Genomic DNA, 70630 nt, shown 5'->3' with positions numbered 1-70630 from the left:
GGCTTTTTTCTTCATGTTTTGATGAAGATCAATTCCGGCGAAGATCCATCGACGCCGCCGAAAAGAGTGCCTCAATACTGTAATTTTGCCAAGTTTGAAAGTGATACGCTAAACTTTTGACGAAGGTATAGCTCTCCAAGCTAGCAAAATTTTACCGGCAGACGATGCGTATGGTAAGACTGGTGTAACAAGTAGTTGTCCCTTACCATACTAAGAGTCTACACACGGCGGTAAAATCTTATGAGATTTCTTCTTTTTAAACAAATAACTTTGAAACTTGGCAATTGTACTGCCGTAAATCCTTTATCCCGAAATTTGCGTTTGATTGGGGTGAGGGGGGGGGGGGGGGGGGAGGGGGGGAAGGGCTTAATAGAGGGGGTGGACTTATTTGAGAGGGGAACTTATTTAATGGTATAAATTCTCTATAAAGAATTAGAAAAAGGCAAGCTCAGGCACATGAAGTTAGACGTCATGCAGTCGAGAATCAAAAACAAATCCGTACTTCTAGTACTTAAATAAACCATTTCGGATCAGTCTACATGAAGTGCACGTGTTATAGTGGTGATGAATCGGATGCAGTCTATCATTTAAGAATACGGGGGAAGGGAAGGGGGCTTAAAAGAGGGAGGGAGGGGCTTATTTGAGAGGGGGGCTTATTAGAAGATTTAAGGCCGGGATTTATAGCATCTGTTTGCAGCGGTGTAAACCGATTTTCACTCACTGGTACATGTCCAAAGTTTTGAAAAAACCGTTGGACGGTCTGTTGAATGTAAGTCACTGACCTTATTCGCAGTAATAAATCCAACCATCATAGGACTGAGAAAACCAGTTATTGTTCCCACTGTGTTTGTCAGACCCATGATTATACAAGCATACCGCGGAGCAATATCTAACATGTTAACATTATACCCAGAATGCATCAAACCAGAGGCAGCGACGCCGATACACATACACGTGACCGCTATTGTGGCTGTTTTGGCGTAACCCGCGGCAACAATGAATGTGCCTGCTCCCAAGGCGCCTGAGAATTAAAGAAAATTTTAAGGAGAAAGAACTAATTTGTTGGAACTTCCAACTGAATAGTCAGAGGATTGAGATGTACCCCTCAGGGGCTAGTAAATAGAATGTGAAATGAAGTCATCATGTTAAATAATAATAATAATAATAATAATAATAATAATAATAATTAATGATAATGATAATAACGCTGATAATGATAATGATAAAATATTTATAACGCGCCTTTTTTGTGCAAATATGATCGAAAGCAGTCTTGTGGTTAGTTGACGTCAATGATGTTCAGCGCCTGATATTATGCGTGGTTTATAAAATGGATAATATCATAGGTGACGAATTACTCCTTAATTTTGGCGCGAAATTTCAGCGTTAATTTGTAATTTCACATGTGAAATTACAAAATTGCCATGGCAACCTTACGTACGTCTCGGTGTCAAGATGGCGACGAAGTTTTAAATGTCATGAATGAAGATGTCAGGGCAGAAAAAGACGCTTTAGAAAACCTGAACACACGAAAGAGCACATCAAGAAGGATTCTAACAGGTATTTTGTCGAAAAACTCTGAACTTAAGCCAAATTTAAGCTCTAAACGTTCGAGAGAGTGCAGGAGTTCTCGATCGATACGATCCGGGATAAACATGTCAAAAATCCAAGATATCTAACGTAATTCGTCATCCATGATATTAAAAGGTAATCAAATGGTATACTCGTGAAATTAGGGAATAATTTCACTTGCGTTTTGTCCAAATCCTAATAACTTCTCTCGCCTAAAGGCTCGGGAAATTATAAGGATTTGGACAAAACGCAAGTGAAATTATTCCCTAATTTCACTCGTCACTATTTGATTACACATACTAATTAGGGAAAGCGAAGGCTAATATTGTTAGAGTTTGGGTCATGGCTTGAGGAATCTAAAGAGTCTCTTAAGTTTCATCCTTACTCTCACCCCCTCCCCCCCTTTCAACATTCCCTTCTCTCAAGCAGAGCCCAAGAGGCGGTAGATCGCTCCTTGTTAGACTAAGGCCTGAGAATTTCAGAGTTTCAAGACTATCCTTACCAACAGCAAAATATAGCCTTCTGACAGATCTGGTACTTAGTCCTCTCCTTTGCAAGAGATCAGCCGTAATGCCACCGAAGGGGCCCGAGAGAGCTTTCACCAAGAACGGCGTGGCAGCGAGGAAACCCATCTGCGCGCAAGTAAGAGAAGGGAATAGTCAGCCGGTCCAAAATGGTGAACACTTCTATGATTACCAGAAATCAACTTTTTTAGAATAATTCTAATAAGATTTAATGTGAACAGCTAATGTTTCTTTTGTAAATAATAAATAATGGTTGAGGATCAAATGAAAACAAAAAAAAAGAACAGCTATCTTACAGTCGAACACCTTGATACGAGAGAAAAAGAGCAACGCAAGTTTTCCCATTACAGAGATTATTTCTTATTCAGAAGCCTTTAGAGGTCTTTAGAGATTTGAGAAAGTTTTTTGGCGTGTTCGTAAAAAATAGACACTTTTCTCTTTTTTTTTTCGTCAGAAAAGTCTACAAGGTTATTTTTATTGAATGAGGCTAAACCCACTACCGATCGCAAAGCGTTTTCCCGCCAAAGTGACGCTGATTCACGCTCGCGCACTTCTTATGTATTGCAATTAAGAAAATCTTGTTCTCGCAGTCGTCCTCGTCTTAGATCGAATCTAAGGGTCTCTTGTGCTAGCCTGGACCAAGAGAGAATAATCTATTCTCTCTTGTCTGGACCAAAGTTTATGTTTAGAACGGACAGGTCTTTTGTTCTAGGGTAAATTTAGACCGTAGTCTTTCGAACACGAAATCAAGCGGTCAGAAAATTAGTCCACACCATCTAGTAATCAATTTTTTGCCTTTGAGGTTTGCATACCGTCTGTATATCGAAGTGTAAGATATCAAGAAGGAACATTGGCAAGCAGATGAGAATGGTGTATAGTCCCCAGTCTGAGGAAAGGTTGCCAAACATAATTCCCCACACCGGAACTGATGTCAGAATGGACTTCCATGGAATCGCTGCATTTTCCTAAATCGTAAACAAAACAACTTAAATTAAAATAGAACAACGTAACCATCGAAACGTATGTATCGCTTGACAATGCGGTAGCAGCGCGCGGTCTCACTGGCTACCTCGACGACACATGATATTATCATATATGATGAATGTCTATCTCAACAAATGTCTCTGAGCGGGTCAGAATTGTAGTTTTTACTCATGAGTTTTGACCCCAACTTTGTTTCATAGTCGATCGACTTAATTCTTTTTTGTTCTAAATCAAAAAATCACTATATGACTGGTCCGAAGGTTGATTTTTCTTCTCTCCACTCTAAATGAGATGTAGTTTTTCTGGAGAAAACGTTAACATTTTCCCTTTAATTTATCTCATGATTATCTGACTTTAAACTAAGTCATATATAATTTTAAAAGACTTGCTATTTTGACTGCAAGACGTATGTTTTAAGAACATATAATTATGTAGTTGTGACCTTAATGCCACACAATATTCTGACTTACGTTTCCTTTATCAAAGCTTCGTTCGATGTAATTTCTTTCATCTTCTGAAATAGTTGGATGTACTGAAGGTGAATCGTGAACAACCAGCTGCCAGGCTACGAACCACAGTATTCCAGCCGCTCCTGCATGACAACATAATGTAGCAGTTAGGAGTATATATTGCTACCAGAGGTTATTCTTCCATAACTTAGACAATTAGCAAGACAAATTTGGTTGCTTCAAGGCGTATTAAAAAGAAAATAGCCTCAAAAACGGCTTTGCTTTAGCTCCCTTTATTGCAGGTACCCATTTAGGATGTATGGACATTGGTAGATAGAGAAAGTGAGAAGCTAAAACGCCATAGCCTGACCAAATTTAAGTCCTAACCACCAGATACGAAGTGGGAAGCGTTCTGTTCATAGAGGAAATCATTTTACCATAAAATGTTTAGATGTCTGATAAAACTTCTAGTTTTTCAATCCTTAATTTCACCCTATAAATGTTAAATTAACAATGTTAAATGCCATGATACTTATTTTCTTGGTTTTTCTTGACGCTGGACTCACCGAAGCAATAAAATACCGATGCCCAGCCTCCATCAAAACCATACATTGTTAACAGTCCAGATAATGGCATGGTTATGATGGTGCCCACGTGACAACCTAATAGACAATAATAAAAAGAGATTTTCAGTCAAATGAAGATATGATCGTCGCAGTAGTAGTAGCTTTTTAAGCAATTGCGAATCAGATCAAAACAAACTTTTGGGTGCTTCGTTGGTATTCCAGCCTATGGCCTTTGCAGCGCTATACCAAATGAGCTATGAAGACCCACAAATTGGGAGCACGCCAATTTGTTGAGTTCATCTTATAAATGATACATGGAATGAAGATGGTATAAGCTGCGGATTCCATGTTAAATGATGATATTATCGTCGCTGTTGTAATAGCAATTTACGCAATTACAAATTAACCTGAAAAAAAAAATTAAAAAAAATAAATGACAAAAATAATTAGACAGCAATGTCATAATAGCTGCGTAGCGGTGCCATTTTCTGAAAAACTAAGACAAAAAAGATTCTTCAGCACAGCAGCAAATTTCGATTTACTCTTCAATAATAAATTTCCTATTTATATTCTTCTTAGCCTCAAAGGACATCATGGACTAGCAGCTCAACTAAAAATTTGACCAGGGAGATAATACTCGCTGCTACTAATCCAATATTTAAAGATGGCAAGCTCCGTGCAGTCTCACCTGAAATAGCCATGGTGACGAGTGTTGTTCTCTCCAAAGGCGGAGCCCATTTACTCCATATTGCGTGGTTACATGGAAAGACAGCGCCCTAAGCGATAAGTAAAAAAAGTACATCACCCTACATTTCATTTTCGGCACAGCAGTAACACAAAACGTACTAAGAGAAGGTACTGCTGAACAGAAGATCTTTCATCTGAATGGTACACCATAGGATTTTATACACAGGCTCAAAAATTACAACTACAGACTAATCAAATAGTACTCAGTGAAAGTACTGTTAAAGAGGTTTAGTTTGAATGGTTACATGACAGGCTGATCAAGAATTTGGTCCACATACTCAAATGTTCAGTTAGGAGGACAATTAATGTCCTGTTTTAGAACTGATTAACTGGAAAGTTTCTCAGCTCTTAGGCTATGTTTACACGGCAGCGGACGAATTTTCGACCGGCTGAAAAATTTGACCGGACGATTCGTACACACTGAACTTTTCCATATATTTGCTCTGTTTACGGAAATGAAAACCGGCTTCAATTTTTGAAACTTTCGTCAGTGGTTTTACCCATGCACAGAGCGCTACTTAGCAAATTTTAAATGAGCGTCTCCCAGCTGGGTGACCTAGCGTCTATTCAACCAATACCTTTGGGGTACAAAAACTTTAGATGGTCATGGTAATCACACCGCGCTGGTCATATTTTCGACATTATTGTCTAGAAATTTGACCTCGATTTTGGCATTCAAAATTTTAGAACGGCTAGCCGTCTAAATTTTCGTACGGTGAAAGTAGTTTTGTGTTAATAGAACGCCTAAAAGCAATAATCTTCAACCTCGATCGACCGATCGCAAGAAATTCGTCTTGTGTGGTTTGAACGTAGCCTCAGTCTTTGCTATTGGAGTCTCGTATTAAAAAAAGGTATTCTGGGCATACCAGCATAAGTCCTTCTCCAGCTCTGACAGCTATTAATCCATATACACTGTACCGAGTAGCCACAGGAGTCAGGAGAGTCAACATGGAGGCCAAGAAAATGGCATATCCAAATATCCTGGTGCCGCCAAGCTTGAGTGCGAGGTAGCCGCCAGGAATCTGTAGGAAGGCGTAACCATAGTAGAATGAACCTAACACAATACCTATGAATAAAATCATATGATTGTTCTTTAGCAAGACGACTTGGAGGAACATAAGTAAACTTGAGCAAAGACATTTTTGAGCCAAGCACTTCAACCTTGCTCTCTTAGGCGGGGTTTTAGCGCGATTTCTTGTGCAAATTGTCTCTATACGAGTAAAGATGTTTGGCACTACAAATTAGCAACCGTCGAGGCATATCTGAAAAGTTTCATACCTTGGAGTTTTGAGTCCCAGTCAAACTCGGCTTCCTAACAAAACAGAACATCATTATAAGTTATCAACTGGAACTTAAGGTAACGACAGGCTTTCAATGGAAAATTAATCACATTTATACTTCGGTCTTTTTTTTAGTTGAATATCATTACTAATAAATAGGGTTAATATTGAGATGAGTGGGACGTTTCACAAAATTCCAAATTTATGTACCCTTGTATCTTTAGTCTTTCCTGGATCCCCTACCAGAGCATAATTTTATTTTCGTTCGTTGGTGCTAAATGTACTGATCTGCAAATATATTTAGAGGCTGTTTACATGGAGGGAGGAAGATCCTAGTACCAGAAAGATCCTAGAAGGCGGACCATCCTTCCGGCATTTGTTTTCTGTTTTCGATATCAATACAAAGGGTTGTACTCGTTAAAAACGCTATAGGATTTTCCTAGAACTAGAAAGATCCTAGCACCATGTAAACTGCCTTCTCTAGAAAGATCCTTAAGTACTTGGGAAAAACCATCAAAAAATGGCGGCAGGTCGTTCAGTGGCTAATCATGGCAATATAAAGGCCGACCATTTCGTTTGGTGTTACCATGAGCTGATTATTATGATAATTCTGTTGAAAGGTAGTTATCAACGCCAGCAAAGAAAGCAGAAGGGTCCAAGTTGCATTTTTGTTTTTTGTCACCCTCCATTTTTAATTCTTTCTCGACCCTTCTCCACTTGGGCACAACACGGACCGAAATTTCTGCATGTAAACCCGACTTAAAGTTGTTCCGCCTTCTAGGATCTCCCTCCCTCAATGTAAACAGCCCCTTAGCACATATTTCCGACGCACAGGCAGCCCTCGGTATCTGGTAGTCGGATGGCTGATTAAACAAACGGGCGTGCATGCCCATTGGATGTGTACTTGCCATTGGGTAGAGCTTCTGGCTTAAGAAATGACAAAAGGAAAGCTAAGCCTGAAGCCGAGTAGAAATTTGGGGAGAGAAAGGGGCAGCTACGCCCGTTTATTTTCTCCCCTTCCCCCCAATTTTGTCCCTCCAACATTTATTTGTGACCCTCCACAGAATTCTGATGCTAAAGGTGAAAGCGCGCTCACGTCTTATGGTCTTACATTAAGAAACCTGTTTACATGCGCGCTGAAATAATTAAAGCATGATGTTTCACTGATTTAAGCCCTTGCGCCTTAGAAACTGCAAGGCCCAAGTGTATACAGCTATTTCGAGAAAGGTTGCCGGTCAAAGACCTCGGACAACAAATGTGCACGCGACAATCCCGAAAGGTAGTATGGGATATGGTCAATACACTGTTCCTGACACTGTAGCTGTCAAACCTAATTTTGTTGCTCTCCTTTAGTACTCGTAAACATACGTCCATGGCCTCTTGAGCCACTCTTTCAAATTTCTTTGGAAACAGGGAACTTAAAACCACCCACAATAGCTTTCGGGATCGTCGCGTGCTTTTTTTCCAACAATCTCTCTCGAAATGGCTGTATGCATGACATGCAGGCGATATATGAACTTATCATGATTAACTTTTAAAATAATGCACTTATAAGTAAGATTTAATTGTTACCTTAAAATAAAACATAACACTGAAAGAGTGATTTCAGTCAACAAAACAAACTATTAACCTGTTTTTAAATCAAAACAATAGATAACGCATGAATGTTTCATAGCAGACTTTCAGCTAAAAATAAGATAGCAATTATTTGCCATTTTAAAATTAGGACTGGCCTTAAAAGAACAAAGGAAAAAAGTAAATTCTTACCCGGATAACGGTGTAGCCTTTCTGGTGAATTGTATGATTATTCACCATAGCGCTGATAGCGACATTCAAATTAACACGCAAAGCGTACATGTTCATAAAACCAAGGAAAGTCATTATCATTAGGATATAACGTTTAGGAAAGCTAAAACTTCTGCTGACAGCGTCACCACCTCTATCGCAATCAGACTTTTCAGTTCTCTGCTCTCCATTGCCATTTGTTGACCGTGTCTTTCGTTTAATTGTAGGACATTCACAGAATTGACAAAGAACTAAAAATCTTGACATAAAGCGAAAACAAGCGTAGAGGCTGTTCAAGAATCGAGTTAGGCCTGACTCCAAGTTTCCAGTAGACTCTTTCATCTTGGAAGTTTCTTTCTAGGGCACATCATCTTGGCGTTATGGTGCGGAAAATATTCTCGGTGGACACCTTATCCACGTTTGGTCGGCCATATTGGGCTTTTTAAGGTGGTTCATTTATAATTTTATTTTCTGCTGGTACTTTCATACATTTACCTGCATATCTCTGGTTATAACCAAGCAACGCATTCTTTGTAAATAATAATAACAAAAAAGGTTTCGTTAGAAACCTTTGTGACCTAAAACTTGTTTTATGGTAACACACAAAGTTAGTCCTATAGCAGCTTAGGGTATTTTGCGGTGGTATGAACTAATATATAATGCCTTATTTTTTACTAGCAAACATTCTGTGTGACTGAGTTGAAAAGAATTCCACAGAACTTAAGGCCCCGCTGTGAACCTACCTAGAGCTATTCGTTGGACGCACCTCCGTTTCGGTTGACTGTTATATTGAAGTCAGTGAAACACAACAAGTTAAACCTTTGTATAGTGGGTAATAGAATCGACAAGAAGTCTGGGACGCCGATGAGAAGTGTTAGGAGGTTGCTCGATATGAGAGATATAAGATAGAAGTTGAGTTATAGTTTTATCTGCCTTAGACGAGCAGTTTAAAAATTGCTGAGCTGATAACTATTTGCAAGGAAAGCACAAAGCATTCTTTTTGTCAATCACCCAAATTGATCAGGTTTGTTTAGTATAGTTTTATCTGCCTTAGACGAACAGTTTAAAAATTGCTGAGCTGATAACTATTTGCAAGGAAAGCACAAAGCATTCTTTTTGTCAATCACCCAAGTTGATCAGGTTGGTTTAAAAAGGTATAAAGTAATTTAGACTGCTCTGGCGCGGTGCTTCTTATGAACTTCTTTTGAATGTTTCTCGTAAAACGATGGGACCCGGGGATGGGACAGAGTTTTTGGTAAGTCAGTTAAGCCACACTTTTTTAAGCAAGAGGGCGTTTTTTTCTGTTTTCTTTTACTTGAGGGTCTCAGTGGGGTAAACTGTCAGCCGTCAAAATCGGCCTAAAATTTAAACGTCAGCCTTCAAAAATGTAGAGTATTATTAACAGTGAAAAGAAAAGGTTCCTTTTTTCCCTCGCAGGTTACGTTGTAAACAGCCCCATTCTTCATCTGATAGCCAAATAAGATCCACTCTTCCTCAATTTTTCACAGGATCATTTGCGGTTCATGTTGGGGGTCATTTACGGTCAAGGATCATTTGCGGTCCATTTTGGGGATCATTTGCGGTACTGTACAGTACCATTTCTGTCAAAAATGGGATATCTAAGGGTAAGGAGTTGGACCTCGGGGGCGGAACCTTTCCGTATAAAATTGTTGGCAACCCCTCTGGAGTCAAAACAATAATTTTGAAAAGTGGACAATTTGACTTGCAAGCCATAACTTTTCTTTTCTTGTGGGTACTAAGGGTGTTATTCACTGTATGCAAGATCCCACTACTTATTGGTAGTTTCTGACCCTTCGCTTACTGAACTCAGAAATAAATAAATAAAATAAATAAATAAATAAATAAATAAACGAACAAGGAAATAGACAACAGGACTAATAAACGGTAAAATAAGCAATATTAGTATTTATCTTTTTATTGCTCTTTTAACACTCTTTTTGTGATATAGCTCTCTATATAGCTGTATATGCGCTTAATAAACAAGGTTCAATGACGTAACCCCTCAGATTAAAGGTGATGTTACACGGGACGATTCGCAACGACGATTTTTAGTGCAACACAGCTTTGTAACATTGTTGCGACATTGTTTCAAAGGGTGCCAACATTGTTCCAACATTGCAACGCTGTGTTGCGCTAAAAATCGTCGTTGCGAATCGTCCCGTGTGACATCACCTTAACTAAACGAAGTTTAGAAATTCTTGAAGGACTTTTGAAAGTTTCCTTTAATTGATACGACGGTGGCTTAAATACGTGTACGTGTGGGTTTGAAGGAATAATGGTAAAACTCATTGAGCTAAGGGGAAGTAATACACTGGAAGTGAAAAATACATTTCTGTGTCTTAACAACTCGTAAATGGAAAATGAAAGCCTCGTTGTAAATTTCAGAAGATGAAGGGTGCATAAATATAAAGAGCGGTTCACAGATTCAGTATTAGTGCGAAAGAAATAAGCAAAAAATTCTTTAAATAGCGGTGAACTTTGGGAAATTTCCGGTCGAAAATTTAATATACTTAAAACCAAGGCAAAATTTTCTGAAAAGATAAGCTGTGATTTCAACAACGGAAGAAAAGGAGCGTAATACATTGGAACGGTTTAGTAGATTCATTCGTAAAACTTTTTAATCAGTAACAGCTAGAAAAATAACCAAATAGTCTACGTGACAACGACAGGCATTGCCAAACTTGCGAACCAATGACAGTCAAGACAACATTTCCTTTTCAAACCCAAGACCAGGTTTCATGAAGCATTTCAAGATAAAGGGGTGATTGGAGGGGGGCTTTTCCACCCTTTCCGTGTGTTTCTGTTTGTGTTTCTTATCCCGCTCGTAAGTAAATCCGCCCACACTACAGTAAATCCGCCCCGTACTACAGTGAAAAAAATTCTTCTTCGGGATATATGGAATAGAGCGTTTTTACTCACCTGGCCAGCATCTATGCTTATTTGCTGGTACAAAGAAAGTGTACAGTATACATAAAAAAAGAGAGTTCAACTCCCACAGGAATTGTTTGAGACAACAACATGGCTGCCGTTTCATTGTTTCAGAACGCTAATAAAGCCGGCGTGAAGTCATGTGAAAAAGCTCTATTGAGTCACTTTTTCTTAAAAGTTGCTTTATGCAACTGGACCCAGATCTAATATCTCTTTGGTCAAAAACCCCATAACAATTCTAACACTCTTATTAAGCGCTCAGGGGTACCAGTGACTGAGTAGTTTGCAGGCAGTCTAATCCGTATTTTTTCCCGTATTTTTGATGAAGTCAAATAAGGAAACAATTCTCGTTTCCTGACAATGCATGAGACACGCGGGGTACTCAGTTTAAGTTAAATTTTTACAGAGCAGCTCAAAATAATGTCCCCTCTAAGTTGTAATGTAAACGCCATGCAATGAAATTATAATTTTTTTATTCTGTGAGTAAAACCAACAACCTTCCAAAAAAGAATTAGCTACCAAGAAGTCTATCAATTAATTTTGGACTGTTGTTGAACTTGAACATATTCTTTAAGAGGTTAAAGATTTTTATTTCTGGTAACTAGGATGACATTTAGGCCTAGCCAGCATTATAACTTAAATCTGCGGATCATTATGGAGGAGATTCTTCTGTCTTTTGATCCTGTTTGCTTTCTTTCTTGTTCTCCTCTGTAGCTTTCTCGTCATCTTTCTTTTCTTCGTCCGATTTATCCTGCTTTTCCTATCCTTTTTTCTCGTCTCCTCCCTTTTTGTCGTCCTCTTCCTCTTCCTTACTCGTGTTCGCCCACGGCTCCAATTCACCTGACACCAGCAAACCAAAGATCACGATACCGACGATATAGACTATCGCAGTGATCCAAAATACAATTCGCCATTCACCCGCAGTCTAAAGAAAGAATAATTAACATTTGAACAGTTTAATCAGTTCTATACTTATTATTTTACTTTTAAGTATATTATACTTTTTTAAATGCAAGAAAGAGTTTCACTGAAACAATGTTGACATGAGATGCTCCGGCCCTTAGAACTATTATTTTTTCTGGACAAAATTTTACTTCAATTCTTTATTCACCTGAGTCAAGAGTTAAATAAGTTTTTAAACTAGTGGAGATATTTGTTAGTTTCATTTTCATCTAAAACACGGGACATAATTACAGTCGACTCGCCGTTAACGGCCACCTCTCTACAAAGGCCACTTTTTTTCGTCCCGGTGGACAAAAAAAATCCATACATTGACTCTTGCTTAAAACGTTTCTGTTACGGCCCCTATTTTCTGTCCCTACGGTGGCCGTTGTAAAGAGGTTCAACTGCAATCGTTAGCCCGTCTTTTTCAAGACGATGTTTCTTTCCATCATAGTTTTCCATGACCATTATATTATGAAAGAACATGAAACGAACATGAAATTTCTACCCTACGGCCTGTAGCCGTCTTGAATAAATTTTGGAGAGTATCTCCCTTTTGCCAGTGCTAAACAAGTAAAGCTTTCTGGACTTTTAAAGTTTTAGAAAGAAAAGATGATGTCACGGAATTTGATAATAATTGCATCGTTTTCAATCTAATCTTTATCTTCATAAGACAATAGGACAGTTGCATGATGACGTCATTTTACTACAACTACCAGAATCCTTGAGTTTGTTGTTTTCTTGTGCAAATTAAGGCTATTGTTCTTTAATCCGCAGCGGGATTAACAATTTAAATAAAAAGCAAAACCGAAATGAATTCTGGTAGTTGTGGTCAAATATCGTCATCGTGCAATTGTCCTATTGAAGAGGTTTGTTATTACCTTATTAGGAGTTAAAATCCCAACAATCTGCGGGCTGATAAAGCCTGGCGAAGCACCAAACACATTAGTTACACCCATGATTACGCCTGCGTACTGAGGCGCAATATCAAGAATGTTGACGGCGTAACCGGAAGCGTTCAGACCGGTGATACCGACACCAATAGTGAGGAAGGCGACAGCAAGAGCTGGAGACGAGGCGTAGCCAGTGATCAGTATAAATAACGACGCTGTTGTACAACCTGGAGGAAGGAAAATAAAACTCTCCATAAATTATACACGAGCGGAAATGGGTTGGATTACGTCTACAACGCTAGCTATAAATAAAGAGTGAGACTGCTCGAACAATTCTTGGTCCTCGAATCCTTTAAGTGCTTACAATGAAAAAAGTATCGCCAATTTTTTGGTAACTTACGATGAAACTAAAGAGGGAGTGCGTCGGGTTCGTCAAGTCTCGCAATAACCAAAGTTTTTATTTTAAAACCTGCATGTGGGATAGGTAAAGTGTTCGAGAGGCAATAAACACCAACTATAATTTTTCTGTTCTTTCTGTTAGTAAGCAAATTTAAACGGAATATTTTTTACGATCTTGTCTCCTCTTTAAAGATAAGGTTCTATTTTCATTACTTTCGATAACAAAAAGTTGCTGACTCATTTTGAATGCTTTAAGGATGAATAATACCCTCATGAAGATCACACATATTATCTTGTCATCAGTTGAATCGAAAGGTATTTCTTCAGCCACATGAAATTATTTATCTTACCAACTGTGAAAACGCATCTTCTGGTGTTCTTCACCGTCAGCTTGTTCTCAATGAGCCAGTCAACAAGAACTCCTCCTGCTGGCCCCACAAATGCCTTTACGACATATGGTAAGGCAGCTAGGAATCCTGTCTGTTAATCAAGGAATCAGAGGGACAGATTAATTTGGTATCCAAACATTTAACATTTGATGATTTATGAAAAGCGGACGTACGTTTCTTGTGCTGTGGGATATACATAACATCAATGACACAAACACCCCTTGCGTGCCAATTTTTAAGGGACCGTGATACGCAAAAACCTGTGGATTAGCCAATGTAAAGGTTTCAAACATAAATCAATTGTACAAGCATTCCTTGCGTACCTATTTTTGTATGTTTTTCTTAGGCCCCTCATACACAAATTAGTCTGCGTTGCCTAATTTGTGCTCCAAGCACCTCGTAGTTGTTTCTGTTAGTCTTTTTTTAAGGGCCCATTTAATCCGGAATACGTATGCATTGCAGTTTTTTGATAAAAAAGTTACGCAGGTCAGTGACACAAGTACCCCTTGAAAACTTGTTTTCGTTACGTTTGGCATAGCACGTACCTTAGCAAGATCAAAGTGCAAAACCTCGATGAAATATTTAGGTAGACAGATCAGGATCGTGTACATGCCCCAGTCGGCGGTGAAGTTCGCCGTTATGATGGCCCACACGGGACCGGAAGTAAAAATAGATTTCCATGGAACTTGCCCTTTCTGAAATACGAAAAAAAAAAATGATAGCAGGCTTAAGTTTGGTTCAAGTTTGCCTTAATCTAGTCATGTTGTGTATTCCTGTCTACTCGATTCATTTGTTACAAAGTAGAATACTTCTATCTTTTTGAAAAACTATAGAAAATTAAAATTCTGCAGTCAGGATAACTGCACATCTTCGAGACAAACGATTCATACCGTTAGTTAATCAAAAGTGGGAAAATGGTGACGTCGATTAAGCATTGGCCTTCTCACTAGACAAAATTAAAGAGAACTTTTTATGTTCTTGCGGTCCGCATCTAAGCAGCTTTTAGACCAACCTCGATCAATCACGAAAACTTAAGGGGACAAGGCTTTTTCAGTGTGTGCCCCTAAATTATGGAATTTACTACCATTAGATTTGCGTAAGTCACCATCTTTAACTGCTTTTAAGAAAGAATTGAAAACATATCTTTTTAAGCAATTTTTAGAGAGTGGGTTATTGTTTTCGCAAACTTTATGATTTTAAGACCTGTAATATAATGATTGTAAATAGATTTTTTAATATTTTCTGTGATATGTAAATTATTTCATTTTCCCTTTTTTACATTGTAAAGCGCTCAGGATATGAGCGCTATGTAAATAAAGTTATTATTATTATTATTATGTTTTAACGAAAAATAAACTGAATAAACTTCAACACATTGATATCAGTTAGAAATACTGTAAAGGCAGACCTCACTGTTTTGATATCCATTTGGAACACTCTTCCACCTAGTGTTTATTACATCAACTCTCACTTTACCTTTGCAGGTGGTAGTTGTGCTATACTTTTTTCTATGTGGTCTCGTTCTTCAGGGGAAATGGTTGGATGCTCGGATGGAGAGCCGTGGATCGCTAGCTGCCAGACAAAGAACCACAAAAGGCCAATTGCACCTAAACAACCAACTGAAAGTCACTGTTTGATCACGCGGTATTTTACTTGTATTATTTCACCCTCCTTAAATATAATGAATTTGAACAAAATTTCATTTGTCTTCGAAGGCTAAAAAACAAAGGAAATTCTGAATCAAACTAGGCTGGAGAATGGTTTAGCTTGAGATTTTACATATTACCCACTACATGCACAGTTGTCAAGATTTTTTTGCCGGAACCCAGACAAAAATCATAAAAAAGTATCTGCTCGCAAATTTCGCTATTAAAATACGTTCATGAAAACAAAATCACGAGAACAGACACAGCGTAAAAAGAATAAACTAAAGGAAGAAATTAGGTTTTCAAAAACATAATACAATTGATGTTCTTACAGGCTCTTACCGAAGCAGTAGAAGACAGACGCCCAACCGCCATCAAAACCATATTTAGACATGATACCACTAAGCGGCATAGAGAGAATGGTACCAACTGGACAACCTTCATGTGAAAAAAAAACAAGCGCGTTAGGTTTCTTAATTAGTAGAGGCCTGTGGAAAATAAAAAGTGTTGATTTCAAGTATTTTTTTCGGAGACGATTAGTGCACCTCGATTTGGGTAAGTGAATCTTTTCATATCCGAGTTGCTACAAATCTGAATGTCAAAAAAGAACTAGATCTGATTAAGATGCCAAAACTTTTAACACCAATAAAATCTGACTTGTGTTTTCTGCTTGTTTATGACATGATTCAGTGTTAAATCCCCCGTGTGATATATGAAAAACATTTTTTATATAATTCTTGCAGAGAATCGGAATCAGTATCGTTTGTCATCGGATTAACAAGCCAAAAGAACTGATAATGCTCTGGAAAAATACCGGTCAGTCATACAAGACCCTAAAGCCCTCAACTCATGCAGAGACTTTTCTCTGCAGTGAAAGAGAGCTTAGTGCCATAAAGCTAAATCTTTTTCTCAGAGATTGTAAGGTTTGCCTAATGTTAAGATTTATTTATTTAATTATGATTAATTATACATTAGTTGTAAAATTGTCTCTTAATTATTTCATTTAGTTGGGGTGACCTCCTTTAAAGGGATTGTTAAATCCTGTTGGAGGTTTTCCCCAGTTTTCTTGAATACAATTATTTCCTTGTATTTTTATAAGTGCATGAAAATTTAGTAAAGCTAAAGTTAAAAACGGCTCTGAAACTCAGTTAAGGATTCAATAACCGGCACATCTCTACAGGGTGAGTTGAGAAAGGTCTTTGAATGGGGGCCTAAAAGTAAAAGATAACCACATAAATGACTTGATGGCTTTATTTACCTGCGACAGTGATCGTGAACAGTCGAGTCCTCTCTGCAGGCGGAGCCCATTTGCTCCAGATGGCGTGGTTACAAGGGAAAAGAGCTCCCTTGAAGGAACCAAAAAATCTCACAGTTACAACTAATGTTTGACTGAGAGTGGTTCTTTCATTACTGCGTTTTTCAAAAACACAAGAACTCTGAGGTTCAAAAGCCGCCTTCACAATTGCGTTTTTCGCTGCCGTCAATCATAATTACGAGCACAAGCAACGAACCTTGAATCACAGAAACACACAAAACGGATCGAAATCAACCAATCACAATTGATAAACCATGACCTTTTGAACTCGTTGAATAAAACTTCTATTTCCTAAGAGGTTCAACAAGATATGGTTGACGGCAGCGAAGAACGCAAACGTCGGCTGGCTTTTGAACTTTAGAATTCGCGTGTTTTTGAAAAGCGAGGTAAGTATAGAGATGAGAAAGAGTATGTAAAGTTACTGCAATTACTTCTGTCACTTCTCCTTTCCTTTCCTTTTACCCACAGCAATATTCACTCAACTTACTCTTTGAAACCGACAGTAACACATGGATAGTAGTTATTACAGCGGTAAGGTAAGAAAGGAGCCAAATAGAATTTACAGTTGAGAATTGATCTGGACCTTCGTTTCCATTTTCGATTTATCAGAACTGAAAGAGAAATGATTAAAAAAAAAAAACAAAAAAACATTTCCGAATTTCCCATCCCTTCTGCGGTGGTAAGTGCGAAATCGTAGCCTTGAGAAAACAGCCGACTTTTCGCGACGCCACCACATGTTTCCCCGCGAAATGACGTCTGAGAAATGAGCGCAGAAATTCCATACTGATGACGCGTCACTACCCAGATCTGGGTAGTGCTTCTGATTGGTTGAATCAAATTTCCCACGCGGCACGACCAACCAGAAGCACTACCCAGATCTGGGAAGTGACGCGTCATCAGTATGAAATTTCAGCGCTCGTTTCTCAGACGCCATTTGGCGGGGAAATCAGTGGTAGCGTCGCCAAATGTCGGCTGTTTTCTCAGGCTAGCGAAATCGTTTATATAAAACTAGTCTTCAAATCTCATTAAAAAAGGAAACAACAACAACAAACATTTATTTCATGTAAGAGTCTTGCAGCTGACAGAATTTTGAAAAGGGTAGTATCGGAGTTTGGAAAGCGAATGGTTTGTTAAAATCGAGGAAATTAGTTAAAGAACCTACCAACGCAAGCCCTTCTATCACCCTGAGAGTAATCAGTGCAGCTACACTTGTTCGTGCCGCTATTGGCGTTAGCATAGTCAGGATCGAAGCAATCCCGAGACAGATTCCGAACACTCTTGTCCCTCCGAACCGCTGACCAAGCCAGCCCCCTGGGATCTGCATAGCAGTGTAGCCGTAATAAAATGCGCCAAGAATTGTTCCTTTGTGAAAAAAAAAAACGCGTTATCTTTAAAAAACAAGCAAGTGGTATTTCTATATGTATATCTTATCAACTTGTATCGTATTGGTCAGTTTGGGTCGACACCTGAGCCCGCTAAACGGTCATGTAATACTGGTCAGTGGATACTTTGTTTTGACAGCTGTCAATGGATCACAACATTGATGTGCAATATCAGATTATAGGCTCCCACACTAGCATCACACTAGCCGGAAAGTATAACATTTCACACTAGTTTCCTTTGGTGCGGACGGGCGGGTGGACGTACGGTCAGGCGACTAGCAAATTTTCTTTCATGTGCGGGTAACCAAATTTTCTTAGCTATGGGGCTGTGCTATCACAGAGACTTAAAATGAGCGTAAGCGTTCTCATATCTTCAAGTTTGATCAATTTTGGGTCTAGTATTAGACTGACATTGCAAAATGCTGGCGGTAAAAACGTTGTTCATAAGTTACGTGCAAGCGGACGCAGCAACTCCCACCATTTTTGGGCCAACAATGCAATGTTGGGAGTTGTTGCGTCCTTGTTAGCTGTTGTATGCAAACGGATGCGACAACTCCGAACAACACGCAGCAACACTCAAAAACATGCAACAGGATGTGCAAACGGACGCAACATGTAACATCCAACAATGTTGGGAGTTATTGGCCATGGCCAACAATATTGTGTCCGGTTGCACGGGGCTTTTAGAAATAGTGTGTAACATACCCACCTTGCAGCTTTGAACTCCAATTGAATTCAGCTTTCTTTGAAGGAAAGATAAACGTTAGCGTAATTGCTACTTGTTATTTGCATGATCTGATTCCAGGGGATTTGTACAACATAAACTATACAATGTATCAGTATTTAAGAAAAACTTTAAAGGGAGAATTTTCTCTTTCTGGCTAATTACAACGCCGTATTTAAATTCATTTTTCAGGATTTTTCAGTTCTCTGTTTTTGCAAAAGACATTCTTCAAATAGGGAGTTTTTAAAAGTATAGTGAACATTGGATTTCCTGTCAAAATTTCTGTTTTATTGCAAAGCAAGATCACAAAAGACCTGTAGCACATACCTTCTGTATGGTGAAACCATTTTGTTGAATCGTATGGTTATTACACATAGCTCCAATGGCGACACTAAGATTTACTCGGAGAGCGTACTGCACGCAGATACCAAGAAAAATCATAATGGCTATGATATAACGTTTGGGAAAGCTGCTTTTCTTTCCATTGCTCTTTTCACTCTCCTCCCCTCCCCCCTCCACAGGGTCGGGCTGTGGTGTGTCTGTCATGATAAGACTGCTGAATAAATGTTACAAAGCGTTCTCGAGTGATTTGTAAACAAAATGTACATGTGACAGAGGTCTCAGAGTATGTCAGATAGATTGGATTGAATGTTTAGCGGGAAGATAACTAAAGAATTAACTTAGGTTAGAAGCTGAAGCTCAAGTTTTTAACAAAGCGACCACAATTCTCCATGGCCTATACTCTTATAGACTATAGAAATGACGTCATAAAATGTTCAAAACTCAAGTGGAACCACGAGCCGCAGGGACCCTTTGGGCCTCAGTTTGACTAAAAATAGGGGGGACCGGGCCCCCTGGGCCCCTCCCTTGGGTCCGCCACTGCCAAAAGCTATAATTTGATAGACTCTGTTTTATTCTGGACTCTTATTTTTCATCAAAGGCACTGATCAGTGGCAAATACATGCATGAAAGTACTGCCCAGCTCGGATTAAAACAAGACAAAAAACAATGAAAAGTTTGCACGACTCCGCAACTTTTAACGCTTTCGGTTGACAATTGATTGTCACAATTGTCTGACAATAATTTTTACTGTTTCTGCATCGCCGAGCTCTTTCACTGAACATCGAGAAAGCCACTTGCTGGAAAAATACGTTTAACTTTTTTTTTTCGTATTGGAGAAAATGGACAATGATTGTTTTTATGGCAGAATGGTCATGGTGAAGTAGCCGCAATAATTTGCCTTTACTGACAGAATAGATGCTGAACAACAGGTACCTGAAGAAAGTGACAATTAACTTTTGACCGTAGGAAGCCTCTCTCAGTTTCGGCGCCTTGTAATGCCTTACTCTACCTTTGATTGATCTCTCAAAACACCCTCTGTTTCGTTATATATGCGCTTTCTAGCTCTCTTACAGCCAATAAAAAGAAAGTTTTACCAGCGAACTTCCAGGTTGGATAGCTTAAATATCGCTCTAGCGATAATCACTCAAGGCTAAATTATTTAATAGCAGCCAGGATTCGGGGTTCTTAAGTACATAGTCGATTTCCCATTTGTTTTCACTAAATTTGTTTGATATAAAATTTTTAGAAAACCTTACATGTTGTAGAAAACCTTAGACATTTTCATACAGATTTTTTCGCGGCTATTAAAAGGAAAATAAAAACGGATTAACTAAACGATATTATTGGAGTGCCTGCTTTCTGTACTTGAACTAAAAACTTAAACCGAAACCCTACAAAAAGGCTTCAATTTGAAAAGAAATGTCTTTTAAATTAGTTCATTTTATACTCGACCTTGAATTAGCTTTTAAAGTAAAGGGAATAATTACAGAATAATAAGATAATGCAATAATACGAAATGTAAGATTGTCAAGAACGCTGCGGCCGATAATCAAGAAAACTATTGCATCAGAATATGAAATGTCTTTGATCTAATTTCCCACTCTTCTAATAATATTTCATACCTAACACACAGAAAGCCCTATTTCTGCTGTCTGTGAGAGACAAAGCTTACCTTTAAGGAAAATCTGGTGTTGTATTTGTTAAAGTTGATATTTTTCTCAGTTTAACAGGTACATGTCTTAACTGTATATACTTGTCGTCGATAAGTTTCAAGGAACTCTTTCGTCGCTTAACACAATAGGATTATTTCTGTTTTTAAAAACAGAAAATTTCGGACGTCCTCAGACGGTTATGTTCCTCAAGTCGGCTCCTCGCTCAGTCGCTAATTTGACAATGGCAATATTTTTTTACGGATCAAAAATTCGGTGAGGAGAACCTGTCTTCTATAAATGGGCCGCCCCAGTCCACACCCTAATGGTTCTGTGTTTAACATTATAAATATTTCATTAAAAACACTGATGGTTTTAATGAACCGATTCTCCGGTTATTCTCTGCGAGGTAATGATAAAATTGGCTTTCTTTTAACAGTTTTCGGAAAAAGGAATACGGCACGGGAAAAGGGACAACTGAATTTTTAATCTCTATGAGAATCTGGGTTTTCAATGTTTTTCACAAGTATTGAGAGATGACAGAAGCTATCTTGGTTTGCAATCTCAACGATCTGCTGATCATGATTTACGATCCGTTCGGAGAAATGTTTTTACGGCCAGCGTATCCATTCAAATAAAGGTTTTTCTCCAGCTCAGGCATGTGAACAAAACACTGACATCTAGCGCTTTGATCTCTTTTCGACTTAGAAAATCAAAAATTACTTCGATTACTTCAATCTCTCTTAAACTGAATAGCCAGGGATATGCACGGTCATCGATGGTTCTTTATTGGCTTAAACATATTCAAAGGTGAACCCCTTGCAGGATAGAGCACGACGGGCTTTACATAGTTAAATCAAATGACCACGAGCAAACTGCGTTAATTTAGTAATACGTAAATTTGATTTTGCATTTGGTAGAAAGTTAAGTACAAGATTAGGAAGTGGAGAAGGGTAGCTTTTCATCTAGACATGCACAGCTACCCTCGGGGTATTGCACCTTTTTAGGTTGAAAATGCTAATAATCGGTACTGATAAGGATAACAGTGACAGTAATCTTTAATAATCACTTTATAGACCCATTTCCGGCTTTCATAATTGTTGGCTTACACCGGGAGCGAAGTTAGTTTCAAGTAAGTACTTGATGCAAGTGCACTTGGAAATCTTAAGTCGCTGTATGTGTAGAAGACATGACTTCACATTCGTGCACAAAGTATATTACTTGAAGTACAAGCTGTCAATCCTCTTTTATGATAAAATTAAATACCACCAATGAAGCTACAACCGCGAGGCCTTTGCGCTGAAAAAAGGGTTTTTCGTAGTTTCGTTTCTATTATATGATTGCTTTGAACTCAAACGGTTTTGACCCTGATAGCCATGCTTAAGTACTTCGTTTTTCTACGAGTACTTAACAGCGGCACAGAAAAAAAAATAAGCAAGCGACTTCTTCCTCTGTATTTCTTTAGAATGGCTCAACAACGCGCTCTTTGGCAAAGAAATTGCTGTAGGGATTGGGCGTGGCCTTTTCCGCAACGTTCTTAGCTAACCAGTTTAATGTTTATCTGTCCGCTTATTACTTAGCTTCACACTAGAGCTTCAAGTATAATGTAAGTGTACTTGGAACCTACTTTGAGTGTGAAGGGGTAAAATGTACATAATCAAACTTCACTGGGTGACCATGGAAACGTTCGTAGTTCAAAGACGCCGAAGTTCGCCGTAAAGTATGGGTTACACCACACTTGACCAAAAAGAAATGGACGCCACGTGCACCGGTTCCAAGATTCTAATACTTGGCTTCACACTGGAAGCTAAGTTTGTTTCAAGTAATAAGCACTTGATTCAAGTTCATTTGGAAATCCCAAGTTGCTCTGTAGAAACATGGCTTCACACTTGTTGATAAGGTATATTACTTAAAGGAAAAGCTGTCAACTCTCCGTTCATTATCATTATCATCTTGAAACGGCTGCACGTGCACATCGTGCACATGGCTTTCATTTCTTCTTGGTCAAGCATGTTCTCAAGTGTGGTGAAGACAAGATTCTAATGAACGGAGAGGTGACAGCTTTTCCTTTAAGTAGTATACTTTGTCAACGAGTGTGAGGGCATGTTCCTACAGAGCAACTTAGGATTTCCAAGTGCACTTGGATCAAGTGCTTACTTGAAACAAACTTAGCTGCTAAATTTCTGAATCTAAATTGATTAATGTTATTGTACTTCTCAGTAACATGCTGTACATACGAATTTTGGAACAAAACGAAATACTTCGCCTAAGACATGTTCTAGTATTGGTATCGCTGACTGATGAAGTGACAATGTTTGTGTGACTGCCGACAGCAAATGGTACATACACCGCAAATTAACGACACCTTGTCCCGGAGGGACCGCAATAAAGAGGTTAAGTTGGTATGAATTTGCTCCCAAGGGCCGAGATTTTGTGTCCGTTGTCCGTATTAGAGAGGGTCCGTATTATAGAGGGTTTTTTTTAGAGGAAACGTATGAGAATTTTGTCGGTTCATAGGAAACTGTGCGTAATAGAGAGGTGTCCGTACCAAGGAGGTTGGACTGTATAGCCGGAACAGGTGAAGATGAAATTATGAACTATGAATCATATTGGAACGGAAGGATGGAGAAATACATGTAAAGAAGATCGTCTTAAACTGCGATGATCTTCACATTTTTTCTTCATCCCGCAATTCCAATATACGAAATTCAAATTTAAAAAAACATATGCATAATTTTAGTTTACTTTCTATTGTTTATTAAAAGAAATGGTTACTGTAGAGTTATTGTGTCCTGCAGTGTTCTTTTTACAATTTGAAAATGCATGTACATTTAAATTAAATATTAAAAATATATCCTGTTTCCTGATTGGTTTAAGCATGGTCGACGTCAGTCTTTCCTGAGTGTTCTGTTTTCCATATATAGGTATTTGCGGCATTACCGTGGTGGTTGGGTGGAATCGTAAAAGCATTCAGATTACACTTATAACGCCAATTTTGAAAAGCTTGCGCCGTCCGTCACTACCCACAATTTCCCATCAGTCTATAAGAATGTCATCCTCACCACTCCCTCCCGAACCATATGACCTGCATGCAATCACCTCAGGACCTACTGACACATGGCTTCAAAATATGTACAGATTTAAGGCACGACCAAAAAATTCTCCAATACCAGTTATGTTTGAACTGTATTCCCGCAAATGGTGTATTTCGGTACAGTACAATGGAGAGGCTGGTCGACCTTTATATATTTATCCCCCAGAAATAAAATGGTCGGCTTCGAGTAGTCTCTTATTTTTTCCTGTCAAAGCTACTCCACGCATAACCCATGCAAGCGAGCGGCTATAAACGAGTATTGTAACGTCGTTTTGTGCAATAACGCTGGCTGGGATAAGAACTGGACGAATTTTGAGAGAAAAGGTGCACTACGAGCAGTCTAATAAAATGATGATGATGACGATGACGCACACCATGACGATGTTATAGCCTGTGAAGAGAGGTGAACGTTTTAGTTTCTGAGGTTTAACTGTATATTTCTTCACCAATTGATGATAAAACGCAACATCCTACTGACCAAATCCGTCCTTGCATCACATAATAACACAATCACCACAGTCACAGCTGCCACAGTCACAGTTTCCACAATCACAGTCCCCACAGTCACCCCCACAATCATTACATTCACAGCTCGGTTTGCAGTCTGAATCGTCACCCTGACTATCAGGAACAAGACAACAAACTAAGTCACATACGCTTCCAGGGTGATTGATACCGTTGCTTGGTTTATCGCAGGTTTCGCAAAGCATTAGCCAAGGACCACATGCCCTGCAAAACGCTGGATGATATTTGTACAGATAACAGGATATAATCACAAAGACAACGCCAGCTAATAGGACTCCCACTATTATAGTGATGTTCCTGAAAGAAAGCAAATAGAAGCGTTTGAGTATTGACTACTGCATTCCTTCTCCGCGGAGGTTTGATCCTGGGGTGGCAGCTGAAGGGAGACTCGCATACAAAGGGATTGGAAAGGCTGTCATCTCTTATAAGGGTACAAATGACAGTTTTTGCTACGAATTAGCTCAATCTGGGCGTTGGAAAGGCGGAAAGTGTCGAGTCGAGTCAAGTGTCGTGCGTAAAGACATTTCTAAATAGGAAAAAAAGGACAGCACGTCGTACGGACGTTTTTGAGCGACGCACATCAACCGGAAGTGGACTTTCTGCTTAGCAATGCAAATTAGGTAGCTTCAACGCATACGACGCATACAAAGGCTTCACTTCCGGCTGGTTGACGGGCGTCGCTCAAAGCGTCTTTGCTTAAACTTCCTATTGGCTCCTTAAGGGGTCAAGTAAAGCCTGGACCACACCCAGATTTGTCTCATACGGGGTTCAATTTTATTATCCGACGAGCACCATTTTCCGTCATATCGAAGTTCCCTCCGGAGGCGTTAGATGGAGCGTTTTTGGATCTGAACCTCGCGAAAGGAATGCAAGGCAAAGTGAGATATTCATCATTCGGCACACTGCAGACACTTTCTCCAAAAATCAAGAACCTCTTTGTATCGCTACGGAGGCCAGGGAGATACTCCAACCTGTGGACGTGGAATGAGTCGGTGCTTTTACGGGGAAGGGATCGTCGGGATAACAGAATAGCGGGAAAAACTGGGTTTTGTGATTGAAGAATGCTATTACGGAACGCTAGACAAAGTTTAATCAGCCTTACTGGTTTCGTCCTTTAAAGAGAAACCAGAAGCGAGGAATAATTACATGTATATTAAACCTGATTCATGCCTCTCTTTGGTTTTTATTTTGTTTTTTGTGTCCTTGTACAGTTCTAGGAGAAGCTCCGTCCAGGGTCCAACCTCTTACTTTTTTAGTATATAATATTTATGGCAAAAAAGATACCAATTTTGTATACCTTATATTGAAAAGTGCTATCTCTTTAACATACCTACCTGATAAAAATAAACGGCTAAAACTGGAACTGAAGTTATATTTTTTCATATTTCGTGTAACGTTTGATAAGTTGAAATGATATAGTCACAAGGCGCGTCTTTTCGAAACAGTTTCACCAAAGGCCCTTATAAATACTTAAATGATAGATTACCATAGAAATTTCTTACAGCAGGGAGCCCAAAATTGCGGCCGTTTTTGATTTATTCACATTCTTTCGTGCAGATTTAATCCAATCAGAAGCCAGCTGGAAACTATCCTTGACTACTGATTGGTTAATGTCTGCATGAAAGAATAAACAATTATTGGATGAGGTTGAGCATGATATCATGAATTATCAAAACCGAGGTCTGTGTTATCTGCCGAAGCCGAAGGCTGAGGCAGATAATACAGACACGAGGTTTTGATAATTCATGATATCATGCGAAAACCGAGTTCAGCCATTCTGTTTCTGACGAGAACACTCCAAGGGGCTTGGTAACCAGGCAGACGTTGAACTTGACATGATAAATGCAATATCTGCAGCAGATATTGCATTCATCATGTCAAGTTCACAAGCTATTGTGGATTGATTGAATGCTCTCGACCAATCATATTTTTCATAGTGAGTCTGATGTATAATAATGCGAGTTAATTAACCCTTTCACTGCCAGAGTGCTTGCCTGTACCTTCACATGGTGCTATTTGTTTTTCAAAATTTCACAAAATAAAATTTGGAAATTTGGTCAAAATTTGCTTTTGGCTAAACTTGGCAGTGAAAGGGTTAAAGGAGGTCACACTTTTGAGCTCCTTGCTGTAAAGAAATACACGTCCATTTATTTTTCCCTTTTATTTTTCCACTGAAAAATTAAAGGGAAAAGCTAAAAACAAGTTCTTCCTAAGCCTTGGTTTACAAAGGGTCTTTCAAAATCGGTTAGATAAAAAAATCTGTTATGAAATATCTTTCTTTTACACGATTCCACTTCTCATAACGAGTTAGTCTACAAGCGCTATAAAAAGAAAGTTTGGGTTGATTTCCAGTGAGGCGCAATTTTTACGTGACTATGTGCGTAAAATTTAAGTTTCTTAATAAAATAGAGAGCACAGGAATTTTCAATTTTAACTCTTCCTATCGACTCTTACAAACGTGACTATCTAGTTTTTATGTTAAGCAAGACTAATAATACTAATGAAAATATTAACGATTTGAAACTCAATATAACAAGAAATGAGTCATTAAAGAAATAAGATAAAAACATAATAAAAAGTTATATTTATCCCACGTGTTTGATTTGACAGTTGGTCTTTGTGCCGGTCATTGAGCCGGTCAAGTCCAATGTGAAGCAATAATTAATGACGTGACGATCTCAAGTTCGACGTACGTGAACACTGATACTTTTTACTGTAAAATTTATTAATATGACATCTCGTTAGAGCGCATTTCAATATAAAACCACGCCAATAATCCATCGTCATCATCGTCAGTTTCCGTATGGTCCTGGTTTTATATTCGACTTCCTACTAAAAATTTCTTCTGAGATGCAAATCGAAAGTTACTTATTTCAACAGTAAAGATTCCAAGCTTTCACTTTTGTTCATAAATTCGTTTACCTTGGGGTCACTGACCCGGTGAATATTCTTCTCACGCTTTTAGGTTTCGGTTTCACCGAACAATCAACTTTCGGTTTCAAGAAAGAGGCTACAAAGCATGGTATTCAGTCAAATAGGTCCTACTAATGAGTCTAACATAAAAATTTCGTTTAAAATTAATTTAGTCTTTCAAGACAAACAAATATGAGATGACCCGCAAATTTAAATGAAATAATCCCGCATATTAATCGGAATTGCACAAGGGTGTACAAATGTGTTTTATAAAAACATGCATGATGAATGCATTTACTCCAGGATTTACTCAAGGAACAGGGATATGATCGAAGGGATGTTTTTTCATGCCATTTCTTACCTGTGCAAATCACTACCTTTAGAACTCGATCCTGTTTGAGCATCGTTTCTGTTTTCGTTTGTACTCATTAGGGAGCTGTGGTCCAGATGCGAGGATGTGTCATTCTTCAGCGTAATGTTGTTCTCAAATAAAAAGGACTCTAGCGACTGTCCTGTAACATTGAGAAGCTTGTGATCGTCCAAATTCCGTGACGTATCATTGTGCAAAGAATTATTCTGAGTTATAGGGGCTTCCGGTGGCAATCCTGTAAAATAAATATAAAACACTAGCACTAAAGAACATATACTCTTCCACCGAACCTACGAACTGAAATGAGGTTGAATTTCTTAACTGTATAATATTACTGTATATACTTACTATATGCCAGTGTAACACTGAAAATGCTCAAAAGAACCGAAAAAGGATGAAAAATAACCATACTGTTAAAGGAAAGCTTGGATTCAAAACTTTTACCCGGCTGTCGATTTTATAACAACCAACCAAGAGAGGACAAAGTTGCAACAATTGAACTCGTTTCATTTCCTTGGAGAAGGTGTTGAAGTTGTCTTTTTATCGTTTTCGATGACGCTAATCCGTTGTCCGGTAAACTTGACAAGTTACAAATAATGAATTACTCTTCTAGGAATTTAAAAAACGTCATATTGCATTAAAAACGTCTCCAATGCAAAAGACGAGCCAAAAATCACGCTTGAGTTGCTGATCAGTCACGTACCATGAGCCTACATTACCTTTGGCCAGTTAAACATAACGCTCGGTATTTAAGTAGGGTTATTAAAGTGTATCATTAAAGTAGGTACAAGAGAATCAGATCTCACGGAACAAACACAAGAAACCTGGTAAGAAATTTAAAATTGAATAAAGTCAAATCTGTGGCTACCAAACAGCCTTCATGTTCTTAAAAGTTCGCTTTGCTTAGTGAAAGTTCGGAATAATAATTAAGCGTCATTTACGTCATCAATCATGGGTCAAACCGGAAGTTTGAGCAAGAGGAAATAAACAGGGGCTAGAGATTTAGAGTCACGTTAACGGAACAATGGCAAATCGTGAATTTGTGCCACGTGCCCAAGTTTTCAATATAAGCTACGTATGAATATACGAAATGTATACAGCTATTTCGAGAAGGGCAATAGAGTGGTTTTCGTTTGAGTGTCGTAAAACCAAAACCAAAGTAATTACTCTGGCCAATCACATAGGACACAGACAATGCATTGAACCAATCAAAACTCGAAGTAATTACATGTGGCTGACGCAAAGCCCGGGAAAATGCATGCGAGCGCGTCACAATTGGCTTTGGTTTTACTTCTGACTGGATGAAAAGGTGGCGCGAATCTTTTAAGCCAATCACATCGTGTAGAAAGTGCAAAACCAATTACTTTTCGACACTCAAATGAAAACCGCTCTATGGGATATGATCAATATACTTGTTCTTGACACTGTAGCTGTCCAACCTACTCTTGTTGCTCAGTTTCCTTTAGCCCTCGCAAACATACGTCCATGGCCTCTCGTGCCATTCTTTGAAATTTATTTGAAAAATAGTGAACAAAAAACCACCCACAATACCCTTCGGGAATATCGCGTGCACTTTTCCCGACAACCTTTCTCGAAACAGCTGTATATTTCGGTTTTGAACGCAAAAGTTTCTCGAATGGAATAGGCTCCTTAGGATAGTAAAATTATAAGAATTTAAAATGTAAGCCGATGAATTTTTTTTTAAATTACTTGGAAAATACACTGGCGTAAGAAGACACTACATACGTACAAAAAAAACATGACAAGTAAGGGTTTAAAAACAGTCCACGAATGTAAATAGACGACAAGTTTCATTTTCGCTCTTACTCTTAAGAGTACACTGTCACCATAGTACAAAAAATTTTAACTTTTATACGCGACAAAGACTAAAGGTTTGTAGTGGTTATATACGATACTGAATAAATTCATGTAAAATAACTGATGAGAGTTTGACAAAGTATGTAAATTAGAGATAGGATAAAAATGAAACAGCGAGACATAAATGTTACAAACGGCTCCTGGCTAGGGTTATTCTGTGCAAGTTTGCTTTTTAGGACGAGCCACACGATAATTATGGAAATGACATGTACATGAGCTCCTTAAAACGTACCATGCTAGTCCTAAGCTTTTATTTGTTGAGCTTTTCTATACATCGGATTAAACTGTGGTGCCAAGAAACTTAAATCATTTCCATATTTTCTGCCGTTTTGTCATAAAAAGTAATCTTACACAGAATTTTCCTATCAATTGATGGACGCGGAACCATAACACTATTACAACTCATTTGCAGCAACCAGGGCTGTTTAGGCAAAATAGAAGCAAAACAAAACATTTTCATTGTTCCTCAAAGCTATTCTCCGAAATTCAATTTTGTTGTTGTTGTTTTTGGCTTTTGTTGTTGTTTCCAATTTTCGTGTTTCCAGTTGAGTTAAACCGATGTTTTAACTTAAAGCCCAGTGCAAACAGAAGCAATATTATTGGCCATCAACTCCCGAAACATTGTTGGATTTTACGTGTTGCGTCCGTTTACCATGTGGCATGTTGTTGCGTGTTGTTGGGAGTTGTTGCGCAAAGTTTGAAACCGGTCAAACTTTTAGCTACATGCAAATGGACGCAACAACTCCCAACAATGTTGTATCCGTTTGCACGAGGATTTTAAAAAGGCGTTATTAAAAACATGTTACAAACTAGACGTCGCCAGTTGCTTTTTGACGACAAAATTGACACGACATGTACATTGCACAGGGGCAACCAACGAGGATATAGTTCAAAACCACTTAACATAGCATTGTTGAACGTATTTTAGTATTTAAACGGTAGACATAGGCATATTTTTATCCCCTAAAAACTTTTCATCTGTTCGGATTTCCTAGCTGAAAGTCTAGTGATCTGAAAATTATAGGGATCAAAACGTACCTTTTCGAAAATTTCAGCCGGGGAAAGGGTCCCGAAAATTCTAGGTGGCCTTTTTTAGGGTAAAAATTCGTTAAAAATGGGTAATTATACCATTTTGTAGATGTTCGAAAATCCTAGGAGAGGCAGGCAAGCAAGGTTACAAGCCGTTTCCGAGTTCTAAAACTCTCTCTGTCAAAACGGGGCTAACTGCAAAACCGTTCTTATGAAAATGAGGTTTATTTACATGAGAATAAAATATTCGCACTTGGCCTCGCTTTGAAACAGAGGCTTAGAGCAACTCGGAAAATGCCCTATTATAAGAATGGAATCTTTTTTTTCAAGGTTAGAAATCAATGTTCTCGCGTTTTTTGTCAAACTCAACAGTTCTACTTGTTCTCTTAACGTAAATGGTGGTTTTCCCTTGTTCCCCAAAACTTCCCTTCATAACACAGCTTCACTAGTCACAGCAGTCGCTACAACATTTAAAACAGTCGCTACAACCTTTACCACACTCGCTTAGCAACATTCGTAAATGTAAATGGTGGTTTTCCCTTGTTCCCCAAAACTTCCCTTCATAACACAGCTTCACTAGTCACAGCAGTCGCTACAACATTTAAAACAGTCGCTACAACCTTTACCACACTCGCTTAGCAACATTCCCCACAACAATTACCACAGTCGTCACAACAGTTGCATCCACCACAATCACAGTCACCACAACTTTCACAGCAATTCCACCCACTACAGTCGCATCCACCACAATCACAGTCACCACAACTTTCACAGCAATTCCACCCACTACAGTCGCATCCACCACAGTCGCATCTACGGCAACCACGACATTTACGACAACCTTTACATTTCTTGACTGGATTTTCGCAACATTCCCAGCACATAACACAAGGAATACAAAAGTACACCCAAGCGCTTTCTAAGCATTTCTTTGCTGGCTTTATGCAATATTCCCAGCACATTTCACAAGGACTACAAAAGCACTCACAAGGGCTTTCTAAGCATTCCATAGCTGGCTTCACGCAACCCTCCCAGCATGCAATACAAGGCCAACAAATAAATATACAACATTTCTCTGGATGTATTATCAACATGATACAACAAAAACCGACTAAAAGCAGCGCAACTATTCCACCAATCACCAATCCTGCTGTTGCACCAATACTGTAGAGAGAAAAAATAAAAAATATAAAGCAAGTCAGTGCTACAGTGGCGTTTTTTTGTGTTCAATATGTATTCTCTGAAAATGATCGGGGTAGAATATACACAGTTTTTCTGCTTGTACAGCGATTGTTGCTTACATTCATTAATGATATTTTGCGCCGATCGTTATTATCGTACAGGCCTTTCTAATCTAGTTACAATTGCGTGTATGGTGTGCGATGATTTAAGTAAAACGAAAGCTTAAATCAGGAGGGTGCAGTTGGGCAAGAACTACGTAAGAACTGTATGACGTAATTGCATTACAATTCAACCAAGCCATCCGGGTGGGACTATAAATGCATAGAGAAAAGAATAGTGTAAGATTATTTTGCAATAATGATGATGCCAGCTACACAGAGGAGATGGATATCTTCGAAAACAAGATTAATGAGACACAATCCAAAGACCTTCTCTGTGTCTTTTGAAAATAACAGGATACTTGCCACATGTCTGAAAGAACTGGCTTGGGACCGAATGAGAAAAGGTCTAGGTCCAACAAAGAGATACCTTCAGCGTATATTTTAAGGCGCATGCGCTCTTGACACTTACAAAGTGAACTTAGTAAATCTGGAACTTGAAAGAAGGCTAATTTAATATCTTTTGGTTTTATCTCTACCGTTAAGTTTAAATGGAAGAGTTGTCAGGCTACAAGAAAGGGATGACGTCATGATCAGACCAGGTCTCAAACCCTTTGTCTCCTACCTCCCTCCCCCCACCCCCGCCGCTTCCCCCGTCTAAAAAAGGTTAATGAAAAATGCTATTATATTAAAGTTCACCTACCATGCGGAGGGACTGAGATGCTTAAGTCCAATAAAACCAAGCCAGCAGTCAGTTCTATGGAAAAAATTTTATAGTCCATTGCATAATTAAATTATATTATAATAACTTATCGTAATTATGATTTTACCTAAGACAACCTCTTTTTCCTTTGAAAATGATCATTCATTGAATATTCTTTATTAACCACAGAGAGCCGCACAGAGCCTGAGAAAAAAGACTGCATTTTGCGACACACCTCTGGTTTCCCCGCGAAATCACGTCTGAGAAACAAGCGCAGAATATATTCCATACTGATGACGCATCTGTTCCTTGACCTAAGCAGTGCTTTTGATAGGTCTAAATTTTGTTTCAACCAATCAGAAGGTCTCAGGTCTCGATAACATACCTATCTTCACAGCACGATGGCTCGCCGTTATCATCAAGACAGCACTTTCCTTTGCTCGGGTCATCTGAGGGTCTTGGACAATAATCTCTTGTCGCTGTACCATCAATACATCGACTGCCACCTGTACGACAGCATGATGGTCCGTTATCATGACAACAGATGGGAGTCAACGAATTACTGCAGTTTGCTGGGTGTTTAGGATCTGAGCAAACGATCCTCTCTGCCAAGGACAAGCATCGCTAATAAGCAAATTAGTTGACTTTAAAAGGGACCTTAGGCAACGACGACGGCGACGGCAACGAGAACGGCAAGAAGCAATAGGTTTATATTAGAAAAACAACAACTTTGCACGTGCGTCACTCTATTTTTGTACATTTCTTTGCCGTCTTTGCACGGCTACGACATGAAATTGCCTATTGTCACGTTTTGTGGAGTAAGTGAACCTAAGACAACGACTTTCTTTTTCTTTTCTTGGACTTCGATACAGTCATTCAGAATTAAACTCCAGAAAATTCGGCGGTATTTCGCGAACTGAACGAGGTGGAATAAGCAGGAAAGTTTGAAGCAGGACGAATTCGCTTTAAGTGACGTTTTCGTAGCCGTTACCGTCGTTTTTGCTTAGCCTCCCTTTTCTTGTGCTTTTAGGACGATAAAACGTACTCACAATTGTAAAGAAGCAGGACTTTTACAGAGTGTACGTTTTTATTTGAGCCGCAAAAGTGTGGAAGAGTCTTCTCTCTTATCTAAAACCCTTAACTTATATCCATTATTCTAGTTCTTCCACCTAAAAAATACTCTCCGGTTTTTTTACCCCTAGCCTAAGATAATTATCATCTTAAATCCTAAACCTGCTTACAGTGTTATGTTGAATGTCGCATTTTATATATTTTAGATAGTACAATGGTAGTGGTGTCCGGATTAGAAAGTGCGGTTTTGTTCAAACATCCCTCCAGTCACAAACCATATTTTAAATGTAAGGAAGATAATCGAAGTCATAGACGAAAGAGAGGATGCCGAATCCATCAAATTATAACGTTACCTATACTAGCTAAACAACACAGTTCACGCCATCGGGCCGAGACACCCTTCAGTTATAGATACTCATTTGTACTCAATCTCGTACTTTAGTTACGATTAAAAAGTATACAAAATAGAAGTAAACTAGGACAAACACAATGAGATTTATAAAGAAATAGATTAATATGCGAAGTAGGCAAAATTGCCAATATGACTTTAAAGTTCACAATCACCACCACATGGAGGAAATATAGTCGAGGCCTTACGAATTAAATTAGACAACATTTAAAACTGCAGAATTTCACAATTGCATGCTATAATTTAATTTGTGTGTGATGGGAAATTATTATAGCATAATTCTAGTTTTCTTATGTAAAGTCACATTTCTTTCTTTGAGTCACTGAAACACCTCGTTCTGTGCTTGTCAATAGGCCATTTTACAGTTATGGATGGAAGCGAGGGTGGGGGTGACCTTGTTTTGATACAAACCTTCTTTGCTTTGTTATGGAAATTGTTCTTGAAAAATACTAGTAAGCATAAGAATAACTTGATTTAAATAATAAAGCAGGAAGGTTTGTATCAAAACAAGGTTACCTTCAGCCTCGCTTCCATCCATAACTGTAAAATGGCCTATTCAGTTGTACATGTATTTTAATGACAATGAACTTTGATACCTGGAAGATTCGTTGCAGGAAAGGTTGTTGGTTGAGCTAAAAGGGAAACAGAAAGGAATTTCAGACCTTTTTAACTTATTTTCGGCAAGTTATTACTAATCCAAGACTATGACCCTGATAATAGCATGGACTAAAAGGCTGCCGCAACGCAGAAAATCAAAGGACTTACGGTACATTTGAAATCCAGCTGGAGGGAACTTTACTCAACATTTACAACATTTAAAACTGCAGACTTTCACAATTGCATGCTATAATTTAATTTGTGTGTGACGGGGAATTATTATAGCATAATTCTAGTTTTCTGATATAAAGTCACATTTCTGTTTTCGTGATTTTTTGAGTCACTGAAACACCTCGTTCCGTGCTTGTCAATTCAGTTGTGTTTTAATAACAATGAACGTTGATACCTGGAAGATTCGTTGCAGGAAAGGTTGTTGGTATAGCTAAAAGGGAAACAGAAAGGAATATCAGACCTTTTTAACTTAGTTTCTGCGATTTATTACTAACCCAAGACTATACTCTGATAATAGCATGGACTAAAAAGCTGCCGGAACGCAGAAAATCAAAGGACTTCCGGTACATTTGAAATCCAGCTGGGGGGAATTTTACTCAAAGTCTGGCAGTACCTTTCTTCAAGAGGAAATAAACACGGTACAAGAAACACTGCCATAGTGACAACTTCCTCGATATTAAGATGACACTTTTTTCTGGTCTGGCAAAAGACCAGCCTAGTCCCTTGGGGTTCTCTCTTGTCCCGTTGTCCGCGTCTGGGAAAGAGCGGGCGAGTATCTCTCGGTGATGTCACAGCTCATGGTAGAGTCCAGGATTGACCGAGCTGAGAACGCCTAGGGACTAGGCTGGCAAAGACCAATCATTTCCAAACTCTACAACCTCGATAGTGAGACAAGCCGAACGTGTAATGAGAACAGTTATAGAATAGTCTCTTAGTCCATAGTTGTATAGCGGTCTATTGAATTTAATGTGGTATAGAATATCTTTGATTACAAAGTAAGGTAAAGCTAAGTATCTCAACGTGACGCTACCCCATTAATACGATCGGTATTCCACGGCATTTCATCGTATAGATCAAAATCACGTACTGTTTTAGGGAAAATTAACGATCATACCGACAGCGACGTAGGTTGCAGAAAATCCTTTCTCGTTCGTTGTAAGATCACTGTCGAATTCTATCCACAGAAATCGACCAGATGATTGGATTGGCGAAGGCTTGTTGTCACTGCAAAATCTTCCTAAGCTGGGAGAACTTCCATCACTGCCGTCTCTTATCTCAACGTGGTCACACGTACAAACAGAGGTCACACACGTTTCTAGCAGAAATGTCTGGAAAGTCAGCTGTACTCGGTGGCCCTGTTGAACACCAATAATCCACCTGCACGTTCTGCTGTTTGGGTAATTAGATGGGTAGTTTGGACTTGAAAAACGTCCTGATGAACCAGTGAGAATAAAGCCATCTTTGTTGCACTGTGCTTGCACTAAAATGAAAGGCATTTATGAGAGAAGGAAGAAAGAAAACCACTACCGTAACTGCCTCTTTGAAAAACGGTTTTTTAGTGCAGTTTTTTTTGGATAATTTTTCCTCCATCAATTTCTTTTTCCAATTTTTCTGGCAGTGGTTAATAACTTGAGTGCTTTTACTACAAAAAGACTCCCCCTTCATACTCCAGGTATCACCGTAAATGACCTAATAAACCGCGCGCCCGGGGCGTTTAATAGATAGGAGGTATTTAAAAGAGAGCGACGTTTAATACTCTCATAACTGTAACAAACTCAACCAAACTAATAACAATCGGAAAAATATTAAGAGATTTTGAAAATAGCGGAATATCAACTCCATCAATTGATACGTCTAGGCCGTCTAGAGATCCAAATCTCTCCTTCAAATCCCAACATCGATGTCAGAATCCTCACTCTCTCAGGGTTATTGTGTTGCCATCGTTAGTCTATCATTACCCTTAACTTGACATTGAACAAGATGAAATACGCAAAGCCTTGTCAACCAAGCAAGAAAATGAATGAATTGAATAATTTTGCTAATTCCTAGTTTTTTTATAGAGTAATTCAGATTGGGGGAGTTTATTAGAGAGGGACATCTAACACAATTTTAGCAGCATAGAGGGGGCGTTTATATTTGTATTTTTCTTACCTGTGGGAAAAGTTGTTGTGGGCGTTGTATCTTAATGAAAATCAAGAGAGGGAAAAAGTTAGCTTTCTCGGTTAAAAAGGGTTCGTCAAAATCTTAAAACATGTAAAATTCTTTTTCTTACCTGGAGATGCTGTTGTTAGCTTTCCTTAAATAAGAAAAGAAAAAACAGTTACTGAAAAGTTTTTCATGTTAAAATGTGTTGTTGATCTTGTTATTGTTTGTTTTGAATGTTCTCCCAATCACCTTGTGGAACATGGACTACTTTCATTGTGGTGAGCTTAAATTAACAAGTTTTGCAACTTTAAATCCAAAAAATGTTGGGTATATTAACAAACCCCCCCCCCCCCCACTTTCCCCAGCTCCCCTACATCACACTTATTGTCAATTAATCGGGAAGTTTTGTGCATTGAGTAAGCCTTTTATTACCATGTACAACCCCGGTCAAAACTCTTGGGACACTAAGTTAAACGAAATAGCCGGCCCGTCAAATTGAGGCGTCTTCCCTTTCCCTTGCCCCCAAGGGTGCAGTGTTGTTGTTATGCATTCCAGTTTTAATTCAACACAATCAACACTGCTTGGGGGAGAGGGGAACAGCATAAATAGCGCCTTATAACAACACCCCCAAGAGGCGTTTTTAAAAGGTAGAAGCAAAGTGCGTCTTTGTGCCTAATTTCCTCAAGTGTCCCAAGACGTTTTGACCAGGGTTGTAGTCGTAGGTCATATAAATGTTATTTCTCTACCTGGAGAGGCTGGCGTTGTAGGTGCATCTTAAAGAAAAAAGAGGGAAACGGTTAGCTTCCTCTACTCTTTTATGTTTGACTAACAACCGATACCATTGTAATGGCAAGGACTACTTGACAAGTCGAATAAATTTCAGGAAAATTTGAGAAAATAGTTAATTTTAGCGCAGCTGTTTTGGGCACAGTTGCCTGTGATAACTTTAAATCATTTCCAAAAATCTTCTAAGGGTGGGTTGTGTGTGGCTTACATATCGAATGGTGCAGCTATGCTATGAGTGAAAACATAATCATATCAAAAACAGCTAAAATGAAACTAGTTGAATGAAAAGATTTCATTAATTTTGTGAGGATTAAGAGAATCGACTAGAAGGTAGCTAAGAAAAACATTTGTTCTAATGAGGCTAGATTTTTGCGGCTTTCCGTGTTGCCTTGGCGTAGGCCGAACGGATCCGGAGATAACATGACCACAAATTTTGATGTGATGGCTGGAATCTAAAAATGCAATCGTCTCTAAAATCCTCTTCAAAAACCTAGTTTCCGAAATGTCTGAGAAAAACTGAGCTCGTTTTGATATAATCAAATCTAAGCATTTTGTTTTACTTGTGAACTTTTCATTTTCAGTGTTATCTTCATACCTGAAGGAGTCGTAGATGGGACTCTAGAGGTCGTCGGGGGAACAGCTGAAAGAAAGGCGGAAAAACTTTGAAAACGTGTTGTAAGTGTATCTTAAAGAGAACAAGTGGGGGAAGTTAGCTTTCTGTTGCAGCGATTCTTAGTTGCTCATGTCTTCCACCTTCCAAGCTACATGCACTACATACCCGCCGGTATTGTTAAAGAAAGAAAGAACGAAAGGATAAAAGTTAACTTTCTGTTAAACATGCAGTTTCCTTTCTCTGGCGCTTTCTTGCAGTTGCTTATACTGTGGGGGAGGTGGTCGTCGACGGGAAATCAAGAAAAAAGCTCAAACTGATGGAATGTTTAGCAACACTGAATAGCGCTTGGCAGATCGTATTACAGCCAACTACTGAATGGTTATTTTCAAAGTGGTCGCTTACGAGAAGTGGTCGCTATGACAGAGTTGACCAATTTCCCGCGTAGTGATCATAAGCCTTTAATTAGCGAATCACATCGTAGGCCATACAAGTTTTATTTTCATTCCATGAGAAATTGTCGAGGGTGTATTGCAAAGTAAAAAAAAATTGTAAAAAAAGGGTTAGCTTTCTTTTGATGTGTATGTAGGTTCTTCCCACCCTCTACATCGCAAGAATCACTGGAAATAAATAAACTTTGATGAACATTTTTAAGGTCTTTTAAATTATAGTCCTGTTGTTGGGTAGTGAGATTGAGCCTTTATCGTAGGAACAAATTGCAGGTTACGTAATTCTATCTTCTTACTTGGAGAATGCGTTCAAATGTATCTTAAGGAAAGAAGAAAGAAAAATTTAGCTTTTTGTTCAATATGATACATTTTTTATTTTATATGTGGTCCTAATTACACAAACTATAGATCATAGGGAATGATTGAAAAACAGTCTAAAAACGGAGCGGCCATTATTAATAGCCCAGCTATTGTCGCGTATATCTGGCTGCAGCAAAAAAATTGTTGTCAATTAGTCCAATTTTCTTTGCTGTCATTAAGTAATTCATGAACAAGACAAATTAATCTTACTCTTATAAATTATATTATAAATTATATTTTCGTACCTGGAGAAGCTGTAGTAGACGTTCCTTAATAAAAGCAAAAACGAGGGAAAAGGTTAGGTTCTGTTATATAATAAAATATTCTCTTTAAGTATGTTATCTTAATTACAACAGCAATATGCTGGAATGAAAGAAACTTTGAGAAGCCGGGATCTTCTTTTCCATCTATTGTCATGTTTGTTTGCTTCTTATATAATCACTGGCCCAATACCCACGTTTCTTGAGTGACTGATTACTTTGTTAAAGGAGCCTATACATCTAGGTTACGGAGAAGCTGTTCTAAATGTTGTACCTTTGAAAACTGTTTAGCTTGACATTTTACATAAGCGAACACGAATGACAAATTTATTTGTTCTGGAGTGATGAATTTTTTAAAAGCGTGTTTCATAGCCAGTTATAAATTTGCCAAAAATTATTTAAAACGAGAGCTATTGCTAGATTTTGTGGTATTTCTTCCCGTTCATTTTTTTCTCGTTCCCTTAAGTCTTTAGTCACATGACCCATGATGTCAGCCTTGTAACTTAAGATAACCATCTGTAGACTGTTGTGGACATGTCTCATATTATCTCAGTCATAACAGATGAGACCTCTATTACACTTGGGTCAAAATATCATCATTAAAGATAGGACCTATGTTACCCTTGGATCCAAATGTTAATACAGATGAGACCTTCATCACACTTGGGTCCAGTTATTACACTAGTGCCTTCTACAACTCGTCAAAGCGAATCAAGTGATTGTTGGTTCTGTGTGGTTAATCAATCGAACGGCAGGGCTATGCTTGGTGAACACATAGTAATATGAAAAACAAGAATAAATCGGTTTAAATAAAAGCATTCATTGGTACGCATTTCTAGTATTGCGGCTTTGTGCTGTGTTGGCTGGAATGATTTGCCGGAAGATAAAAACCCTTTCGACACTGAGTAAAAATGTTGGTGGAACTGGTACCTTGTTTCCAAAATGTTAAAATCACTGCGTTTTGTTTAGATTTATTCAAATCTAAATAGTTTGACGTCTGATTTCATTTTCATGGTAATCGTCATACCTGGAAGAGTCGTTGATGGGATTGTTGTGGACATAGCTGTAGGAAAGAAAAAGGAACAAAATCAGCATTGTTTTTGTTGCTGGTTCCCTCTCCTCCGCAGAAGTCCCTACTGTGATTCCAAAAAGATTGGAGAAAAAACATCAAACAAAACAAAGTAAGCACACGCAGGATGATGGGAAGGGGTTTATAAGGTAGACTGACGTCCCCACTCTACTCGCTCGCATTTCTTTATTCCCTCTCCCCAGGTCTCCCCACGACAAAGGGTGGAATCAATAATCCTCTGCGGAGTGGAGAGTTACAGGTTCATTATCTATGTTATTCCAAGTAACAAGACAACAGCACGACTGATAAATACACAGTGCCCTACAGGAAATTATAAGAATATAGCCTACTCAGTGGTCTACACGCAAAACGATTTAGATTCAAAGTTCGAATATTTTGTTCGAATCCCTCAAACCTTATCCGACTACTGACAAATGAATACGAGTAGCTGATCACAGGAAACTTTACATTTAAAATGTCTTCGCAAGAGCAAGCCGAATCAACATTTTCAGTTTCTGCATATTGTTGTTTCAACGAATATAAAACATTATTACCACTGGCAAAAATATCGTGGGGTACAGGTAAAAAAAAAATGTAAATGTTTTAGTTCTTCTCGCTAGGGAAATATGTAAAAGGTTTTCAAAGGTTTCATACCAGTAAAGATATTAGACCTGCCACCCCTTGTAGCTTTTATGGGAGATATACAACTAAGCCGGAGAGAGAAAAAAAACTAGTGGAAAATAAGCGAACCCAGTGACGTTTTCTCCGAGAACCCAGTCGGAAGATATAGATTCCATTGGGTCTATTAGAGAGGGATGTATTTTGTTGCCCTTTCTCTATACACAATGACAACGTGGAATTTCCTAAAGCGAAAGCCTATCAAGGAAGTGGACAAACGACCAATAATCAGTTACTTTAAAATTGTCTTTTTTGAACTGGTTTCTTCCCGTCCCCAAGAATATTCCGAGTGCTCATATTTACGAAATTATTGATTTGAAATACAGCGATAAGTTTGAAAGAAGACGAGTAAACTTTGTTCCTGATTTTATTCTTAAGCTCACGGAAGAATTAGAACGTAACAGCCAGCTATGTGAATTAGTACTTCAAAGCTATGTGATAACAACAACAAAATCATACCGATCGTGGTGTAGGTTGCAGAAAATCCTTTCTCGTTCGTTGTCAAATCACTGTCGAATTCTATCCATAAAGATCGCCCAGATGAATGGATTGGTGAAGGCTTGTTGTTGCCGCAAAATCTTCCGAAGCTAGGAGAACTTCCATCGCTACCGTCCCTTATCTCAACGTGGTCACAAGTACAAACAGAGGGTATCACACACGTTTCCAGCACAAATGTTTGGAAAGTCAGCTGTACTCGGTGGCCTTCTTGAACAACAATAATCCACCTGCAAGTTCTGCTATTTGGGTAATTCGATGGATAGTTTGGACTGTTAAAACTTCCTGATGAGGCAGAGAGTATGACGCCACTGCTACTACACTGTGCTCGCACCAAACGCAAAAGGCCTACAACTGTAGAAAATACACTGAGTGCAATTAATGACTAGTTCCTCGGGGTATACTTCCTTTGTCTTTAACACTGGTAAATCTCATTTGTTTGAATGATTTGGTGGGATATTAAAGTGCTGAGATAAAAACGTTAACTTACCAACAGAAACATGGAGAAATAAGGAAACCCAGTACTTCTTTTTTGCGCCCATCATGTAACCATTAAGCAGAAGCAGGTGAAGAAGGAATTAAATGAAGCAACTGAAACAATGATGACGTCAATTAAGCTAATTTGCTTATTTTTTTCAAAACTTCCTGTATATTTGTTTCGTGACAAAGCCCGATCGAACTTTAAGTAGTCAAACCACATTTATTGGCAAGTTTGGGCCGGAATCCCGAGAAAAAATCATAGACTATTTCAATCAAAGTATTTATCATGTTCAGTGTCCCTATCACCAACAATTTCAACTTCAACCTGTTCATGACCTCTTCCTCTTTGGTTGTTGTCTCATGTGATAGTGCTACACTTTCACATAGTAAACAATGAAAACAAGACGTCATTTAAATGTTTTTGCTCAATATTTTATAAGAAACTTGTTTTTCAAAGCAGTGACCGACGCAGACAAGAAGTTCGGGCTGGTAAAGTCTCTGTTCCATGATATAGAAAAATTGTTACTTTGCACTTTACGCTCCGCATTATTGTTAGAGAAGCTAAGGAATTTTTATCACTTTAAAAACGATAAAATTTCACTGACTTTTGCAATTTTCATCTATGCTAGTTTTGCTCACATATTATAAAGGTATTTTCCGCATAAAAGAAGCTGTATTTAAGACCTCCAATATTGAAGAACAGGGAATCCGCCGGAAGGCGTCGGAAGGTGAAATTGGGTCTAACAGGCCATTAAACAATCTGGCAACTTCTTAACAAGATCACAAGCTCGTGTCGTGTTTAAGTGTTTTGGCTACATTCTTTTTGTAGATGTTACAAACAGTTAGTTGTATTTCATCACAGAAACGATTGATATTGTTTCACTTCAAGCTCAATTAAGGACATATTGTTAAAATTCAATATGCTCCAATCATGCGAAAAGTTAAGAATACGCTGGAGACCTATATCTACGCTGAAACTAGGTTATAGGTCAACGCATGCAAGTGTTAGCAACGTATCTAAGCTCTTAAAAACACTGATGAATCAACCTTAAGCCTAGCTTTCTGTGCTCATGAAGTGAGACTGAACACAGGCGGGAATTATTCCTGCAGTGAAGGAAATAAAAAACTCCCGGATACGTACTAGAAAGATTTAGAATCACGTTTAAGGCAAAAGGCAAAGTTCAGATACACGTCGACAATTTTTCAAAGTAGGAAATGAGCGGAGAGGAATGAACGATGTAAAGGGAAAAATTAGTCTGGGAATAAAAAATGTAAATCTCTCTTTTATGCCATTCCTCCTTTTTTCTCCGTTTAGCGTCGTCTGACCGACCCAAATTTTTGTCATTTTCAAAAAAAAAAGTAACGACGTAGTTAAACCATTTTTCACTTGAAATAATTCTTTTAATCTGGAAAATGCGCATAGTCATTAACAGCATAGAGAAAAACAGGAACAAAAACAGGAACATTTTTTACAGTTGTATTGTGTATTTTGTTAATCCAAATACGTGAATGTTAAGTTTTAACGTCGTCCTGGGATACCCTGCAGGGCTTCCTACTCCGAGACTCCTTGTGATTTTTGTTTTTCGTTTTTCCTTTTTTTTTCAATCCGACCGACCGACCCAATATCAGGAAACGCATTCGAAGCTAAAAGAAAAAATAAGGGATGGCCTTGGCACTTGTGAGCAGTTCTTTAGAGTCTTCCTGTTCCTCATAATAATTTCTTTAAATAATACGAAATAAAACCCAATTTTTTAATAATTTTTGTGTAATACATTTAACTAGTCTTTACTTCTTCATTTGCCACGTCACCGTTCTACGGTGGTCGGCAATCTAACTTATCAATTCATTTAATAATATTTAATGTATTTCACTTCCCAGCCGATGCAAGATCACAGATTCTTTACCTACTTCAGTAATTTGACAGAAGAAACGAAGGAATACGTACTCACTGAGAACTACTAACTCCTCTTTACTATTTGACTATTACTGAAAATCATAAATATCGATCCATTTAATAAATTATCTCCCAAGGTTTCGGAGCGGCAATTCGTAGGGGAAGCTAATAGTATTCCTACCAAAATCACCTTTCTTTTTACCAATCTTTTCAATCTCTTGAGTGACTTTAATTAATCCATGAGATAGGTAATAGAATACAAAGCACTATTATGCATTAATTGTCTTCTTTTGTTTATCTGTTGCTATCATTCACAAGTTGTTAGCATCTGTTTCACGGGTCAAGTAAAATCACTCTAACATCCAAATGCAACTAGCTCCGTTCACATCATTACGGTAGGAATAACATCAAGAACCCTCCGTCAAGGTTCCGTGATTTTCTTCTCTAAGATCTAAAACCACATTTTGTGTACAATATAACCAAAGTACTGCCAAGAGGTTTCATTTGAATGTTCTCACCATAGGATTTTAGCCCTAGACTCAAAAGTTAGAACGGCAAGCTTAATAAAAAACACCAGGATAATGTTACATTTGAATGGTCTCAAAGGCCGTAGGATTTCATCTATAGATTCAAAACTTAGAACCAAATTGACAGGTAGCCTGTGTACAGACTCCCACTGTCCTAAAAAACAAAATCGGGGAGAGAGACGTCTGTACACAGGCTAATTGACAGTACTCAATCGTTCACTCCGGGGGAGGAGGGTGGGAATGGTTAATAAGAAATCAGTGAAATATGTTATTCCATAACAAGACTTACAAATTTAATTCGCCCATCGTTCAAATAGATCGAATCTACCTACTGAACGGAGGCAGGGCGGATCTAGGGGAGGGGCCCGGGGGGCCGCGCGCCCCCTTATTTTTAGACCAAACTGAGGCCCGAAGGGCCGAAAAAAAACGTTTTTTGGAGATTGCGCCTCCCTTATCTCAGAGACTGGATGACCCCCCCCCATCCCCCTTCCCCCTTATCTGAAGGTCTGGCTCCGCCATTGTGAGGCCCCGTCCACACGAATCCTGGCAGGCCACACGGATTTGCAAATCCGTCGGATCCAAAACAAACTAGTCTGGAGACCGTTTTCTAAAAGTTGGGGTTTCGGTGAGCGGATTCACTATTTCCGTGTAATATATGCGGTTTCAAAAACGCCGGGATTCGTGCGGACGTGTCGAGACGTGGCGTAAATCGGAGCAAACCTAACGTTTTTAAATTAGATTCTATTGTACTTTCTCGCCACTGATTCTAGTCACTATTGAGTGACAAAAAATAAAAGTGAAAATACAAAAACCGAGCATTTCTATGAATTTCAGTCTGTAATAATAATTCTCAGTAAAACCGCAAAATGTTAAACCTCTTATTACAGAACGCAATGTCTGAATTTTTCAAGTCCGTAAAAAAACTAAAGGTTGAACATCTTTTATAGCCTCTCTCAGGCGTTCAGAAAATGGGGTGGGCGCAAATAAAACAGAGCAGGCTAAAGACTTCCAAGAGATCAAATCAGGTGACTAGTGCTCATAAATGTTCCTCCAGAAGTTTCAGTTATACGCTAAGGACGTTCTTCAATTGAGTTTGTTAATAGCTTCTATAGGGTGTATCAGACACGATGTTTCCCATGGACTTCCATCTCTCCCGCTCGCTTAGGACCAAGTGATAGTAAAATCTTTGGCCATGGGTAATGTAAGATTGCCGATAGTTAAAACCTGTGGAAAAAGCAAATGATAAGAATTGAGGTGGCAATGGGTCACTCAGAACTTGGATTAACCTAACAGAATTTTACGTATTACAATGCTCATGCTTCATGCATTGGTCAGCTGAAAAAAAAATATGATAGCATACGTCGATAGCGTACTGGATAAGTAAAGAGTCCGTTTACAGTGGTCGAGCGCTTATACAGCTCTATAATACAGCGGGACCCTAACTGATCAAATTGCTGAGGTTCATGTATTAGATAGACACTTTTACCCAAAAAGTAAAATAATAATAATAATAATAACAATAATAATAATAGTAATAAAATATACATGTAAGTTCTCAGTGTAGTCTTTTCAGGGAGCTTACAAAGCATCCCTGCTATCAATGGGAGCCCTGAGGTCGCTAACTAGACTATAGAATACACAATAAAATATAAACAAAAGTAACATAAATATAAGAAACAGTACATTTACAACAACGATTAAAAAACCTAACTTACATGGTACAAAAATTCGATCTCAAAATTTATGTATTGAATTACTATTCTAATCAAATAGATAAGTATTTTTTTAGTTAAAATACGGACACTTGAATTCAGAAAGAGTGAAATGCCCAAATATAATTATTTTACCCAAAATTGGTTTCAGGAACACTACATAATTATAGTCAACTCTACCTCTAAAAACAAATCCTTTTTTCTTAAACGCGATTTTAAATGATGGAACTGGGCTGGTATTGCAAAAAAATGTAAATTATGTATTTATTTAGTATTTACGAGTTACTCATCAACATCACTGATTACCTTAGTCGATTGGTTAAATGAGTAGCTTTGTATTGGATCACCATTCACAGTGACAGAGCTAGGTTTTGATAAAGCGCCAAACACACGCACTTCCGATAGCGGTTGCTGTGGTACATACGAACTCTTAGAATCCACTTGCCCTTTTAAAGATCCCTGTAAAGCAAGAGCAAGTTATTTTAATCATAGTTAGTAAAGGGGACTAACTAGTAACTATATTTTACTTCGTAGTATTTTAAGTTTTGTACTTTATTTCATTCATCTATCTATTTTAACTCTCTTTCTTACTCTTTCTAAAAGCATGTCTTGTTATTTTCGCTCCTATTTTTTGTATCATATACTTTTTTTCGATTCTTGGTTATTAAAGATCGCTTTTTTCCTCTAACAAAAACGCAAGCAGAGGAAAACAATTAGTAGCGACGGAAGCGAACAACTGACAAAAGGGATGATAAAATATACTAAAAACAGACGATAAAAAGAAATCAAAACAGCAACAACAAAAACGGTCCAACAATTTGTACCAGGGCCTGTGGTTAAATTTTTCACAATTTTAACAAAATTAGCTTCAACATAGCACAAGCACGGTGATTCATATTGTTGTTTACCTTGGTGACAATGTAGTGAACATACAAGTACGGCGCACCGATAATGGGGTCTGCAAACGGGTCAGAAGAGAAAATGCAAAGTTATATAAATAATAGTTATACCACTGCCAGCCGCTCCCGCCACTAAAACTACCCATGCTGATCATAAAAATTAGGTAACACTCTCGAACTCTCGAACGTGAAGGACATAAAATGGAGGTCTATCTTTAAAACGTGGAAGGGTAAACGCTAACGTTATGATGATAAGTTTAGAAGCTTAAAATGGCGTGAATAAGTGAATACGAGCGAAAGTAGCTTGTGGAAAAGAGGGTATCGCAAGAAATGCGATCAATTACTTGCGACGATAGGAGACGCGGATGTTTCGATGATTTTTTTTTTAATTAACGTTCCTTTAAGTATTGGTCATCTTCAGACATTAAGTCTTTGTTAACAGTTCGGAGTGAACAGCAGTATAGAGTAAGTAAGGAGGGATATTCTCTTTTCGTTTTTCAAAGCAGGCCAACGCTTACCTAGCGATTCTCCGTCGTCATAAAATAAGCCTCCTCTGGCCTCATCAGTCGATGACAAAGCTACGATAAGCTGGAATGGATTTTGACGGCTGAAGACAAACCAAAAAGAAGAGGCACGTGAGTATACGTCCTACAGATAACCAGGTTACGGAACTACAGTTGTAGCTTTCTGACATATAGAGCTATTTTAAAACTACATGAATGTAAACGACACATATTGGATTCTAACCTGACAATTTTTTCAAGACTTTTATCAAAACGCTGACGTCACGGTATTGACCTTCCCTCTCCCCGCGTTGCGTGACAGAGAGGGGGGTGCCAGAAATGCATTACGCGCATAAAGAAATATCAGGACATCAAGATCACCGCGTGTTTTTTCCCGTCATCGTATCCTTTGTCCCTGCATGCCCAATGCTGACGTTACCTTTGATAAGTAGTGATGTCAGGTTGTTGAGTCGGTATGACATATCCTCCTCTAAAGTGGTAGGGAATCTTATCCCAGGGAGCTTGTAGCGTGTGATATTGACCTCCATTTCCTGATGATTGGAGAACAGAACCATCGGATCCATCGTACCACGTGGCATCCGGAAAGTAACCGGTGACTGAGGTAGCTCCCTTAAAAGTAAACAAAAAATAATAATAATTAGATGACAAAGAGAATGGAGGAGTGATAGCGGGGATAACGGGAGGGGGGTAGGATAAATATAGCTTGAGCAAAAGCTAAATGCAACCGGCTTAAAGATGATGCTAGGCATAGGTACCACACTTTTTGTTGGTAGTTCAGCCACCTAGACCCGATTCCTGAAAAGCCGATTAGCACTACACCAGGATAACTCTACGATCGCATTTTTCGTCCTTTCACAATAATCTTAGGGAGTTATTATAACTCCAAAAATGGAGTAAAAATTTTAGCTCCAGGGAGACTCCTTTTTGGGGGGTATTTTAACTCCTCTACATTAACTCCAAATCTGGGGTGATTTTTACCCCGGAAAAAAGAATTCTTTAAACTCCCTTTTGGGGTTGAAATAACTCCCAAAAAACAACTTCACTTTAAAAAGTTAAATTAACCCAACTAGAGGAGTTATTATAACGCCTTGAAAATTACTGTGTTAGATTGTTTAGAGTTTCATCTTTGTCACCTAAACTGGATCTCAAGGTAAGAGTTCAAGTAAAAATTCTAACAACCTCGGACAGTCAATTTTTTCTAGTCAAGAAAACTTTGCTTAAATTCTACGATCTTTCGAGGAACCTGCGTTAAACTGTACTGTTGTACCGTACAGAATCTGACTTGGTATACTTACCTGTGTTAATACTGGGGTTATGAGTAATGCCGGGCCAAGAAGGAATTGTCGGTCAACGGGGTACGTAGTTGGATCTTTTGGAAACCTTGAATGAGGAAAAGTATTTGAAATAATAACAACCTCGTCTCCAAGGCTTTTTCATTAAACAATGCGAGGGGGGGGGGGGGGGGGGGAGGGGGGAAAGGCCGTTCCATGTTCTAAGGGGAGGGCATTAGGTAGGTAATCAAAAAATAACTGAATGGGCACAGGATAAAAGAAGCACCAGAGGTTAGGTTTTTCTAACCCTCGTTACACAAGGAGTTCTTTTGTGTAAAGGCTTTTTACAGCAGTTTTTACACGTCTAGTATCACGCTTTACATGAGGAGGGCATTGCGCTGTTTCAGTGATATGGGCATCCCCACGTTTTGGGCATCCCCATTCCCAAACCCGAATGATATGGGCATCCTCTTATCATATCGACTTAGCGATTAGAGGAAGGGTTTTGGGAATGGGGATGCCCAAAACGCGGGGATGCCCATATCACTGTGACAGCGCCCTTCAAGAAACGTGAAAAATCAAGGATAACAGGACAGGAAACGGTTTAACGCAAAAGAGATTTCAGTATTCGACTCAATTTGTTACTTACTCATAGAACAAAGGACGAGCCACAGCGCTGCCTAGCGTGTGCGCCTGCGCAAACAAAGTGTACAAGTATGGTATCAACAGGTAGCGCGTCAGCAGCACTTTGCGTGCCATTCCAGCAAAATCCGCGCCAAAGGATGCGGGGTCCTGAGGCTGAAAACAGAGGAAAAGCGGGATACATGAGTATTATAAACAACTATTAGAGAACTTTTGATTCTAACGCGAGGATGACTACGAGTACGAGATTTCTCCTTACTAAGTAGAGCGCGCGCGTGAACCAGCGTCATTTTGGCGGGAAAACGTGGTAGCCGTTGAGCATTAGCTAGAATGTCAACAAGTTATCAACGGTTAGTACTTTTCATATCATTTTCCGATCGGGAGAGGGCTTATCTTCACTCAATACAAATAACCCTGCTAACTTTGGTGGAAAAAGGTAAAATGAGGCTTTCCAGGGTGTCTATTTTTTGAAAAAACGCGAAAAAACTTTAACTGAAATCTTGTCCTCGCAGTCGTCCTCGTCCTCGACTCAATTTGTTGTTGTTGTTCCTCGAGTCCAAAGCTCTCTATTTTGTTTGTCAGTGTATGTTTTCAAAGCTCAACTTGTTTTTCCGCTTATTTTCTGCTCTGGTGTTATTAGTAACAAGAAGAGAACTCACCATTGCGGAATTTGTATTGTGGTTTCTGGAAAAGGGGTAAAACGCACCCAGCTGCGTCCACCTTGCACAAAGTTCTTTATTTGTGTTGCCGTTAAATCCACAGATATCCGCTCCAACAAGAGGAACGCCGAACAGATTAAAATTCAAGATTCCTAATGATTGGATTTAATAAAACATTAAATAAACAACTATGCTAAAAGAACGCAGGCAGTCACCGTGCACAAACTAGAGACTTAACAAACTACAAAAAGTGCCTGATTTCGCTCAAGGGAAATTTGTCACTATAATCTACTACAAATCTAAACGCCTACCTTTCAGCCTGGCAGACCTCAATCGTGATAAAAATGTGTTTTACTACCGTGAGGAACATAGAAGCATCACTGAAAGGAAGATACCTTTCTTACATATTTTCCTGATAATGTTTCGTAATTTTCGCGATCAAAAAAAAATATCAGCGAAAAAAACTATCATGAAGGCTTTAGATCTTGCTCTGTCATTTTATCAACGATCCTTTAAAATTAAAGAAATGCTTATAATTTGTAATGTTAAGTCACCTGGTATTGAAAGATACAGGTCGTTAAATGTGGCGGTGTTATCACCCAGCCAGTGTCCACCATGCAGGCCAGCACTGGGAAATGTTGATCGAGATATCACCACACTTCGTTTTCCTAACAGTTTTTTAAGTGCGCTGAAAGAGACAAGGAAAATATCACACAACGGCAGTAACCAAACAAAGCTAACTAGTGATAATCACTAGAGAGCGTTATTTATTCATCGTGACTGTTTATGAATTAAATACTTTTGCATGAATCATGAGGAAGGGGACGTGTCACCCTCATCTGTGATGATTGACTATTTTCCAATTCCCCATAATACACTCTGTCTGCCCCCCAAATTTTGCATAACTTATTGTCTTAAAATGCTCTTGGGAAAATGCAATACTCCCAGGAGCATTTAAAAACAATGGTTTATGCAAAATTTGGGGGGCAAACAGAGTGTATTATGGGGAATTGGAAAATAGAGAATAGTCTGAAATGTCACACGTCTCCACCCCCGTAACCCGTGGGGGCGCCGGGGAGAGAGAGTCTTTCCCTCCCCCCCTCCCCCCTCGGGTTAGAGGGTGGAGACGTACGACATTTCAGACTACTGTGAGGAGGGTATTTAACTTAAATGTGTACTTTATCCACTAAAGACGAATGTCAGTTAGAAGTCAAAACGTCGCGATCTAGGTCAAAAAAAAAAAAGATACATTTTTTATGGCCGTCTGTATCTTTCTTCTTTTAACTCATGCACAAACCTAGGAAGCTTTGTTCGTTCAAATTTTTTCCCACTGAAATAAATGATTGGTAACTGTTTCAAATGTAACCTTTTAAAATCAGATAGTCCATGCCTATCCTTCACTTCCGCTTTTAACGCACTGAATATGTTACTGCTTAAAAGCAGTGAGATGCGAGTTCCCAGTGGTAAGATGTGAACAGTAAGCAGACCATCTGTCTGTAAATCGTAACTTTATATGAGAGGGTTTATAAATATAAATAAATAAATAATTCATTTATTTACCCTCGGCAGTATTTATAGCACTTTATATTCTAGTGGGGCCAAGCAAATGACTGTAACAAATAATTCAAATAAAACATAACAGGGTTAAGAATCCCAACTGGCCGGAGGCAAACCAGCTGGCTATTTACGAGCGTGGTCGAGGATTTGAACTCGGGACTATCGTGAAAGAATCGAGCTAGCGGTAAGAACGGGACTTGAAATCGGAGCCACCAAATTGCAAAACCAGCGCTCTAACCGCTCTTCCTTGCTGCCTCCTCTCGGAGGTGTTACCCGGTGTTACACTCGGGTTTCACTAGGGTAACAAAGTGTCTGCGTTTTCCTCACGGCTGTGACCATAATGAGAGGCTGTCGGTAATACGAGGATCCATCCATAAATATAGACAAGCGGTCTCATAATAATAGAGAAAACTTTGGGAATCGGCAACTTGTATCGGGCGATTTCACCTAACAAGGATTGTTGTGGCCTCTGTCTACATTTCTTTAGAGTCTGAATCATACAACCCTGGGATCAAGGTATAAAAACCATGTTAGCATTGCTAGTGATATTGTACCTCATTGTCTGCTCCATTTCCGTGAGTCCATACAAGCTATGCACATCATAATGTGAGTAGCTATGATGTTTTGCCGACATACACAGAGTCCTTGAGTACAAGTTATCTCCGCTAACATGGGTTTTATACGGTGGATGGTCTAGTGGCGAGTTGGCAGGACATCCCTTTGTAGATCCATCCAGCTCATTCGAAGGCTCGTTCATATCAATCCACAGACCATCAAATTCAACAAGATCTCTGAACTTGGAAAGCATCTGCTCCCAGTAAGCCTGTGTCCCAGGGTCAGTGAAGTCTGGGAATGCGGTCAGTCCTGGCCATACCTTTGTCAACAATTGAAAAAATATATATTTCGAAAAATTAACCCATCAGGTGTAAATCAGGTGGCGATGCTTGCAGCCACTAGTGCAAGCTACAGTGGCTACGTACCTGGTTTTTAACATATTATTTTACAGTGTCCCCCATTAGCTTATAGCTAAAAACATAGACACTTAAATAAAGTTTTCATTCATTCATTCAAACTAGTCGATTATTGCCCAAAACAGGACGATCACCGACACCGGCAACGAACTTTGAAACGCAGAAACAAACAAAACAGAATCAATCACAAATCACAAACCATGACATTTTGAGCTCGTTCAAGGAAACATGTGTTACCTAAGAGGTGCGCTAAGATGATTAACGGAACAGAAAAACCCAAAATTACTTCGAAGTTTTTTTTATTTTGTTTCCTTCTTTTTCTTTGCTTTTTGTTTGAATCTTTTTAATTGATAAAACACCAGCTGCGAACGTTTTTTGATGAATAAAAAGACGACAATTTCAATATCAATGTTGGCTAAAGTACCTGGAAGTTTCAATCGTTACCAGACCTTCCAACCCTTAAAAGATACAAATCTGGAGTGTTTGAAAAAAAGCCCCCAAGAACCTGGAAATTTCCAAAATACGTTTCAAACAAAACCAAAAACGCAGATTATTTTTGTCATGGTATTCTTTATCCTATTAATGGTCTCTGTTGTACTGTCTTGTTGCTCTTTTGGCAGTAATGAGAATATTCTTTTTTTGTTATCCAGTTCGACAGGACGGCTATTAGCCAAGTGAGTATGCTATACTGAGGGCTTTCCCACAGACCCTAGCGAACCTATTTTTTACGGGAATGAAGTTGAAATTGGACTCAGGTTTCCCAAAAAAATTATTCGTCCGTTATGAAGACGGTTTTTTGAAAATACGCAGTTCCTGCTGTAATTGTCTGGCAATTTTAAGATTTTCTGATTCACCGTGATTCACCGCCAAATAATCATCTTCTCTCTCTCTCTCTCTCTCTTTTTTTTTCTTTCTTTCGTTTTCGTTTGTATCATTTAATAAGAGATAGATTTAGACCAATAAACCTGCTCAAAAATATATGGAAACTGCAATAATTAGTAGATTATATTTCAGTTTGCGTTTATAATTACCTTGCCAATGAAAGTTTCGCCAGTCGATGAATTAATGAAAACGCCCATCTCAAGTCCAACATCATATGGCGGATAAGAACCCCTTGCTTGAGTGGAACTTATGCCAGGATCCTGAGATAGAAAAGAAATTATAGATGTCAAGTCACTGAAAATGAAGCAAAAATTTGCCGTAAAATTCCGAAAATAAGCCCCGGGGCTTATATTTTTCAAAAGGCCCCTTTTGAGGGGCTTATTTTTGGAGGGGCTTATATTCGGAGGGGCTTATCTACGGAAGGAAACTCGCGTTTCAAAATCGATTGGACTAGCCTTATAGTTGGAAGTAAATTTACTGTTCTTGCTCTGTTTTACTTTGTATTTGAGGGACATTTTCCAAGTACAAGCCCCCGGGGGGGCTTATATTTGGAGGTGCGATTTAACGGAGGGTTTTTTTTGTGTTACCAGTTTGGGGGGCTTATATTTGGAGGGGCTTGTACATGGAGGGGCTAATTTTCGGAATTTTACGGCATCTCCACAAAAGGTCCTTGCTCTCTTTTTTTATCACTAATAAAATGATGGCAAACAAAGTTTTTGGTCTCTGACTGTCTCTAGGTCTTCAAAGTCAATCCAATCCGTGAGAGATTCTAGTCTCCTCCAGTGAGCAGAACTGTGAGCCGCCATTTTGGATCACGTATTACTTTAGTCTGTTCAAAATAAAAATGGCGGGAGGCCAAAAAGGTTTCTTCGTTTAAGGAAAAAACAGAATGCAAGAAAAGGAATGGAAGGCCTAGACGTCTATGTTGCCTAAGATATGCTCTTATGTTACAGAACAGTCTAACAACATAAAATTATTTTAACTTCAATTAAACCACAAAAAGATGGAAGAAATTGTAGTAGAAAAGACATTTAACAACGATGCAGTCAAAGCCAACATATCTTTTACTGCAAAGATGAAGATTTTTGTAAAAAATACTTAAGAGTAGCCTGAATTTCAGCCGTCGCCTCGCAAACTCCCAAAAGAGAGTATGCGACTCTAGAAGATCGCTGAAATTAGGGGGCTAACTTAGACTAGAGCAACTCACCACAATTGGAATGTAATGTTGATGATATTGGCCATGCAGTTTCTTTACAAAATCTCCCAGACCTCCCCAGTTGTTATTGTCAACAGTAAAGTCCAGATGCCTATCCATATACTCAATATCATTCCACTGAACATCCTGCGGAATGCCATATTTCCTCATGTTGTCATTCACTGTCATAGTGCCATTTAAACTTCTATATCCCCAGCGGCAAAGGTGGAATCCCAGACCCCAGTATGGGGGCATATATGGGCGGCCAACCACCTCAAGAGAAAAATATTGATATTAAAGCTCAATTTGTCGATAAACGTGAACCACGATTGGAGGCAAGTATAAAGTGGAACGCTTACAGTGTAACTGTGTCAAATATTATTGGATAATAAAAAACAACAATTAAAAGACTCAAAAATTATGAAGTACTTTTGACACAATTGCGCGTCAGAAGCGTTCAACGTAAGTTGAAGTAGTCACCCTGCGAGCAGAGCTCGAGAAAAGGAGACTGCCTTAATCACGTCCCTGCAAACCTTCGAGATCATCGCAGCCCGAGCTTCAGGACTAGCCAATCTTGTTCTCGTCAAACGGGATTTTCGAGTGCGAGCATTCGTTTATTGATCTAAACCGACGGTCGTAACCCGCTGTAGCAAGCGCATGGATATTAAGCCTGGGTTTTAAACTATATCCTAGCAACATGCCGCGCATTTTCAACAAAGATCTTACTGCATTTATGCAGAGTCTTTCTTGAGCACGCTAAAATCAATTAAGCCAGCGAAGAACGGCTCTGCTGATAGTGGATGAAGTAGTGTTAGCTCATAGTTATCACTAAGGCGTGACTTGAGAATTCACTATTCTGAGTTCCTAACTTTTTAAAAAGTTTTAAGGTTAGAAGTACTTAAATATCCTAAGATATCCTAAGTTTTAACATCAAGAACGCAGCGACTTTCTTTTTTAACTGTGGCCGGTTGTAGCATTATTTTCACCGCGTATAAACAGTAAGTCATCTCATAACATCTACAACGCTACGCTGTAAGATGGCAGCAAATCAATCTCATCTCAATTCTTGTCGTTTTCGTGTACGTTTGTGCCCTTGGCAGGTATTTATATAGTCTTCTTTTTCTACCGTTACTTCGAACTAACGTATGTGACTGACTATGGACCACACAGAATCATGGGTCCCTGATATTTTGACGAAAATATTAGACTGAGAAGTTCACGATTTTAGTTTATAACAATGTGTTTCTACAGCATTACTTGCCTTCTTGAAGTTTCTCTAAACATTAAAACTAACTTTCTGAATGCTTTGTTTTGTACGGAATTGGAATGTTTTTTTCTACAACAGATACACAAATTGCTTGACGTGGTTCACTTTTATCCTGGGCTTGAATTTTATTTCCCTTTGTTTCAAGTTCGTTATCATACATTACCATACCCAAAAACAAAGGAAAATAAAGTTTAAACCAATGATAAAATCAGATTGAACCCCAACATATCTACTAATGTCAACTTCTCTCATCTTGTACCCAGATCTCTTGTTCTCCACACGTTCAGTCGAAATGGCGGTGTTGATACCAACATACTATGACTACTAAACGTGTCTCCAGATGATAAAAAAATAAGGTATTAGTATGATTTAAGTAACACTTACTGCTGTAAATTGCTGGACAACTAAATCAGGGCTGGGACCAAGAAAAACGTAGAAATCTAAGATTCCTCCAATCGTCCTGTAGGTTATGGCAGGAGTTGGTTGAAGAATAATATCTAAGAGATGGATGGAGCCGTTAGTATGTCATGATTATATAAATCCAGCATTTGTTTTAAAACAATTATTGAATGACGTTGAGTACAAAAATATTATATTAATGAAGAATAACGCAGACCGAGGAGAATGTTTGGCCTAGGTGGATAAAACTCGATCTCCTCGATCTGCATAATTCTTCATAAGATATGAAAGCCGTGTTCTATTCTTTCTTAGCACCATCAACTTCACATAGAATCTCTTAAAAATACCAATGCCAGTCCCCCGGCAGTTTAAAGTTTTTCATTCTTTGCGGAAATTCTTCAAAAACCAGTTGACAAGTATTTTGGCTAGCATTTTAGTTTCAGGAATTCGGCCACCTTAAATAATTAGAGAAAATAAACTCTTGTGTTAATTACGGTGTTTGAAATATGACTTCAATTAACGCAATTGCAGGAAAAAATTACTTTCAAACAAAGGAAATTAACGCCGCGAAGTACGACAAGAAGAAGCAAAAATTTTTTGAGACAAACTTAACGAATTTAAGCTTAATCCAATATGTTAACACTGTTCGTGGTAAGTTCTCTAAACGTACGGGGTAAAGCAAAGGAATCTGGTCACATCAAGAATTCTCAGAGTCACTGGCCGAAAGCCCACCTCGTGACCTGCAAATAACTGCCTACAAATAATGGTCTGCTCATGCGCAATGTCGCCCAACGGTGTTTGGCTTTGTGTTTGGCTGCAAATAACCTTCTGCTCATACGTAAATAAAACCACGCTTTTCTCCTTCTTGCGACCGCTCTTGCGTGAAAATGGCAGCTTCCCGAAGATGTTCATTGAAAAACAAACTCGGTGACCGAACGATAAAACAATTATTGAACTCGGTTATCGCAAAAGATCATAATTTATCAGTGGTGAGCGGATCAATTATTTGCCTTTCGGCTGAGGCAAATAACTGATCTCGACTGACCAATGACAAATCACGATATTTTGCTCACCATCATCGAGTAATTGTTAATTCATTCACTGAATCAAGTAATGGCGGCGAAAAGTGGATTATGTACAAGCTAGACAAAGCCGCAAAAAGTAATATTGACTGGCTTGGTAATACTAGAGACATATAATAATGCATTGTACTGAATGGCATAGTAATGTCCAGGCATACCCATGGCATTGCTGTTCAAAAGAAATACTCCATTTGCATTTCCATCTTTTTCAATCGAGATGTAATATGGAAAAACGCCATACAAATTGGAAAGACCCTATAAATAGAAAGTAAAAAGTTGAAAACAAACATTAAAGTGCAAACAAAGTGAAAATCTACATGAATTTTTCTATATTTTCAGAGAGAAATAAATTCAAGAACAGAGTTAACCAGGGGCAAACTTGTCAATCACTATTACTGAAATGGTCATGCAGATATTTAACAATTATTCCTCGAGCCTGAATGGGCTCTGAGTCAATAGCCCATGAGGCCAAAGGCCGAATGGGCTTTTGACTCAGAGGCCATGAGGGCGAGAGGAATCATTGTTTTAGTAAAATCCAACTAGTTGGTCAAAAATATCGAGAATAAAAACGTTTTAGCTATACTTTAGCTAGACTTTTGCCGCCAAAAAGCTGGCGCTTTTCACTACTAGTGGGCTATAACATATATCCTAGTAGTAGCTCAACCAATCAGAATGCTGCATTGATAATAGATTACTTGTTGGATTTTACTAAATTTGCCATATTGGTATAGGTTGACCTGGGATAGGGTTCAAAGAGGCGAAGTAAAATGAACTGCATTTAGCAAACTACTTTGAATTGGTGCCCATTGTCCAAAGCAGACAGTCTTTTGGGTAAGACAAACTTAAAGCAGGGGGCACACATACACCAACCCACAGCCTGGCCACCACCTAACCGACACGTGCACAGCAATATCACCCATGCAGTCACGGTGGCAGCAATGGACAGCTGTTTTGCTCTTATTGGGGCTCATCAGCATGGCACAGCCATCAGACCTCTGTATGGACAAAGTCAGTGTCTTCAGAGGCTCTTTACTGGTGAGGCAAGTGCAAAGCACTCTTTTAAGCACCAGCTCCACACAACACATATAGGAGCTGACTTGGCTGGGAACCCCACAGCAGTTCTCCCATGGCATGCGCGCTGGGGAAGGCGGATCAGGAGTTACCCTGATCTGTGTGCCAGTAAATTCAATAAGACAAACTTAAAACAAGGGGCACACATAAACCAACTCATGAACATGGCTGCCACTGCCCAGTTGATATGGCTGTCGCATGCATAAGGTACTGGCCAGGAGGTGGGTTGGTGTATGTGTGCCCCTTGCTCTAAGTTTAAGGTCCTTTAAGTCTTTTGGTTGCCAGGGAGGGAGGACAGGAGGTTCTCAGGGAATAAAACCCTCCTCAATCTGATCAAACTCAGCCTGATTCAATAACTACAGGTAACTCAGTCACATCATTCCAACTAGCTTCTTAAGACCTAATAATTTTACAAATAATAATTATTAAGAAATTAAAACAATCTTTAACATAAATGACTAGTGCACAACACCATGAATTAGTTTTAACTGAGACAATAAATTAATATAATATTATTAAAAACTGAATCATTAATTAGATGTAATAAAATTCTGGAGCTATGATTGGTTTAGCCATCATGGTATATGAGCCATTTCCATATACCATGCTCTCCAAATATGGTAACTGTATGCGTCTTCTTAAAATTAAAAACAAGCTGAAAAGTCGGTTGTTTTTATAAATAAAGCAGGGAAGAATTTTCGTTATTTTGTGGGCGTTTTTAATAAAAGAATTATTCCACTCGTGTTAATTATTGTTGGATATGAGATGATTATAGCCAACTTTTGGCGTGATGCATCTCATATCCAACACGCACTTGTGGAATAATAATTCAACAAGATATTCAATCTTGAATCACAAGCCACCTAGTAGCTACAGTCAAACCTCTTTAATATGGACATTAAAGGGACAAATTAAAACCAATTGTCCGCTTTACAGAGGTGTCTGTATTATAGACGTAGGGAATGTATTATTTTTAGCATTTTTGGGACAAGACGAACTGTCCGTAATAGAGAGGTGTCCGTATTATGGACGTGTCCATAAGGAGAGGTAATAGACTGTATTTATTTTGCAAATTATTAAACACAGAATGTTATAACATGTACTGATAAAAGCGATACTGAGCTAGTGGACTACAAATAAGGATTATAGGAGTTCAATAGCAACTAATCCCCTCCCCTTCCTCATCAACATCTCCTTCTTCTTTCAAAACATCTTCTAGGAAAATTAAGGAACAAATTACGATACCTTCAGTATGTGCAATACAAAGACATAGTCAAAAAAATACCTCTGGGGTTCCCTGGTCTCTGGCAAACAATGTTCCTCTTGTCCATTTTACATCAAGAAGTAAAGGATCAACATGTTCACCTAGGCCATACAATGTCCCTGATGGCAACAGTGATGATAGCTGAATAAACTGATCTTCAAAAACCATTCCTCCTACGATACTATTAAAGCTAAAACAGCAAAATGTAGAAATAAAAATTAGGTAATAAGGGCAAAATGTACTATATTATTAGGATCTAACTGTCAGCGAGCAGATGCGGCATGGCCAAGAGTCAAAGTGGACCCAGGATCAACACATGCCCCTATTACACTGGTGGGACTAGATTTTTTAGCCCTGCTGAGGGCAGGTATAATCTTTGTAAGCAACCAACTAATTTGCCTCAACCTAGCCTGTCAGTTGGGATTCTTTGTCAGGTTTCATTTCAAATATCTGTTTCATATGACTGGCTTAATTAGCTGCACTAGCTATCATAATGACCAAACTGGCAACAGTAGACTACCAGCTTTTTTTTTTTTTTCTGTAAGGTGACTGTCAGTCCACCAATATTTTCTGATGATCTGTTAGTTGTCTGTCAGTTAACCATTTTTCATGATGTACCTGTATCAAATAGCTCTGTAAAAACAGTGTCAGGAACTTTAAAAAAGCCCGTAATTAATGTGTTGTTTATAATTATTAATGCAACTTTGCTTGCTCTAGTGGAGAAGGATGTGAGGCAAATACATGACTTGTTGACGATGGTATCTGGAAAAATTTTGGCTAGGAAAATCAAATTTGTACAACACCAATCCCCAACCCTCACATGCCCCCTGCCTTCATTATGACCCTGTCGCTTGGAAGTTTTTTTTATTATTATTTTAACAAGATAATGGGGAGAATTGTAACGGAACACCACAACACTGATTAAGTGCCACCCTTGAATAACTTGAATAAGCGGCGCATTTGGAACAAAAAAGTTAATACTGAAGTTTCACTCCTGACTAGGCACTGTGGTCCCAAGATGATCAAAATCAAAGAACGTTAACACTGTTAGTTGATTATGGAAAATAATAATACCAAAGTCAAAACAATTCCTTGTCACATCCAACTTACCACACTCAAAAAAGTACTTTCCTCAAATAAGCACCACATAAATTTAAGGCATGAAAAATAAGGAAAGTAAGAAGCTTTACTCACATGACAGTATTTGTTGATTTTCTTTTCACAGAAATGCCAAATGGGAAAGTATTGACATTTACATCATAATCAAGTTCTGTTGCCTGGGTGCTGACTGTTGGGGTCTGAATGGGGACTTCATATCTTTTATTATTAGGATCATAGATCTGAGAATTGAATGTAGTAATACATATATTAGTAAAAAGCACTAGCACTAACAAATCCACAATACCAAGAAGCACTCTTTGTAACAATTGGTACTTTATATGGTTCATAGAAATCTAATAAGTAAAAACTCATGTCTGACTTCCTGTCATACATATGCACTAGTGAGAGGTGAATTAAGTTCAGCCATGTGAAGAGGCTTAAAAAAGGAGATTCTTTGGCTTTTAGAATGTAAGGGGATGGATAGACATTAGAATACATATTCTTGGTATTTCATGTTTTTTCGCATGTATTCTGTGCACTCTATTCTTGAGGAGTGTAATAATGACATCTAGTCTCCATATTAGCCTTAATCTCAATTATAAATGAACCATGCAGCACACCTAAAGAAGTTTGGCCCAAGGGGGTACTCCTGATAATGGCCCATACATGGAGGCTCCGCCCAAAAGGGATACCTTCTCAGACCTCAGGTATATAAAAGGGTAGGGATTTCACCTGTTGAGGTATATAATAGGGTAGGGAAATCTGTCATTTTAGTTTGTAAAAAGGCCCAAAAGGGCTCATAGATTCATTTTATGGCTGTGAAAAAGTTGAGAAATCATTCTGGTTTTGTGATTTATTCATATTTTAAAGACAGCGCCTTTACAGCAGTTTTAAAACATCTAAAAGTTCTAACCTAGGTATGTGAAAGGGGTACCATTTGTCAATAGAAAGTAAATGAACGGGGTACCTTTTCTTTCAAAACCAGTATATAAAAGGGTAAGGGTTGGACCTGGGGGCAGTCTCCCCACCCCCCTAACTAGGTATCCTGGTATTCATATGCAGTGCAAGGAGAACATACAATGACAAAATGGTCAATTCGTCACGCCAAACACACTTTTGAGCAACATGCACAGGACCCCCAGTGATGCACAGGATATCCAAATGAAGAGGCTTGAACTCTCCACGCTTTTCTTTAATTTCTTGTTTGTCAACCTTGTTTGCTGATCCTTTTTTTTTTTCTTCAGAAAATGATCATGAGTCATGGTTCAGGGGGTCAATAAACCTCTTTAGCTGTTTTGTTTAATTTTCCCATGTAGGTCATGTGATAATACCCTAGTGGACTGAACAAGCACATTTCATTCAAATTTCGTCTTATTCCCCTGCATATGTGCGCATAATTTATGCAAAATTCCCCCTGTGACCTTCATCCGGAAACGACTAAAGACGTCTAATGCAAGCATATGCCCCTTCCCAGCCCCCCACCCTCCCCAAAAGAAATAAATTTTGGCCATCAGATTTCTGGGAAATTAAGGCCAATTTTTACAGAACTTTGCATATTTTCTAAGTTCAGTGTGTAATGAATCGACCTGTGAATAAATATCGTTGTTTTAATCAATTAGCTTAGCCTTTAAAAAAAATTGCATTTTTTCGTGACTGACGGTTAACGTCTATTGCAGTTCGTACAGTTCGACAGAAAGCAAAGATGACCCCAAATAAAATTAAATTAGGATCTAAAAATCTCACTAAGCCGGTAAACAAACTAACTAAAGTTCGAACTCATTTTTTCTGCTTACCTTGAAATGAAGCCGTTCTCGAGTCTCATAGCGAACATCCACGGTCAAATTTTCAATATCCTTGCCGTATGGTCCCGGGTGTCCTTGCTTAACTAGCCTAAGTAAATATCCCGTCTGAGTTTTCTCTTTGCTGACAAGTTTGTAACCGTAGTTGGTGGGATAAAAACAGTATGGAATATTCAACGGGACTTTTCCATCAACTTCCGCTGATGGTGGCCTCCAACAACAGCCTCGATTCAAGCAGTTTTGTTCGGATGCGTCATCTTCGGGGTAGCAATCAAATCGATAGGCGTCTGCTATTTGACTACAGCCCTCTTGAGACTTTCCAAAGTGAAGAATTGATAATGAAGTGAAGATAAAAACGGCAACCCCTAACTCGAACATGTTTGAAGCCATGTCCAAAGTGAAAGTGGAGGGTTAAAGGGGCCACTCGCGTTTTTAGAAGATTGGTTTACACTAAATTGTCGCGCGGTTGTCATATGACGAAGTCGTAAAAGCAGGAACATGTTCTTTCGGACAAGGGACTTTGCCCGAAAACACTTAACTGTTTTCCAAGCTCACTCTCAGTCATTCCAAGCCTCTTCCAGGCATTCAGATAATGGAGTGCACCTCCCCCACAATCTGAACGCCTGGAACAGGCCAAGTCACTCCTAGGACAAATTAGAACGCATTAGTTGTAACGACACTGGCAGCCCAAGCGTGTTATGAATCAAGTTCGGACAAATAAAAACAGAACTGTCTTCACTATGAGGTATAGCCTGTTCGGCTGTTATAATTACCCGGCTTTTTGTCAAGCACAAATTGGACATTTCGAGGTTCGAAATTTTAGCTCACGTGCAGCTCATGTACTGAGATTTAATTAGCCTGTTTACGCTCCCTGAATTTCTTATTTTAATATAGCCGTCTTGTGTCTTCCCTTCAGCCAATTACAGTACTTTCCACGCAATTTCATCCATTCCCAGTTTTTCCTTTGATTACTGTTCACTTATTCCTCAAAGGAAAGAAAATCGACAAAATGGAGTGAGCTATAACAGGCTGAAACTGACACAAGACAGCTTTGGACATATTGAATAAGGCAAATAAGGGAAAGTTCATTTAATATGACAAGGGGGGGGGGGATGAAGATATTGAGGGGGGCTCCGAAAATGTTTAAACACCCGAAGGGGGGGCTCTGAAAAAATTGTTGCGCTAGGAGGGGGGGGCTCCGAAAATTTGTATACTTCAAAACCAACACATGACATCATCATACAGATCGGATGGTTTTCAACTCAACAATTTATTGACCCCTGCAACTCAGCTATATCACGTGGTTTACAGATATAACAAATGTAGTCTCAGTAATTATTACACTCTTGTTCATCCCAAAAATGCTTTAGAAAATTGTATCACAACTGTATCTCAAGTTTGTCATGGTATAAACCATTGAAGACAATAACAGTAAATATATTTAATACAGTCTAGCGATCTTTTTTCAGGGGAGCAAAGGAATTGAAGGAGGAGGGGGGGGGGGGGGGGCTCTGAAATTTTTTCGACTACCAAGGAGGGGGCTCCTAAAAAATTGAACCGCTAGCGAGGGGGGCTGCTAAAATTTCAAGCTTCGAGTTTCAATATCTTCATCCCCCCCCCCTCCTTGTCATATTAAATGAACTTTCCCTAAAGAAGGCTCAGCAGGCTATATTAGGTGAGTGACCATGCGGATGTTAGAATCCTTGTAAATCCCAATACATACGGTACACGTGCGCGCTTTAAATTCGAACTATAAACGGGTAAAATCGCGCGTGATAAGGTACTGACGAATATCAACTGTAGCTAAAAAAAGGGTAATGACAGGTGCCCATAACCCTGGTAATGGCTGTTTTAAGATCCTGAGAAAACAGCCGACATTTTCCGACGCCACCACTGCCATTTTCCCAGCGAAATGACGTCTGAGGTCAAGCGAGCGCAGAAATTCCATACTGATGTGACGCGTCATCACCCAGATCTGCTTTTGATTGGCTGAAGCAAAGTTCCCACGTGACCCGACAAATCACTGGCAGAAGCGCAATCCCGGTTCTGGGTAATAACGCGTCATCAGTTCGGAATTTCTCAGTGCAGCCTGGAATCCGTAATCACCACGTGGAATCCGGCTGCCTTGGATTCCCTTAGCGAGAAATACAATGTACCCTCAGATCTTTTTTTTTTTTTTTGGTAACAACCTCAATTCCCCAGTTCAAACATTTCCTCATCGTTCTAGTGATAGTCAACATCTGCGGTGTTGTATTTTGTTTTTGGTGCCTCCCTGCCTCCTGCAACAGGTAGTAGCTTACCGTATTTACTCGAATAAGCCCCACGGTGCTTATTAAATTTTCCACCCCTTAAATGCTTTTGCTACAATTGTCAGTTTCTCCGCTGCAGTAGCAGAGGGTCCCTGTAAGTTTTTTTGGGATTCGGGGTTTCCCGCGGGAAGCTCAGGATTCGAGATTTTAAAGGAAAATCGGGGCGAGATTCGGGATTCAATCAGTCAGTGAAAGTATGCGCGAGAGGTCATGGGGATGCCAAAAATAATTCTCGGGATTACGGGATTGCACAAAGTTTTAGGTCAGGATTACGGCATTGACGAAGTCAGTAACAACATGAAGACCATTGAGGTTTTATCCATAATTCTTATTTATTATAGCAGTTGTATATTTACAAAGGTCCTTGTGCTTTCTTTTGGTCTGACCAGTGACGCCCTAAAGCATAATACTCTATATAATTATACAAGCATAATCCAACAGACCCTACTGAGCATCCGTCGTAAAGCGTGCGAAATTTGCATCTAGAATTATGGCAGAGTAAGCCTAGAAATCAAAGAAAAATGCAAAGAGCACGGTTGACTCCATGACGGGTAAGAGAGAGAACCTGGGACGAAGTTGCCATCTGAATGCAGCATTCACGGTAAAGAACTGGGCTCGATCTTTTCGCATATATATATCCGGATTTAGCGTCCACACGACTCCGGATTCATAGCGTATTAAAAAATGTCTACTCTGTGAAGCGGATTCAAAAATATCCGGATACGTGTGGACAGGGCCTTAAACTATCGGACTAAATTTCTGCTTAATAACCGTCAACAGTCAAAAGCGCAGCTCTAAAATTTTACCGTCAACAGTCAAAGCTACCACCCCATTTATATTAATCTATATAGTATTTACACTTACAGAGTAATGCAATTTGCTTGCTTTTCTATTTACATATTTCTGCACAATGAATGTTTATCTTTGCCTGGTCTCTGTACGGCATCTCCCCAGGTCTTCTCGGTCAATGCATTTCGATGATATTTCCGAGAAAAACTCGCTCGGATCACGTGACCCGAGAAGCATAAGCAACGTGGAGCAATGTGGCAGAGGAAGTAGGCAAAAATCTCCTACGAAATACAATACATTAAATAAATAAAACCAGAGAAAGCAATGCGGAAGTGGTAGTAATCTTGAGTGGTTGAAATTGTTTTGTATTATATATAATCTCAATTTTAAATTGTGTCCACATCAGTAGGTTCAAGTGTTATTAGTGAATTACTATGTACACTGTACTCAAGTGCCGTTTATGCACGGTTGTTCACGTGTATCTAGCTCTGTAACTGAACGGTAGAGCTTTGTGCAGTGCTTTGTGGCATCTCTCGCACTGGCAATATTTCATTGCCTCTGGCACCGAAAAGAATCACTTCCCGGAATGCTTTGCGGAAATCACGGTTTGACAGCCAATAGATGAACGGATTGATCGTGCTTGATAAGAAAATGAGGAAGCCATTCAGCATGAACACTTGGCGCGGCAAATTCCCGCCTCCTCTGGACGTTTCTATGAAGTCAATGACGGATACTGGTAGCCAACACATACTGAAACCCAGAGTGGAAAACAGCATTGTCCAGGTGGCGCGAACTTCGCGCGCTTTTCTGGACTCTTGACCAACCGAATTTGGGTTAGCGACCATTCCCTCGATTTGTCGATTACTGGATCTGATGGCAAGAATGCACTTCGCGTAGCTGAATACAATGAGTTTCATTGGAAATGCGATAAAGAGAAGTTGGATGATCATCGTGTAAATTAGGTTGACGTTGAAAGGGTAGATACAGAATGCTTTGCCCGGGTTAAAAGCGTAATATCCCCAGCCAACCAGGGGTGGGACGCTGGCAATGCTTGGTAAGATCCAAAGAATCGCGATTATGATCAGGGAATTTCTCTTGGTAAAAACCACCTTACAATCGAATGGACGGCACACTGCAAAGTAACGGTTTACGGCAATGACTGACATATTGACTTGCGAGACAATGCCAAAAGTAAAAATAAAGAAGCCATGCATATCACACAATGACGAGCTAAATGGCCATTTGCCAGAAATTAGTACATGTAAGGAAATAGGCATGCAGACGATGGCCATCAGAATATCACTCACTGCTAAATTTGTGATTAACATGTATGGAATCGCGCGGAGACGAGCGCTTTTGAAGACAGTGACACAGACCAAAACATTGCCTACAAAGGCTAAAATAATGAGACAGACGAGGATCGCTGCCTCTGTTATCTTTACTGGAGTACTGCGGCGAGCCAGTTCCACGATCAGCTGTGGGTATTCGTCCAAAGAGGCAGTCATTCTTTGTTGTTAGCCAATCGGCAGCTCACGATCATTTACGAGAAGTCAACTGAAAAGAAATACGGCGAAAAAAATATATAATATATTGATATAATATAGCGATCTTGACTATTTTATCCTCTCAACAAACTGAAATTTTAAGAAAGAACGCTGACTCGACATTGAATAGCTTTAAGTCCACTGTAAGTCCCGAACGCCCCATTGAAGGTAATCCAAGACAGTCTTGGATTCTGAATTCTACGTTTGGGATTCCGGGTTCCAGACATTGGATTCCGGATTCCTGCTTGTAAGTGGAGCTTGGATTCCCGAATCCTTGAGCGGAATTCTCGGGATTGCGGATTCCACAAGCAAAAATATGCCGGATTCCGTATTCCACGGGCAGGTTTTCCGAATCTGGATTACCTCAACATGGGCTGGATCCGGAACTTTCTTTTCTGACGTCTGGTAGGAATTTGGGTTGTTCAATCAATAGTTTGTTTTATATGCTATTATTGAAACAAAGCAATTTTCAAGAGGATTTATATTCGTTGTAAAATAATGCAAACGAATAAGTTAGGATGAGGAAGAATAAGAAAGGATTCGGGCAAACAAAGTGTGGAGGCCGAATAATCAGCAATCGTAAACGTTAGCTAAACATCGTCAAATTGTTATAAAAGTTATATTTAATTTGCTTATCCCGCACATTCTCGTGTGAGCCTTATACTAGGGTTATTTGGAGAAAAAGTCAAGAAAGTCTGAAATTGCAAGGAAATTTATAATGTTTTTAAAAGCACTTTCACTCACGGTTGTTATTGCCATTTTATAATAAATCGGAATGAAAATTAGCAAAAAGACGTTTTGAACCCATCCTCGCTTCATTTTTAAGTCAAAAAGGACTGCTCGAGTGGAGTTGTTTTTGCTATTCAAAGCATCCACTTGAACAGCACTTTTTGAAGCCAGGATGACTTCGAAACATCTCTTCGATAATTTTATTATTTTTCTTAATCCTTAATTATTAGAACTTGCTATTGTTGTATTCAGAAACCAACTTTACGTGGCTGGGAGACACATCTTATTTGGTGTCTCAGTGATTTTACAGCAATTTGGTGCTGTTATTACCTAAGCGACTTGTGATCAGTTGTGACAGCGATCATTGCCTTCCCTTTAATTTAGGCAACTGAAAAATTAAACTGATTTTTCTGGGGGAATAAAGTAGCCTCGTTCCCGGTTTATTTTTCAACAGCTATAGGAAAGTTATTGACCATACATATAGTGGAAAATATATTCAGATTTGGTCAGTTATAATTTTATTCAATAATTATATGAACGCAAGGGATATTCTTTCGAAATGTATATAAAGCAAAGCTATAGCCATCTAAAGCTATTTATCTCAAGCACGATAAAATACCCGCAGGGATATGATTGTATTATCCTTAGCTAGAAATGAAAAGAACTGCTTCCTTGAAGACAAACGTGACCAGTCAAGTTTCTGGTCCAGTTTTAACTTACGTGCTGACAAAATAATTTTAAACTTCCAAGTGTTTATGTGTTTATCTGTGCCATATGACATCCAACATCCGAAAAGTGGCCTCTTCCCACTTTTAGCATGAATCTTAGGCATGAACGCTTTTAGAAAACATGTAACTTTTTTCACATTTCCAATGGCGTCATGAGATTTCATTCGTACTGAACAAAAACCAATTGAATGCAAGTTTCTCGCGTTGGGTAAGAACGAAAATCACACCAGCGAAAGAAAAGAAAAAGAGAAAAACAGGAGAAAAAAATTATAATAAATTGGCTACTCTCGGCTTGAGTAGTTTATGTCCTGAACGACAAAAGAAACTGGTTGAGGGAAGAGGTCTATTTCGGCAGTAACGTTTCAATTTCATCCTTGGCTTAAATGTTGTTTTCTTTTATTTCAAACGGATTACCACACACGAGCACGAACACCGCCCACGCGCTTATTTTTTCGCACGCCTTTTACCTACGCGTCATCCCTACTACCCGAGAGCCTGGAAGGAACAAGCTACAACATTGACTATTTTTGAATTCCCCATAATACACTCTGTTTGCCCCCCAAATTTTGCATAACTTATTGTCTTAAAATGCTCTTGGGAAAATGCAGTACTCCCAGGAGCATTTAAAAACAATGGTTTATGCAAAATTTGGGGGGCAAACAGAGTGTATTATGGGGAATTCGAAAACAGAGAATGACTAAAACCGTGACCACCCGGTAAAAGCACTTCCTTAGAACTGAACTTTTCAAAGCTTTTTTTTTTGTCGCAATTCAAACAAGGAAATTCAATATCTTTACTGGAAAAACTCCATTGGCTGCCTCTCGGTGAACTGGTTAACGTTTGGCCAAAACAAACGCAAGCTGCATGATTCCCCATCCCCACCCCTGCAGAGTCTACCTAGTACCTTCCTGCCAAATCGTACCGGCGGACGGGCGTGAGTAAGTACGCTGACATCATAACGAAATTTCTCGCATCGATAGGTTTCCATTTTCTAAAGCGATGGAGGCTTCGCCGCGTGCGCTTCGCGCTCGCGGAGGCTCTGCTATTACTACCCGACACTGGATACTCATTTTGAATCACCACTGGAAAAACTTTTTAGTCAGTACCTCAGGCGAAAGAAACGATTTTTAAGCGACCAATTTGCAGTCATTATTTGATGTTGCAAAATAATATCAGAGCAGCTGGAGAACCCGTTAAATAATATTTGTTCAGATTGTTAATTTAAGCAGTTAAGCCGGCTTATAACTCAAAACTACTCAACTGACACTCAATTTCTATTAAAGAAAATTATTTAACTGCATTTTGTACTGTCGCAATTTGTAATAATCATCGCACTTTGTAATACCTGTCGCAATTTGTAATAAATCCATCGCACTTTGTAATACCTGTCGCAATTTGTAATAAACCGTATCGTACTTTGTAATAAACAAGGTGTCGCAATTTGTAATAACAGTCCATCGCACTTTGTAATAAAGTAAGCTGTCGCAATTTGTAATAATTCCATCGCACTTTGTAATAATTTTTTGAGAGTGATTCAATTTACTTCGTCAACATTAATATAATGCCAAAATATGCATGGTACTTCATAAACAAAGATGATAACATCTGCTAGCACGTAACATCTCCGCTCATTCAAACATTTAACTTATTCACAGTCCTAAACATTTTTTTTAGATTTTAACGTTGATTAGTTATCTGACTTACGGTTTATTACAAATTGCGACAGGTATTACGAAGTGCGATGATTATTACAAACTGCTACAGTACATGTACACATGTCAGTGGTAACTTTTCACGATGAATAAAACGGCAATTTCTTTGAAGATCAGAGTACGTTGAGAGGAACACTAGTACCAAAATTTTCCAAAAAATCAGAATGATAAAATTCCCTTTCTGTTTTCACTTAAATGCCCAATGTCTATATAATAAGGGATAAAAAGATAGTTTTGTTTACTATATCTTAGAAAAGAACATGTTTAGACTTATCCAACGTCTATGGCAGATTAACGGGGATAAAAAAAACATATTTTGTTCACTTTATCTTAGAAAACAACATGTTTTGCGA

General features: G+C 38.8%; 6 protein-coding genes across 6 annotated transcripts in view; all 6 read right to left on the bottom strand.

Moving 5' to 3' along the window:
* LOC140934938 (vesicular glutamate transporter 2-like) overlaps positions 1–8345 on the bottom strand; it is an 8605-nt gene extending 260 nt beyond the window's left edge. The window contains exons 1-9 of the mRNA XM_073384493.1: positions 7890–8345; positions 6121–6154; positions 5709–5908; positions 4784–4871; positions 4096–4191; positions 3551–3672; positions 2909–3061; positions 2075–2204; positions 783–1021 (exon numbers count right to left, since the gene is read on the bottom strand). Coding sequence (XP_073240594.1) covers positions 783–1021; positions 2075–2204; positions 2909–3061; positions 3551–3672; positions 4096–4191; positions 4784–4871; positions 5709–5908; positions 6121–6154; positions 7890–8249 — 1422 coding nt within the window. The 5' untranslated portion in view covers positions 8250–8345. The remainder of the gene's footprint in view (positions 1–782; positions 1022–2074; positions 2205–2908; positions 3062–3550; positions 3673–4095; positions 4192–4783; positions 4872–5708; positions 5909–6120; positions 6155–7889) is intronic.
* A 2964-nt stretch (positions 8346–11309) lies between these two features.
* Positions 11310–20833, bottom strand: LOC140934035 (vesicular glutamate transporter 2.1-like). The gene is made up of 11 exons (XM_073383718.1): positions 20561–20833; positions 18874–19102; positions 18532–18565; positions 17603–17802; positions 16384–16471; positions 15468–15563; positions 14956–15086; positions 14025–14174; positions 13441–13570; positions 12680–12918; positions 11310–11781 (listed from the first exon to the last, which is right to left on the bottom strand). Exons 2-11 carry the CDS (start codon positions 19090–19092, stop codon positions 11617–11619), a joined length of 1452 nt encoding a protein of 483 aa, XP_073239819.1. The 5' UTR covers positions 19093–19102; positions 20561–20833; the 3' UTR covers positions 11310–11616.
* A 2471-nt stretch (positions 20834–23304) lies between these two features.
* LOC140935613 (uncharacterized) lies at positions 23305–28126 on the bottom strand. Its single transcript, XM_073385178.1, has 3 exons — positions 27788–28126; positions 27431–27674; positions 23305–24453 (listed from the first exon to the last, which is right to left on the bottom strand). The coding sequence occupies exons 1-3, from the start codon at positions 27846–27848 to the stop codon at positions 24126–24128; spliced, it is 633 nt and encodes a 210-aa protein (XP_073241279.1). The 5' UTR covers positions 27849–28126; the 3' UTR covers positions 23305–24125.
* A 2842-nt stretch (positions 28127–30968) lies between these two features.
* On the bottom strand, positions 30969–41772 carry LOC140934116 (uncharacterized). The gene is made up of 10 exons (XM_073383798.1): positions 41761–41772; positions 41235–41655; positions 40056–40091; positions 36691–36714; positions 35533–35898; positions 34813–34848; positions 32715–32934; positions 32330–32383; positions 31335–31510; positions 30969–31159 (listed from the first exon to the last, which is right to left on the bottom strand). Exons 1-10 carry the CDS (start codon positions 41770–41772, stop codon positions 30969–30971), a joined length of 1536 nt encoding a protein of 511 aa, XP_073239899.1.
* Positions 41773–43477: 1705 nt separating this feature from the next.
* Positions 43478–62880, bottom strand: LOC140935612 (lysosomal alpha-glucosidase-like). The gene is made up of 17 exons (XM_073385177.1): positions 62461–62880; positions 60761–60906; positions 59588–59756; positions 57390–57486; positions 56135–56247; positions 54496–54756; positions 53438–53548; positions 51990–52309; positions 50433–50566; positions 49879–50030; positions 49227–49375; positions 48602–48686; positions 47725–47915; positions 47301–47389; positions 46792–46841; positions 46190–46342; positions 43478–45395 (listed from the first exon to the last, which is right to left on the bottom strand). The coding sequence occupies exons 1-17, from the start codon at positions 62854–62856 to the stop codon at positions 45333–45335; spliced, it is 2679 nt and encodes an 892-aa protein (XP_073241278.1). The 5' UTR covers positions 62857–62880; the 3' UTR covers positions 43478–45332.
* A 3166-nt stretch (positions 62881–66046) lies between these two features.
* Positions 66047–67069, bottom strand: LOC140934115 (melatonin receptor type 1A-like). The gene has a single exon (XM_073383796.1). The coding sequence runs from the start codon at positions 67067–67069 to the stop codon at positions 66047–66049; it is 1023 nt and encodes a 340-aa protein (XP_073239897.1).
* Between the last annotated feature and the right edge of the window lie 3561 nt (positions 67070–70630).

Source organism: Porites lutea, chromosome 4, assembly GCF_958299795.1.
Source record: "Porites lutea chromosome 4, jaPorLute2.1, whole genome shotgun sequence".
NCBI classification, from domain to species: domain Eukaryota; kingdom Metazoa; phylum Cnidaria; class Anthozoa; order Scleractinia; family Poritidae; genus Porites; species Porites lutea.
Note: the sequence above shows the minus strand (reverse complement) of the source record. Positions and strands in the feature narration are given on the sequence as shown.

What these genes read in the sequence shown, in the direction of transcription:
- LOC140934116 (XM_073383798.1), bottom strand. An exon ending in GCTAACAACAGCATCTCCAG is followed by an intron (nt 35,899 to 36,690) that starts GTAAGAAAAAGA and finishes CTTTCATTTTAG; the next exon opens with TGCAAGCACAGTGCAACAAA. An exon ending in TCCTGCAACGAATCTTCCAG is followed by an intron (nt 32,935 to 34,812) that starts GTATCAACGTTC and finishes TGTCCTTGGCAG; the next exon opens with AGAGGATCGTTTGCTCAGAT.
- LOC140935612 (XM_073385177.1), bottom strand. Translation starts at nt 62,856, where the DNA reads ATGGCTTCAAACATGTTCGAGTTAGGGGTTGCCGTTTTTATCTTCACT. An exon ending in AACATTACATTCCAATTGTG is followed by an intron (nt 53,549 to 54,495) that starts GTGAGTTGCTCT and finishes TTTCTATCTCAG; the next exon opens with GATCCTGGCATAAGTTCCAC. An exon ending in ACAATACAAATTCCGCAATG is followed by an intron (nt 49,376 to 49,878) that starts GTGAGTTCTCTT and finishes CTCTGTTTTCAG; the next exon opens with CCTCAGGACCCCGCATCCTT.
- LOC140935613 (XM_073385178.1), bottom strand. Translation starts at nt 27,848, where the DNA reads ATGGTTATTTTTCATCCTTTTTCGGTTCTTTTGAGCATTTTCAGTGTT. An exon ending in CAGTGTTACACTGGCATATA is followed by an intron (nt 27,675 to 27,787) that starts GTAAGTATATAC and finishes TTTATTTTACAG; the next exon opens with GATTGCCACCGGAAGCCCCT. An exon ending in AAAGGTAGTGATTTGCACAG is followed by an intron (nt 24,454 to 27,430) that starts GTAAGAAATGGC and finishes GCTTTCTTTCAG; the next exon opens with GAACATCACTATAATAGTGG.
- LOC140934115 (XM_073383796.1), bottom strand. Translation starts at nt 67,069, where the DNA reads ATGACTGCCTCTTTGGACGAATACCCACAGCTGATCGTGGAACTGGCT.
- LOC140934035 (XM_073383718.1), bottom strand. Translation starts at nt 19,092, where the DNA reads ATGACAGACACACCACAGCCCGACCCTGTGGAGGGGGGAGGGGAGGAG. An exon ending in TGATAGAAGGGCTTGCGTTG is followed by an intron (nt 16,472 to 17,602) that starts GTAGGTTCTTTA and finishes GGTTCCTTCAAG; the next exon opens with GGAGCTCTTTTCCCTTGTAA. An exon ending in TGCACTTTGATCTTGCTAAG is followed by an intron (nt 13,571 to 14,024) that starts GTACGTGCTATG and finishes CTTGATTAACAG; the next exon opens with ACAGGATTCCTAGCTGCCTT.